At 34.5% G+C, this 72,089-nt stretch overlaps 8 protein-coding genes across 8 annotated transcripts; 6 read left to right on the top strand and 2 right to left on the bottom strand.

Annotated features, from left to right (window-relative positions):
* Window positions 1–1,367: 1,367 nt before the first annotated feature.
* LOC132641864 (uncharacterized) lies at window positions 1,368–8,609 on the bottom strand. Its single transcript, XM_060358953.1, has 8 exons — window positions 8,189–8,609; window positions 4,760–4,884; window positions 3,884–3,921; window positions 2,768–2,878; window positions 2,544–2,623; window positions 2,195–2,231; window positions 1,813–1,854; window positions 1,368–1,715 (listed from the first exon to the last, which is right to left on the bottom strand). The coding sequence occupies exons 1-8, from the start codon at window positions 8,483–8,485 to the stop codon at window positions 1,639–1,641; spliced, it is 807 nt and encodes a 268-aa protein (XP_060214936.1). The 5' UTR covers window positions 8,486–8,609; the 3' UTR covers window positions 1,368–1,638.
* Window positions 8,610–11,329: 2,720 nt separating this feature from the next.
* On the top strand, window positions 11,330–12,610 carry LOC132639897 (putative F-box protein At1g52490). Its single transcript, XM_060356283.1, has one exon. It carries the CDS (start codon window positions 11,330–11,332, stop codon window positions 12,437–12,439), a length of 1,110 nt encoding a protein of 369 aa, XP_060212266.1. The 3' UTR covers window positions 12,440–12,610.
* A 4,763-nt stretch (window positions 12,611–17,373) lies between these two features.
* On the top strand, window positions 17,374–18,760 carry LOC132641865 (putative F-box protein At1g32420). The gene has a single exon (XM_060358954.1). The coding sequence runs from the start codon at window positions 17,589–17,591 to the stop codon at window positions 18,705–18,707; it is 1,119 nt and encodes a 372-aa protein (XP_060214937.1). The 5' UTR covers window positions 17,374–17,588; the 3' UTR covers window positions 18,708–18,760.
* Window positions 18,761–19,628: 868 nt separating this feature from the next.
* Window positions 19,629–23,470, top strand: LOC132639898 (putative F-box protein At1g47790). Its single transcript, XM_060356284.1, has 3 exons — window positions 19,629–19,710; window positions 22,772–22,870; window positions 23,034–23,470. Exons 1-3 carry the CDS (start codon window positions 19,629–19,631, stop codon window positions 23,468–23,470), a joined length of 618 nt encoding a protein of 205 aa, XP_060212267.1.
* Window positions 23,471–23,811: 341 nt separating this feature from the next.
* On the bottom strand, window positions 23,812–24,204 carry LOC132639899 (uncharacterized). The gene has a single exon (XM_060356285.1). The coding sequence runs from the start codon at window positions 24,202–24,204 to the stop codon at window positions 23,812–23,814; it is 393 nt and encodes a 130-aa protein (XP_060212268.1).
* Window positions 24,205–26,037: 1,833 nt separating this feature from the next.
* LOC132639900 (F-box protein At3g57590-like) lies at window positions 26,038–26,844 on the top strand. Its single transcript, XM_060356286.1, has one exon. It carries the CDS (start codon window positions 26,038–26,040, stop codon window positions 26,842–26,844), a length of 807 nt encoding a protein of 268 aa, XP_060212269.1.
* Window positions 26,845–28,083: 1,239 nt separating this feature from the next.
* LOC132641866 (pectinesterase-like) lies at window positions 28,084–30,934 on the top strand. The gene is made up of 2 exons (XM_060358955.1): window positions 28,084–29,263; window positions 30,113–30,934. The coding sequence occupies exons 1-2, from the start codon at window positions 28,273–28,275 to the stop codon at window positions 30,814–30,816; spliced, it is 1,695 nt and encodes a 564-aa protein (XP_060214938.1). The 5' UTR covers window positions 28,084–28,272; the 3' UTR covers window positions 30,817–30,934.
* A 33,297-nt stretch (window positions 30,935–64,231) lies between these two features.
* Window positions 64,232–64,639, top strand: LOC132639901 (uncharacterized). The gene has a single exon (XM_060356287.1). It carries the CDS (start codon window positions 64,232–64,234, stop codon window positions 64,637–64,639), a length of 408 nt encoding a protein of 135 aa, XP_060212270.1.
* The last annotated feature ends 7,450 nt before the right edge of the window (window positions 64,640–72,089 follow it).

Raw genomic sequence — 72,089 nt, forward strand, 5'->3', positions numbered from 1 at the left:
GCTCATAAGGCATGAGTATGCCGGGTTCGACATAAATTTGGTAATTCCTTAACAAGAGTATGCGGGGTCCGGCATACACGCGATCTAAATTTTGCCTTGCATTTTTTTTTTTAATTTATGCTTGAGCGGGGGTTCGAACTCAGAACCTCATGATTTCTGCGTGAACGCTCAAAGTTGCAATGCGAAGGGCAAAAATTAAAGACCAACAATATGAGGGGCATAATTTAAAGACCACAAGTATGAGGGGCAAAATTTAAAGACCACCCCAAAAGAAGGGCAATCCGCGCAATTTTTTTTTATGCGGATTGTCTTCAAAGGTACTGGTCTTTAATTTTTATCCCTCAAATTGGTGGTCTTTAATTTTTATCCTTCGCTTAATACCCTGAGGTTCTAGGTTCGAATCCCAACTCAGTAAAAAAAATAAAAAAATTCACAAGACAGAGGTTTGGATTTGCATGCAAAACTCTGCATCAGGCCTAAATTTGGCTCGAATAGTCCTAACTTTGCTATGAAATTCTGCCTTGCGATTTTTTTTTACTGAGCCGGAGTTTGAACCCTAAACCTCATGGTATTAAACGAAATTAAAGACCACCAATTTGAGGGCCAAAAATTAAAGACCAGTGTCTTTGAAGAATAATTGTGCAAATGACCCGTCTTAACTCTATCTTGGGCTTGGCCCACAAGTGGATCCAAGGGATGCACAATGGCACAATAACTTCTCTGTCTCTAGGGGGAAACGGGATTTGGAGGTATAATAGTTGGTTTGGTTGGTGAACAAGTTATACCAGGATTATAATAACGAGTAACAATTTCGTATTGTAATCCTGTCATTATAATTACGGTATAACTTGTGATGTAGATCAAGCAGGCACCTTTGACAATACAACCGACCAAGTTGACATGGAGTCCATAGAGTGGTTCAAGAAAGCATAAAAGCCTAGAGTCAAATATTGAAGGCCTCCATGAAAAGTTTCATCTGCTTGAAAGCCTCCGCTTAATGATGACTTTATTTTGGGTATTTGTCAAGCCCATTATGTATAAATAGTCTTCTTTAAGGATTATTTCCTTAGCTGACCTTTGACGAATTATGAAGATTATAATTGTGAGTTGTTTTAACAAGATAATTGTTTATGTATCCTTCCATTATTTTCCCTCATTTAACTTTATAATCTCCAACCTCAAGGCAAAAATGGCAATTTTATATGCAAATACGGGGAGAAAAGGAAACCAAGGTACACACTTAGCTTTGGAGCATCTGTAAATCCACATTTAGCACAACACAAAACAGTAGAATGGATTATAGCAAAAGCTGCTGAATTTTTTGAAAGCAATGTTAGGATTTCACCATGTCAAGACAACCAAAATAATTCTGGGAAAAAGGTTTTTTTTGATAAGGATTCCGGGAAAAAAGTCAGTCGTGCATAGTGCTTGCAGCATGTAAAGTATATCCCTAGAGTACAACATCTACAACCTAAATTTTACTTCGAGCATTCAGCTTAACCGGAGCTTAGCTGAACAAAGAAGCAAGTGCTTTTTTACTCTAATTACATCAACACATTAGGCTATCTCTCCTGGTTATTTGAGGACGGGAGGCACTAAGATGATATAAATGCAAAATACCAATGGGGATCAGTTGAGTCATTTTCCCTGTATGGAGTTTCTCCTCGAATGGATTTCAGCTGCCCAGCTTTTTCCTATTTCTGTTTGAAATTTTCCTGCATGTAAATACGTACGAATCATCAAGAAATGACTTAATGGTGGAAAAGACAACACACTCATTTTTTTCCAAATCGGAAATAAAGGATCACTGACCTGCAGTTGAAAGGAAAAACTCATCCAGTACCTTCCCATGTTCTGTCAAATAAACAACAGCCTATCAGTAAGAAGTACAGAAAGGAGAAATATAGAAGATTGCACAAAACCATGCTGCATCAAATGTAATTTATAAACGTTCCACTGGATTTGAGTACATAAAGATGAAAGAGTTCATCTAGGCAACTAACTGTTAATGAGAAAAGGATGTATCCGAACATCCCAGTACAGGGAAAAACAAAGCCCTTTAATTATAGATGAAATGCCAAAAGTACTCAACCATACGGAACTTAGTGAGAAGCACAAACTAGAAAAATATCTTCAGTAAAAGTAGTAGGTTTTTAGTTCTTTAACTTAAATTTTTCGGAGACGAGTTATTCACCTGATTCATATTCCAATGCCTGCAGGATCATTTCAACCTGGAGAAGATCGAAAAGAACAATGTGAAATCTATCAGATGTTATATCATTTAAGATCTAGTAGAGTGATAAGAGGCAACTTGGTACTCATTAAATCACACACCCAAGACTTACAGGAGGGAAGATGCACTAATTTTAAAGAAGATACGGGTGAAAGTACCAATAATATAAAAAGTCATAAATTGACAAATTACTCAAAGTTCCGATACAAACTCTGAGAAAATTTGACGAGGAAAAGAAGTAGTGTACTCAAGATGTGAAACTTCTCGTCGTACAACGTTTATATATTGGATGAAAGCTAGTAATCCATACCTTGTCAAAATCTTTTACAAGATTGGCCTCCAGTGAAGCATTGTTTTCGTACTCTTGCCACAGTTCTTTAATCTCTTCAGCTGGAAATATTATAAAGCATGATATTTATATTGTCATATGAAAGAAACTCCCTTATCAGAGTGTTTTGACTGCCTAGTAGAGAACAAATAATATGATATGAAAGATAGAGCGTTGTTGATTAGATAAACACCGTAAGGGAATACCTCTCATCCCTCCACCAAGAACTTTGCACATTTCGGTCAAAGCAGCTTGCTCAAGCCTGCTTTTTTCAGCCTTAGGTACACCATCAGACGGAGTTATATCTCCAACAATTGCTATAAAAGTTCAAAACTATCATCAAATGCAAAACTCAAATTTACAAATAATATGGTGAGAACCTCAGGCCCGGTCCAATCAAAAGAAAAAGAAGACGAATGAACACATAGAAGAAGAAAACACCAAAGCGAAACTGATGAGGTGGTAAACCTAATTCTTACAATGGAGAATACAATGTGTATAAGAGGTTTGGTAATATATGTAAGTGGTTTAGTAATTGCGGTGTATCAAAGGTATTTTCTTTACTTGGACAAACTCATAATCTTTCAGAGTTTGATGCTTCTTAGATCATTGGAGCAAGGAGGACCATAAGATTTCTTACACTGGAATTTGCAGATTAACTAATAACCAAACAGGAAGCACCACAAGGCGCAGAGCCAACTACTTATTTTTTATAAGGTAAATAAATTTATTAATGTAGAAGAAATCCCCGTAGACAAGTAGTATACCAAAAGGAATGGGAGATCTAAGCCAAAATATGGTTCCCTATAAAAGTCATCCAATCATATATACAAACAAGAACCTCATGGGTTTACACACACACACAAAAAAAAAAAAAAAAAAAAAAAAACTGAATACATGAGGCTACTCCTAAGGCGTACAAAATATTTCTCGACCCTTTCAACACTCTCCTATTTCTTTCCCTTCATATTATCCACATTCCACAATACAGCCAGTGGGCTACATCTCATCCCATGGATTATTTCCTTTTTTTTTTTTTGCCGCTTTTTATTCTTTTTTTGTTTGTTTGGTGTGCATAATTGCCTCTTTCCACAGCAAAGATCCCTGAAAAGCACTATATACATGCTTGGACTCATCATTCCTTCTCTTTTTTTTGAGTGCTTCCGCAATGGCAATTATATTCACCATATTTGTTTTGATAACGGATAACCGTATTATATTCACCATATTATGTCGGAATAAGCATACAGAAGTTCAGCCTTCAAGTTGAAAATAAAAACACTTAAATATCAGAAAGATAATTTCGAAGTTGGAGGTCATACCTTCTGCGATATCATGAACAATGGCCATCTTAATACACCTGTTACATAAATGAAGCAGTGTTATGATTACCTTCTACCAGATAGATGAATATAAATATCTATTTTTATGGATATGTCAACAGATGAAGAAAGTATCACTATAGAAAGAGCATCAAGATCATGTTTGCATGAACAAACTTCAATTTTTTCAGAAAGAACTACAAAACACATTCAAGCAATGATCATCAACAGCTTGGTAGAATTCTATGTTAGGTATGCAGCTCTACTCATTCATATATTAATCAAACACCGGCTCAGTTCAATTTGCCTAGATGAGAAAGCAACTCAGAAGAAAAACCTAACAAAATACCCAGCATAAAAGGTGAACTACATATTAGATGCTAACACTCTTGGTAGCATGAACCCTCAGTAACTAAAATTGGATTGTGTACAGAAGAACAATGTATGATCCAACTCCAAGTAATAATTATTTAGAAAATCAGTTAAAGGTTGGTAATTCTGAAAAATAGGCCTAAACTGTGTTACTGAAGTTTCTGCTTCCTGATTCTTTAAGAAGAGCATAGCAATATGTTCACGGACAGACACTTGTATCCATTTTCTGGAATGCTAGGAAAATTAGTTGTGAACTAAATAACTGTTCACAGTTAGCTATGGCGAAACCAAACAAAAAATAGATTTACATTTATGAGATTTTATATCACAAGAATTATGGCAGATGCGTTCCAGTGGAAGCAATACATGGCTACAATTTTAAATGTCTTTTTCCCACTTCATTTCACTAGCAATATAACAGAATAATTAATAAATGTGTACAAACTTAAATCAAAATCTTGAAACAAAATAGCAAGAACATTATCAGCTATATTCAAGTCCAACCTTTCCCTATTAACGCCAGGAAGGTCACCAGCAATCAGGGCCATCAGGGACATACGGTACATATGATCAGCAATAGATTCAGGACCTTTTATCGCATGATTTACCCATCCCTTTCGCTTTGTGGTCTACAAAACAAGTAGAGCCATTGGAGAATAAGTAAACAGATGCAACATGGAAAAAAGATTAATCATTCATTAAGATAGCACTACAGCAAAGAGATTAACTAAGAAAGAACTGCAGCGGAAAAAATGGAGGACATTGTTTTTCTTTCCTAACACCACATTATAGAAAGTCCTAAAACCTTGACTGTGAAGCGGAACTCAGATTACCTATGAAGAGATTCAATAAGTAAAACCTAATGTCAAGGGTAACAGGGGACAATTTTCTACTTTCTCAGTAAGCCTTTATTTGCAAAAAGCTACATCAAAGTTAACTCATTATCATTGGTTATTAGACATCGCATCAAGGAAGTCTCTCTTTTCTCTTGAGGTCTGGATATTTACATCAATGTCTTCAGAGGTTTAGAGAATCAGATGGCATTAGGAAGAGAAGAGTGCTGGGAATAAACATCTTTTAGATGAAACCCGCAAGGGTGGCTCAGTTGGTTGAGCATGGGGCTTTCATAATGGAGGTCTCAGGTTTGAAACCCCCTGCCTACGACAGCAGGGGGTTTGCCTTCTGGGTCGAGCTAGTAGCACGGCGCTTGCCTAGTGCGGGTTATCTCTTCTGTGTGGTTTGCAAGCTATTGCACAGGAGTTGGGTTTACCTTGTGCGCACTCGAAGGGTAGCGGCTGTGGGTTCCCATGTCATAAAAATTAATAATAATAATAATAATAATAATTAAAAAAAAAAAAACATCTTTTAGATGAAACAAGATAATTCCATCTACACCTTCAGTTTTTCCCGTTGGACATTCATAACCTGTTTGGCCAAGCTTCCAAAATCTGCTTATATGAAAAACACTTTTTGGAAGAAGTGTTTTTGAAAAAAGTACTTTTGAAGAGTAGCCGTTTGTGTTTGGCTAATCAATTCCAAAAGCACTTTTGTCTATATTAGAGCGGTAATTTGTGCTTGGTCAAGGTTCAAGAAGTGCTTCTAGGGAAAAGCTACATTTTTTAGCATATGAAAAACACCTTCTGCTGCTACTCAAAAGCACTTATTTTTTCCCTAAAAGCTTGATCAAACAGCTCAACTCCCTAAAATAAGCACTTTTAGCTTCCCCGATGCTTGGCCAAACAGGCTATAACTGACCTTTTAGGCTAAGTTTAAGTTTGTGGATTCCGGTTTTAAGAGGTCACTGCCTTTGAACAAAGTAGTTGAAGGTGTGATACAATGCATGAAGTTGACTTGCTAATACAGACTCTACATTTATAGCTCAAGAAAGCTAATAAATCGATTAATTATATTAATAAACTGTATTAAAATCATTTGAAGCAATGCAAAGTGACCTTTCTTCTTAAGTTTCTTGCTACAAATTCGACTAAGACAGCTTCAGTTCAATGTCTAATCCAATACTTAAAATAGGGAACTATCTAGCCTGGTGTGTGGGTCAGGCGCACGAGACAAGTACGAACTTTGCCATGGACAAAAATATGGTAATTAAGTGGAGAGCACTGAGGGACAGGATCCCTACTGATACCAGAATAGCCAGGTTTGGAATTTCCATTCCATCTATTTGTACTTGTTTCTTCCCTAAAGTTGAAACAGTGGAACATATGTTCTATGAAGGAGACTTTGCTCAGAAAATATGGAGGAAGCTGGGAGGGATTATGGGCATTCAAGTTACTAATAGCAATTTTAGGCAGTTTCTCATCAACTGGTGGAGATCCAAAGCTACAAATCCAGTAACTGCTATGCTTAGAGACATCTTGCCAATTATTGCTACTTGGGAAATCTGGAAAGCTAGGTGTGGTATAAAATATGGAAATGAGAGAAGCAATGTTACTAGATCCTTGGGTCTTATATCCTTTACTACTACTGGCTTAATTCAAAATCAATTTGCTAAAGTGAAAATGTAGCAGAACTTGAAAGGAATAGAGGATATTTGGGTTAACCAGTTGGCTTTCCAGAAGAATATGATGGTTAAGTGGTTGAGACCTTCCATAAGTTTCATCAAACTCAATACTGATGGAAGCTGCAGAGGTGGACAGTGTGTTGGTGGAGGGGTCATCAGAGATCATCATGGGCATCTAGTGATGGCTTGTACTCTCACTTTGGGACCAAGAACTGGTAATTGGGCTGAGCCAGTTTCACTGGTGCATGGTATTAACTGGTGTTTGGAGAATGAATATCAATACATTGAAGCTGAGAGTGATTCCAAGCTTTTGGTAGACTGTGTTAATGGTGTAAATACCATTCCATGGAACATTTATGATGAGGTTACTGAGTTAAGGAAAGGAATGGAGGATAATGGATATATACTCAAGCATGTTTACAGGGATGGTAATCAAGTAGCTGATAAACTAGCCAATCTTGGTCAGGACCGTTCCCAATCTCGAATATTTCACAATTTCATTGACTTGCCAAAAGAAGTTAGGGACTTATGAACACTGATAGGTGGGGTATGCCATCAACAAGAGTCTATAAACTGAAGACGTCTCTAAATCATTTTGATCCACCATCTTTGAGTTAAGTCTCTGTTTAGCATAGGAGAGTGCTTTCTCAATTAGTCAGATGCTTTGGTATGATGAGTACCAATAGTATTTTCTTCATCTTACTAGTTTTGAACTAGTCAAATCTTCTGTAACTAGGTGATTGTAAAGCGTACAACTCCCTCAAATCATTGTGTAACCTTTTGCTGGAAGATGAATAAAAATGCTCAGTTGGTTTGACACAAAAAAAAAAAAAAGGACTTACACATACACTTTCATATTTGTAAAAGATCACAACTTTATCACATACCCTTGATTTAATTTTATTGTTTCCTGCAAGAATTCATAGTAAAAACAGCTTTTCTTTGACTACAACATACTATTTTTATATATATTCAATCCTAAAAAGTTGAAATTTGTAAAACTTTTTATGTACTTGCTAAATATCTAAACATCAATACCCAATCCTAGCTGAAAATTAGATTACTTATTTTTCCAACTTCAAACCAACGCATACACAAAAGTACCAACTCCAAAAATAAAACTGAAAACTCCACATAAAATTTTCTCGTTTACTAAAACATGACTAGAAACAAAGTAATAGGCTCTTCTGTACCAATTTATGTGGCACACTATCCTTTTTAGTCTGTCACAAATATAATGTCACCTTAGAAACAATTTAACTTTAAAATTTCACTTTTATAACCACAATGTTTGTTTTAGACCACAAATTTCATAAGTCCTTTTTACGTGTCAAGTCAAAACCAGACAAACAAATTGAAACGAGAGTACATGGAAACCACAAAACCTTTCACATGCATGGATACATTACATTTACCTTAAGACTATGACACAAAGTGAGGAAATCAATGGCATTTGAAGGAGAAGACGAAACTTCAACACCATCGTTCATTAAATCCATTTTTGATGACCCGGACCCAGAATTCGAGAAACTCGGATCCAAATTTAAAGAACCCGATATGGGTTTCTTAGAACAAGCCCAAACAAGGTTTCTACATTGAAAATCAGGCAAAAAAGGAAAGTTTTTTAAAGAAATTCTATGAGTTGGGAAACAAGAGTAATAATGAGTTGATGAAAGGGAAAGGGAATTTGGGTTTGCTTTAACTGCCATCATTGTAAGGTACTAACAAAGATTCTTGAATTTGGGAAAAAAAAAAATTGTTTGATTTCTTTTGATCTTGTTTTTTTTTTTTCTGGCTTTGTTGTTGTTGTTTTTTTTTTTTTTTTGGTTTTGTGTGTGTGGGGGTGGGGGGTGGGGGGGGTGTTGCAAAAGAAAGAGAAAAAGGTTTGGAGAGTCCGAAGTAAAAGTGCGACTTTGAGTCCGTTTGGATTTGCTTATAAGTTGCTTATAAGCTGTTTTTAATTTTTTTTTTTAGTATTTGATTGATCAGCTTAAAGTTATTTTATGCTTAAAATAAGCTCAAAAAAATAATTAGTTTCATTTGACTTAACTTGTTTGCAGCTTATAGGCATAAGCCCATTCAAACATGCTGTTTGTTTTGGGGGCCATTTGTTCAGGGGACAGACCCTTTTTTTGTTTGGGTTAAAATGATGTGCTCAAAATATACCTAAAATATACTTTGTCACTTCTAATTTATGCGGCATCTTTATTATATGCCTTTTAAGTATTGTGAATTATTAATTAATGTGACATATGACTGTCGAAATCTGAACATAACTAGGAATAGAGGGAGCATAACAAACAAAATAACCAAAAGGAATTGTTTTGAATTTGATTACCAAGAGAAACCTCGCTATCAAATATAGTTCCTAGAGTGTAGGCATAAACTACTTCATTGGCAAACACGGGGGAAATTACTAGAAGTTTGATTCTATCAAAGTCTTTTCTTCACCGCTTCTTTCGCATAGAGGTTGGTTACCCTATTATGTTCGCTGTTGTTGTGCCTTATCTCCTAGTTTCCCAGTCTTATTGATAGAATGGAGGTTCCCAGACAGACCTTAAAGTCAAAAGTTTTAGTTGAGCAGAACTAAGACAAAGTATATATGAGTGCAATTTCAGTGACGCGTTGCATTAGGCGCATGTAGAAGTGAGGATTGATATACATGTATTTTAAGAGAGGAAGCTTCAAATATATTGGATCAAATATTTAATTATGTGGGGTAATATCATTTTTTTGCGCGGATTGTCCTTCTTTTGGGGTGGTCTTTAATTTTTGCCCTTCGCCTAATGCCCTGAGATTTTGGGTTCGAACCCTAACTCAGTACAAAAATGAAGGAATTTCACAAGACATAAGTTTGGATTTTTAAGACAGAATTTTGAAGGTAAAATTCTGCCTTAAGTTTTGGGTAGAATTTTGCCTTCAAAATTCTGCCTTGCAAATCCAAACATCTGTCTTGCATTTTTTTTTTAATTTTTGACTGGGTGGGAATTCGATCCCGAAACCAAGAGGTTCTAATAAAGGGTCAAAAATTAAAGACCACCCCAAAATAAGTGCATTCCTGCAAATTGCCCGGGTAATATTTCTAAGAATATTCTCAGATAGGAGTAATAAGGTAGAGGTTTGCTTTAAGGCAAAAGTTTGTCTTGCGAAATTTTGCAACGCATATTTTTGTTTATTCTGCTGGAATTTTACAAAAGTCAGGTCTTCCCGAATAGGCCTAATTTTAATACGAAATTCTGCCTTGCGATTTTTTTTTTTATGAGCCGAGGTTCGAGCCCAGAACCTCGAGATATTTTAGGCAAAAGACAAAAATTAAATACTAGCAATTTGAGGGACAAAAATTAAATACTAGCAATTTGAGGGACAAAAATCAAAGACCACCTCCAAATAAGGGCAATCGTGCAAATTGCCCTATTTGCTTTGAGACAGCAAAAGATTAAAGTTTGTATATTACTGATTTGGGTGAAATTAATTTCCCCACCACCTTTAAGTTAAAAAATTAGATCACCCTAAATATTACAACTAGTAGATAATATCCGCTAGAGTTAAGTTTGGTGCACTAGTATACCATTTTTTTACACTATCATGTAATATTGACCTGCTATAGCATGTTACCAATTTCGATACTCCTATTTTATTCTCTTTTTTCTACAATTTTACTCACTCAATTTTTCTTTATTCCCTTACCCTCTCTTTCCTTAAACGTCCACCACCCACTCTTCAATAATTGATGCTTTCTCTCTATTGGCTTCTTTTACCACCTAAACTTCGGTTAAAATGGATTTCGAGGAATTCAATTTTGAATTGCATTTTTTTTTTTTTGCTGAAGAAAATTATTGTCTCTTCCTTAGATCTATTATTTTTTTTGGTCTCTCTTTGCTTTTTCTCATCGTCTCATCTCATCTTCCATTGTTAAAGTATTCAACCTTAATAAAACTTCAATTCAAAAAGTTCCATCCATTAATCTAATTAAAGAGCATGTCAAAATATTGGGGAGAGATGAAAATCCTTTTAAGAGACAACATTAGAGAAGGAATTAGTTTCGTTATTAGCAAACAAGGAGATAATTTTGGTTAGAGTACAAGTAGGACTCAACTGTCCTTTAATGTTATTTATCTTCTCTAAATTATATTTTTATTAAAAAAGGTAAACAATTAATATTACTTAGGCAAGTTATTGTATTTACCTTTAAAATTACCTCATGATGAAAAAAAAGGTTCACCATCAGTGCACCAAACTTAAACTCATATACGTTAATATTACTGCTATTGTGCAAGCACTATTCTTCTATTTTAAATATTTTTTTCTTCTAACCTTTTATTAAGGATTTAAGGTAACATAAACAAAAAGAATAGAATACTAGAAGGAAAAGAAAAGGAATAAAGCGTCAAATCTAAAGCTTGTGGGATTTTTTTTTACTTGATGATTAATTAATACATACACATAGCCTTGCCTAACAAGTTACATATAGTAATTTGATTTTTGTCTGACCTTTTATAAATATATCAGAAATACAGAGAGAATAAAAAGTCCCTTAGAAGGAAGAGTTTTTTCTCATGGAAGAGAAGATGAAGAGTAGTGTTGAAAGAAAATCTGAAATACCTTCAGATATCATATCTGATATATTCTCTTGGCTTCCTATCAAATCTTTATGTCGTTTCAAGTGCGTTTCTAGATTTTATAACTCTCTTGTATCGGATCCATCTTTTGTAGACATCCATCTAAGCCGCTCAAAATATCCTCCTGATAAAATTGAATTTCTCGCGCATTCAAGAGAAAAGAATTTTTACACCGTAGACCTGAAGGTGGAAGATAAAAAAGCCTCCGCTCTATGTATCAAGGAGTTAGATGGCATTAGCTGTACTAATATTGGTTATGTTAACGGTTTGTTCCTCTTATGGAGTCGAAACATGCAGCAGCCTGTTATTTATAATCCCACTACCAAAAAAAAAAGAACTCTTCCTTCCCTAAATCTCGTTGGGGATGGAACCCTCTTTTATGATTATTCATTCGGTTTCGAACCAGATAAGAAGAAGTACAAAATTTTGATGATTACACGATCTCAGAATATACCTATGAGATACTGGATTTTCACTCTAGGCTCAAGTGAATCATGGAGAGAGATTAAAAGTGCAACACATTCGTTATTTTCGTTATTTGGTAATGGAGGAGTTTGCATTGATGGAATTGTCTATTTCTTCGATAATTACAAGAAGAAAACATGCATAATGGCGCTTAATGTTAGAACTGAAAATTTCAGAATTATCTCTTTGTGGATTGATATATATACTCCCCCACTAAGGTATTATAACTTGATAGAAGTGGAGGGAAAATTAGCCGGCATTGATCAATTAAGATGGTATAAGGGAGAGATGGATTTGTGGATTTTAGAGAGGTATGAGGAATGGGTGAAGCATACTATTACCTTTCCGCTGGCCATTTCTTCTAACTTGCAATATTTAGGGTCTTGCTCTTCTACTCGTACTCCTCATGGTGAGATAGTTTTGATCGTGAACACTTCGTTCAAGCCAAATCGGATGTTCTTTTATGATTTGAAGAAGAAGAGTTGGAGATCAGAAATCGAAGTCATGGAGCTTGAAGGACAAACTGAGATCATTGGTATCTATAGTCATGTAGATAGCCTCTTATCGTGTATTTATTGTTAGTTTTGAAGTTGATTATTGTGAAGTCTGCTCTACGTTGGTCCTTATCTTCCTGCCATATTGCCTTTTCACTATCTTTAATGTTTTGGTACATGTTTCCAGCATGGTTCTTGAGCTTGATGAATACTTCCATCTGCATTCTAATATTGTTATCTGTTGAATTCAGTATACTTCGCCGCCCTCGGTCGGTTTTGCCTGTTTAATCTCTAACATTAGGGTTATATTTGTCGGATTGGCCAACAAGTTAGTAACACACTTATACTTTAAATAATTGGACTTTCTTTGTTTTACCTCTCTGTTTTTGGAGTTATACCCTTCTGCTATCCATCTTCTTGCCTCTGTTTTTGCTTGGTCATAGCAGTGCCTTTTATTGGGTGCTTTTTGGCAGGGCCAGACGGCGGACTAGTCTTTTTGCTATGTGTTCATCTCAATCAATAATTTTTGAGGCGGATAATATATATATATATATATATGTGTGTAAAATTCTACTAAATTTCCATAAATGTTAGATTTGAACACATAATTGTAATAGTACAACGACTTCAATACTGGAAATTATAAAGGTTGAACCCGTTAAATTTAAATTTTGGATCGGCCTCTAATTAGTTTCTAGCGCCAGAGAGTCCTCCTTAATGGAATGGAAAGATATATGTATGTTAAAATCCTATATTGGATTTGTTTCACCCTTCTTTTTAATGAGTTATTCTACCCCTTGTGTTTCTTGTGATTTCACCATTAGAATCATGCTTCTACATTAAACACTGCTTTCTTTGCTCTTCTGTATACGTGAAGTTGAAAAGAAAAAACTACTTATAAGGGGAATACCCTTAGGGAAGAATGACCTATATATACATAAGAATAGGGTATATTTACAAAATATGACGATACATTTCAGTTTACAAAACATATCAATAGATTTCTTACAAAACATATATAAAAATTTTGTGTATAAAATGTGTATATCTTGTTCAAAGCTTAAAATTCTCGCTCAGAATTTTGTGTGTGAAAACTGTATGAAATATGTATATCTCGCTTAAGGCTTAAAAATTTCGCTTAGAATTTTTGTGTATGATAATTGTATGAAATATGTATATCTCGCTAAAAGCTTGGAATTCTCACATTTTTTATATATGAAAATTGTATAAAAACAGTATGAAATATGTTTATAATTGTATATATCTTTTTGTTTATGAAAATTGTATAAAAACACTATGAAATATGTATATAATTTATATATAAATTTTGTATAAAGTTCACGTTAGGTTTTTGAAATTTAATACAATTACAACAACATTTTATACAATTGCAACAACATTATATACAACTTTCATGTAAAATTTAATACAACTTTGAATCTAGCTTCGAAATTCGGATGAAATTTAATGCAACTACAACAACATTTTATACAATATTAACACAAAATTCAATACAATTTTGGATCTCGCTAATCTCAATTTTGAGAATTCTATATCCCTTGTTTCCTCCTGGTCTTATTCCCGGTACGATCAGGAAGATGCAGATTGGTGGTGGAGTGCCTTACTCTGAAAAAATCATTTGGTACTCTTTAACATAAAGTGTCTCGTTTTCACACACAGAGAGATGGAGATAGATTGAGTAGTATCATCAAAAAGTCTATTAGTCCTCGTGAATATATATTCATGAACTGCTTTTTCCGAATCTGATGGAAGTGTGGAGCGAAAACCTAGATTGAATAGCTCAGGACAGGTACAAAGTTCCGGTGGGTTTTGCCGGCAAGCATGGATGAAATAGAGCATCGGCGAGCGATCTTTTATTTTTAGATCTGGGCAAATTGTGATAGAGAAGGGGAAGGGAAGATCGGTTGTTTTTTTTCTTTCCCCAGATCTGTACAGATCGTGATAGAGAGGGAGAAAGAAAGGGTGAGTTTTTAATTTTTCTAGATCGTTATGTTTTGTAATTAAGTTGGTATATTTTGTAAATAAGGAAAAGTATACTTATGTTTTGTAATATAGAGTCTTAAATAGTATTATTATGTCATTTTCCAACTTCTATTCTCTTCAATATAGTTTTTAATGATAAAAGCAAAACATTTGTTCTGAAGCTCAAATATCTTGATTTTAGATCTGGATTAATTAGACTATCTCAGATTCTCAAGTTGACTTTATTATGAATTATATGCAAATCAAGTCTTTCTAAATACTTATATTCAAGCACCACCAGATTTAACTCTTATGACAGCTAGTATTCTATTAAAAAAATGTGCAACTTCATTTTCTTGCACTATTTTTGCCTATAGTGTTTTGGTTTGTATTAGTTGACAAATGGGAAAGATTCTCGAGAAGTTCTTATGTTAGTTCTCGATTAAATACATAGAAACCCCCCTCCCCCCCAACCCCAACCGAACTATGACCTTATTTTAAGGGAAATGGATAAGTTAAGGGATGCGAAATTATTTTTATTTGCTAGAAAGTTTATCTGACAAAGTGGGTATGTTTTTTCTTTTAAAACACTGATCTAAACACTTTCTGAGATCTTTCCTTTATAAACTCAAACTCCCTATCTAACAGAAGCGACTGAAAACATCCTACCTTTGTCAAAATCGACCTTCGACGACCTCTTTTTGCTGGAATCCTTTCTCTGTCGCCAGTGAAGAAAAGCAAAGAGAAAGGTAGAAATTTTTTACACAGTAATTGGAATTGATGTAATTACTACACTAGTAATTACATAGTATTATAATTACAATGACCTGTTTGTTTGTCATAATGTAATTACAGTGTAATTACAAGCGTACTGTTTGGTTGCACAAGTGTAATTACACAGTTAGTTTAATTTAAAAATAAATCTTAATTATAAAAAAATTAAAATTAATATTTAAAAAATATGTGCCTTTATAAATGGTATTAAATTAGCTATTCAATAACACATTGTTCTTGAAAATATGTTAATTAATAATCATATATTTGTAACTAATATTGTAAAAAGTAGTTGATATATAATTTCAAATTTGTAATATTTTAATTTTAATTGATTATAAAACTTAAAAGCATACTTTTTTGATGAGAACATCATGAGATTGGATGTTTGAAAAAAAAAAGAATATTTATAAATATAATGCCACAACATTATTCAAATGTTTAACAAAAATTCTATCAATTGTAAGTGAAAAAATAAACAACAAGCAATGTGAATTAACAAGTCAATAATACTAAAGCAAGTAAATTAAATTCGAAAATATAACCTAAATTCAAAAGAAAAAAATTTAACATAATACTCTTATGTCAAATTCCAATATTATATAAATAAGTTCCAACGTAACATAAGTAAATACTCTTATAATTCAAAAGAAAGGGAAAATATAAGTCTATAACCACATTCACAACGAAATTCTACATTAATAACGTCACTCATTAAATGCCAAGCTTGTTAACACTCATTCTTTCTAATATTAAGAGATGTAGTTTCAAAATTAGAATAATAATACGGTTATGCTAAGTGAATAAAATAAAAAAATAAAATATACGAGCAATTACATGGAATCACAAGAAGTAAAGGTTGGAATGAGAAGAAAGGAAATGAAATATAAATAATATAAGAAGAAAAATAATTAAAAAGTAAAAAATAAATTAATTAATAGAAATAAAAAATAAATTAGAAAAGCAAAGAAATTAAAATAAAATAAAAAATAAATTAGATAATATAAATTTAAAAATAAAAGAAATTTTAATTAAAAAAAAGAAATAAATTAAAAAGTAACTATGTAATTACAGGGTGTAATTACATCCAATTCTCAGTCCCCCCTTGAGAATTGGAGAGTGTAATTACACCCTCTCAATTACACCAAATTCACACCTAACTGTGTAATTACCTGATCAAACAAATAAATCAAACTGTATAATTACACCCAATTACATTTAATTCCAATTACCTGGGTGGCTTTCCAAACAAGCCCTTAATTTTATCATTTTGAATAGTTTAATTGTTAATGGCGATCTAACAAATCAAAGAAAATTGTATAGATAGGCTCAGTTTAGTTTTGTATAATTCGAAGTCAACTCTCTAGATAATGACAAATATATTAGATCAATTAAAGGGGAAAAATAATTAGAGAAAATGCAACAACGTCATAAACTCTATGATTCATGGACTTGTATTTGTGATGGCCAAAGGAAATTTCTATTGGAGTGTGATGCGAGAATTATTGGGAATAAACCTGCCATAAAAATAATATTTACGATAATAAATGCGGAATAATAACGTAGCACCGAGATACGGTTAATCAAAAAGAATAAAAAAGCGATAATAACACCAAGATATTTATGTGGAAGTCCAAAGGAGAAAAAATCACAGGCCGGGAGAAGCAACTGATATCACTATAATGAGAAATTTTACACTGGTAATCCCAAATACAATACTCCAAAAACCATTACATACTCAAAAGAAATAACCATCTTTTAAAAATTTTCACCTTACTAAAATACCGCTCACACTCTTTATATTTTCTCGTAGATAATTTCTTAAACCTTATCTATGATGCCTCACTCTCTCTCTCTTTATGATGCCTCACTGGTGCTCTCTCTTTATGATGGTCTATTTATAGGAAAGTTGGCCAAATCTTTAACCAACCAGAATGGAGGAAACATTTGCAATTTGCAATTTGCAATTGCAAAATCTCGTGACATAGTTTGCAAGTGGCCACCTTGTTAGTGCCAAACACATGTCCAGACTTCACTTTTCCTCTTCCTTTTTATCAATTTTTCTTTTTCTTTTTATTTCTTTAATGGGTGTGGACCTCATCAAGAATAAGTTTGTAATCTCAAGTTTCTATATGAGATTAATTAGAGGGGGGAAATAATTAGAGAAAATGCAAAAACGTCATAAACTCTATGATTCATTGACTTGTATTTGGTTTTTTTTTTTTTTTTTTTTTTTAATTTATAGCCCCAAGGGGGCAGATTTTATTATAATTAAAAAGCAAAGGGTCCAATGTAAGGAAAAGCAAAACAAAAGTACAGAAGTGCAAAAAGCAAGATAATAATACATCTGTTGTTCCTAAATCCCTAAAAAGTGCCGTCTCTTCCTCTGAAAAGTTCCACCATTGTCCATGGCTGAGCACCTCTTCTTCCTCTAGATCGGTAACAAATTTTATTATTAAACGCAACAAATTCTTTCCCCTATGGAGAAGAAAAAGAGAGAAATTATCTATGATATATTTTCTTTCCTTCCCCTCGAAATTATCTATGACATATTTTCTCGGCTTCCCGTCAAGTCTTTAACGTGTCTCAAGTGTGTTTCCAAATTTTATCGTTCTCTTGTATCGGATCCATCTTTTCTAGATATCCATCATACCCACTCTATATCTCGTCCTGATAAGACGAAATTCCTGGCATGTTCCCTGGGTGGAAATTTTTCTTACACCGTAGATGAGAAAGTGCAACATACAAAAGCTTCTGTTCTTCATATTGAGGAGTTAGATGGCATTAACTATAATCGATTTGATTATGTTAACGGTTTGTTCTGCTTATGGAGCGTAGAGCTGCATCCGCCTGTTATTTATAATCTCACCACAAGAAAAGTAAGATTTCTTCCTAGGCTAAATTCCGATGGTAATGAGTTTACCCATTATTACTATTCATTAGGTTTTGAACCAGGTGAAAAGAAGTACAAGATTTTGATGATTACACATCCTGAGAAAACACCCACGCGATGTTGGATTTTCACTCTAGGCTCAAGTGAATCATGGAGAGAGATTGAAAGTGCACTCAGTTTGGTACTTCCGATATCGATCAGTGGAGGAGTTTGTATTAATGGAGTTATCTATTTCTTCGGAAAGTACAACAATAAAGTATACATAGTGGAGTTTAACGTTAGAACCGAAAAATTCAGGATTATCTCTTTGTGGAAAGATGAAAAATATATTCCCCCAGTTAAGTTCTATAACTTGATAGAACTAGAGGGAAAATTAGCAGCCATTGATCATTCAAGACGGAGTAGGACAGAGATGGATTTGTGGATTTTAGAAAGATCTGAAAGAAGTGAAGAATGGGTGAAGTATATTATTGCCTTTCCCTATATGTTTTTGTCGACATGGCTTATGTCTTTCGTTTGTTGTAGTTATACTCCTGATGGAGAGATCGTATTGACCACAAATTCCTCCTACACGCGAAATTGGATTTTCTTTTTTGATTTGAAGAAGAAGAGTTGGAGAGGAATTGAAATCCCTGATAGAGAAAAAATTGATATCATTGGTGTCTATAGTCATGTTGATAGCCTCGTATCCTGTATTTATTGTTAGTGTTGAAATCTATTTAAGCTTGAATTTTATGGAAATTTGAGTTTTATCGTGTATTTCTTGTTAGTATATTTAAAGCTTAATATCAAACAAGAAAATTCATAATGCCAGCCTAGAGCACCCCATTGTGCAGTTCTACAACTTGGATTACTGATTTCCAGCTCCTACCTAAAGCAGTCAAAGGCGAAATGAACATGGACAGAATGCAAATGGCTATGTTTTGGAACAATCTCAACAAGAACTCCTTTTATGTGAATAGAAATTATGCTTTTGATGTTCCTTGAGATTTAGTCTTTGTATTGGAGAAGAATTTTTTATTGGAGATTTAGTCTTTGTATTGGAGAAGTTAGATGGTGTAAAATATGCTAGATTTGTTTATGTTAATGGTTTGTTCTGCTTATGGAGTGCAACCGTCCATCCCCCTGCTATTTATAATCCCAAAACAAGAATAGTAAGATATCTCCCTTGCCTAAATAACATGATCATTGATGATGAAGTTTTTACCAATTATTACTATTCATTAGGTTTTGAACCGGATGAAAAGAAGTATAAAATTATGATGAGTAGTGTTCCGCTAGATTTGGACTCACCCACAAGACAGTGGGTTTTAACTCTCGGCACAAGTGAATCGTGGAGAGAGATTAAAAGTGCACCTTGTCCATTATTTCTATTTACGTTTGAAGGAGTTTGCATCGAAGGAGCTATCTATTTCGCAGGTGCTCACATTAAAAGATGCATAGTGGCATTTAATGTTAGGACGGAAAATTTCAGAATTATCTCATTGTGGAATCACGTCTTAGATGTTCCGGCAGAAAGGTTTTATAACTTGATAGAAGTGAAGGGAAAATTAGCGGCCATTGACTGTTCAAGATGGAACTTGGGAGAGATGGATTTGAGGATTTTACTAAGTTCTGAAACTGAAGAATGGGTGAAGCGTTCCCAGAGGCACTTTCTTCTAGCTTGACGATGTATCTCGCTGGTTGCTTTTGTCGTAGTACTCCTGATGGTGAGGTCGTGTTCATCTCTAACCCCAAGCTCGAGTGAACTTGGATTGTCTTTTATGATTTGAAGATGAAGAATTGGAGGGAAATTAAAATCACGGAGCTTGCAGAAAAGGTGGAGTCATGTAGATAGCCTCTTGTCGTGTATCTATTGTTAGTTTTGAAATTAATTATTCCGTTGTATAGCTATTTTGCTTTTTGGTACTAATTCTTATGGAAGATCTTGTTTATTATCAATATTTATTTCTTGACTGGGATTCTGTTCCTATTATTAGAGACCTTTTTCTTTATTTTTTTCCACCAATTTTGCACAAGGAAAACAGAGAAATAATTGGATCTTCACTTATTTTTTGTTGTGTTCATCTTAATTTAACTAGGAGGGGAAGGACCTTGAGGCACATGTTATAGAATTTCAAAAGGGATTCCATGACATAATTACGGGGCTGCAGAAAAATAATATAAAGGGGAAGAGCATTATTATTACTTACACCTATTAGAGAAAAATAACAGGCACGAGCATTATTATAAAAACGGAAAAGGTCCAAAAATACCCCTGAACTATTGAAAAAGGCTCATAAATACCCTCCTTCCACCTTTTGGTCTAAAAATACCCTTCCATCCACCTTTTAGGTCTAAAAATACCCTTAATGTTTGTTTTTGGCTCAAATATACCCCTCAAACTAACAAGTTAAAATTAACTCTTTTAAAAAGCCAAATGGCAATTTGTAATTGGTCAATAATAAAATTCCGTAATTTAAAAAAAATCCAAATTTTTTTTAAAAAATTGCCAATAATAAATTTCCAGTAATTTAAAATTCCAGATTTTAAAAAAAAAATTGCCAATAATAAAATTCCGTAATTTACATATTTTTTTTTTAAAATTGTGTGGAAACTTAAAAATTAAAAACTAAAAAATTAAAAAATATGAACGAAACTGTTTTTTTTTCCTTGCATTTCGTGAATTAATCAACGAAATATGTTTTTTTTTTTGCATTTCGTGAATAAAAAAACGAAATAGGAAATTATAATTTTTTTTTGCATTTCGTGTATTAAAAAACGAAATAGGATAAAAAAAAATTTATTTTCGTTCATATAAAACGAAATTGGAAAATTGGACAAAATATATTTTCCAATTTTGTTTTTATATGAACAAAATTAATTTTTTTATCCTATTTCATTTTTCAATACACGAAATGCAAAAAAAAATTATAATTTCCTATTTCGTTTTTTTATTCACGAAATGCAAAAAAAAAAAAAAAACATATTTCGTTGATTAATTCACGAAATGCAAAAAAAAAAAAAAACAGTTTTGTTCATATTTTTTAATTTTTAAATTAAATAATATATGTGTCCAATCACAAAATGCCATTTGGCTTTTTAAAAGAGTGAACTTTAACTTTGTTAGTTTGAGAGGTATATTTGAGCCAAAAACAAACCTTAAGGGTATTTTTAGACCAAAAGGTGGAAGGAGGGTATTTATGAGTCTTTTTCAATAGTTCAGGGGTATTTTTGGACCTTTTCCGTTATAAAAATCTGAGAGTAACAAGATTTGAGTAACAGACTGATTCCTAAAGTTAACAGGAATGTAAAAGAAAAATCCAATCACAATAATAGGCTTCACCCATGTCGGAGTTTGACAGGCATCAAGAACATACATAAGAATCTTGCCATCTAGCCCAAAAATATTGTGATCTAGAAGTGCGACTTGTCAATTTATTTCTTCTAATTTTGGCGAAGAATGTGCACGGGTACAACCCGTGAGGGAACGACATCATTCTAAAAATTTTCATCCCCAACATTATGTTGAATGTAGCTATGAGATCATGTGATTTCACAGCGTTTCAAATTCATATAAGTTTTCACAATAAATGACCCCGTCGATATAAATGAACTTGTTCATTCTAGCGAGAAAAAAATCTCTGTGTTGCAAAATAGTTTTCTTACATTTAGGTATCTAAATATGAATGAGGGGATGTTTGCATAATATTTTAGAAAAAGGGGAGGTATGTCTTACATGCCAAAATCTCAAGGACTGCCTGTTAAATTTTTCCTTAATCTTACAACTTTTATTATTTTAGTGAAGTATCATAAATAAACAGAACAAATACCTATGGAGGAACCTTAGTGTTACAGGCAACAAACACTTTCCCCTATGGAGCAGAAAATAAGGGAGACTGCTTCAAGAAAATCATCAACGCCCGAAGATATTATCTATGATATATTTTCTTGCCTCCCCGTTGAGTCCTTAATGCGTTTCAAGTGTGTTTCCAGATTTTGTAACTCTCTCGTTTTGGAACCATATTTTAGACATTCATCAAAGATGCCATACATATCGTCCTGAGAAAACCAAATTCCTCGCGTGTTCAAGGAATCGAGAAAAGTTTTACATCGTAGACCGGGAGGTGGAACAAAGAAAAGCCTCTGCTCTTCGTATTGAGGAGTTAAATGGCATTAAGTATTCTAGATTTGATTATGTTAGAGGTCTATTCTCTTTTTGGAGTACAAGGGCTCAACCTCCTGTTATTTATAATCCCACTACAAGAAAAGTAAGATTTCTTCCTTGCGTAAATTTCCTCGGCAATGATACCTATTATTATTGTTCGTTAGGTTTCGAATCAGATAAAAAGAAGTACAAAATTTTGATGATTGCTTGATCCTATCTAACCTTTTGTCTTGTTTTTCTCTCTTGTTCTCCTCTCTTAAGCCGAGGGTCTTTCGAAAACAGCCGCCCTACCTTTCAAGGTGGGGGCAGTGGCGGATGTAGATAGAGCCGAGGGGTTCATCCGAACCCCCTTCGGCGAAAAATTACACTGTATATATAAGGTGAAAATTATTTTTTATGTATATATAGTAGACGTTGAACCCCCTTAGCTTCTTCATTTATGGCTTCTTTATATTTTTGAACCCTCTTGACATAAATCCTGGCTCCGCCACTGGGTGGGGTTAGGTCTGCGTACACTCTACCCTCCCCAGACCCCACATGGTGGGATTATACTGGGTTTGTTGTTGTTGTTGTTGCTGCTTGGTCTCCTTATATGTCCAAGACATACTGGGTTTTCACTCCAGGCACAAGTGAATCATGGAGAAGGATTAAAAAAGCACGCTGTCTCTTATGTACATCACATGTTGGAGGAGTTTGCATTGATGGAGCTATCTATTTCTTTGGTGAGTTCAAAGATAGTATGTGATAGGCTATGTAATAGTACACGGAAATATTGTAAATATTCTCTTCCTTATGTATTATAATTAGGTCCTATAATTTAGCCTAGTATCATTCTGATAGTGAGATACCTACTTTGTATATAATGATTTTCATACATCAATACAGATCACGGATTGATACCATGTAGGAATTTCAGAATTATCTCGTCGTGGGAAGGTTCAACATATCTTCCGGCAGAAAGGTTTTATAACATTATGGAATTGGAAGGAAAATTAGCAGTTGTTGATCGTTCGAGAGCAAATATGGGTGAGATGGCTTTGAGGAATTTACAGAGTTCCAAAATGGAAGAATGGGTGAAGCATACAATTGACTTTCCCCGGATGAATTTGGAGACATATTTTTTGTCTTGCTTTTGCAGTAGTACTGCTGATGGTGAGATCGCGTTCATCACAAAGTCCAGCCTCAACACAACTAAAATTTTCTTCTATGATTCGAAAAAGAAGAGTTGCAGAGGAATTGAAATTGTGGAACTTGCAGAACAAGTTGAGATTATTGATATGTGTAGTCATGTAGACAACCTATTATCGTGCATCTATTGCTAGTTTGAAATTCATTAGAATTGAATAAATTCAAAAATTAATTTTTTTTCACAACCAAAATTGTGCATATTATGATTGTGTAGCTATAGTTACTATTAGTATTTGAATCAATTAAAGTACTTTTGGGAACAAGTGTTACAACCTGTTTAGCCATGATAAAATAAGATAAAAATGTGCAATATCTAATAACATAGTCATTTAGATGAAACGAACATACAATTCATGAACATGATCCTAAAGCAAAAAGAGGTCTTGTATGACAGATCTCATCGCCACCTTTTTATTAGAAAAGAATTTGAAGGACGATAATTAAAGAACTTGGCCCTTAATTTTGCGTACAATCTTCACGCTACCGTTGGAACTAGAGGTTGAGGAGATGGTGGTGGTAACGAACCCTGAATGGGGCAGAAACTCCTAATTGTAAAAGGGAAAAGTGAACTTAAAGGGAAAATCTTAGGCAAACAACTATCCTCAAATTCTATTGCAGCTTTGCAGCATTGAGGACCAATCAATCGAGGTTGAGTACTTAAGAAAGATGTTATAATTTCCTCAGCACATCCAGGAACATTTAACACCGTTGCTAAACATTTTGGGATATCCGGAAGAGGACTATTACCGACCTGACCCCCTAAACCTGGCAAAAGGCCGCCACCTCCAAGTACTTGTGAGACGCTTGGCGAAACCTCCATGGATATGCACAAGAAAATAAATGCATACACATAGACAGAAGAAGCCATCTTTCTTACCGAATATATATAAGTTGGTTACGATTGAATTTGGAGTGCTGAGATGATTTTGGAATTGTTGAAGATCTGGAGGGAGGATGTCATATTTATATTGTAGGATGTAATGTAAAAGCATGGTAACCTTTTAATTTCTTTAAATGTCTTCAATAGGAGGACTTTATTGTACATTTTGATAGTTGTAATCAATTATCTTTTAAGTCCACCTTAATTGCATAAATTGAAGTTCAAACTGATGCATAATACGTTAAAAATGAGTTGTTACTTTGTAGTGGCAATGGATCAGTTAGAACCGAGAATTTCATAAAGCTAATATATTTTTTAAAAGAAAAAAAAGCAACTTGAGATGTTTGGTCCCAAATAAAGTGTTTTTGAGCAGAGTTGAAGCAGTTTTTTTTGTTGTTGGTAAAAAGTTACAAATTTCTACTTCCAAAAGGCAGAAGCGATATGAAGAAAAAATAATCTTGGAATATTCAAATGCAAGTGCCTATACAATTACACTCGCCCTTTAACTTACATTATATTTTTCCTTGATGCAATAATAGTAAGGATAGGTCGATAAGGAAATCAAGTAGGCTTTTTTAAAACTACCAGTCATAAGATAAATTATCTCTATATAGTCTAAAGTTGAGGGGGGAATTTTGGTTTTTAATTTTTCATACAAAATTGGAGAGAAAAAACAATTTTTTTACTTAGGTATGCCTTTTTTCCTAAATACATGCATAATAATATTATATTGGAGTTAAAGAATTAACTGAATTAGCTGCTCACTCACCCGCTTAAATCAAAAATATATACTTGACGAATGTATAATAATATGTAATTCATGTATAATATGTGTATAACTATATATAATCAGTGGATAATCTACGTATACCGGTCAGGGGAGGACCCACGTGATTTCAAGTGGATTCAATTGAACCCACTTCGTCCGGAAATTTACTGTTTATAGAAGGAAAAATATTACTAAGTCTTGTATATAAAAGCGATTGAATCCACTTGATACAAGCTTTGGGTCTGGACTCTGGAGCGATGGTCAAGTGGGTTCATTCCACAGTGACAATGCGGGATCGAGTCACTACTCCTAGGCACCGCAATTGGCCAACCATTTTACGGAAAGAAAACAAAGCAATTGACCATTAGACCCACTATATTCAATTAATGCTAGTCAACTGCTAGCTAGTAAAATTTATTACTTTTATATTATCTTTCTTTATTCTATTTCATCTTTTATATTTTGATTTCTTACTCAAATTCAATAATAATATTCTAAAATCTATTTTAGTTCAAACAAAAATTAAACTTTTTATAAATTGAATTTTGGTACTCTGTTTCATAGTTTTTTGCTACAACATGCAACTATATTTGTTGAAACTATATATAGTTTGTAGTTTATTTTAATTTAGTTAATTTTTATATTATTTTTGTTTTGTTTAAAACATTTTAATATTGTCTTTTGTTCGTAAATAACACTGATAATTATAAATGATTCTTTTTAATTACATAGAGCTATTAATTTTTAAATTCTTGTTGAAATAAATTTTTTAAATTAGATAGATCTGTTTAATAATAAATGCAAATATTTTTTGTGATTCTTTTCAAAAAATATTTCTCAACTTTGTTAAATAAAAAAGAGGGGAGTTTAAAATAACTTTATTTTTATGTTACATTACTACCAAAAAAGAACAAATAAAAAGCAGCTGACAAATCTAGCGTGTTATGCTTGACGTTGCTTACTTTATTAGTTATCACCATCGATCCTTATTCAATAATTGAACCCGTTTGTATAAAATTCTGGGTTCGCCACTGCTTCCCATTAAGTCTTTAATGCGTTTCAAGTGCTTTTCCAAATTATGTAATGTTATAATATTAGATCCTTATTTTGCTGACATCCATCAAAGTCGCTCTATATCTCGTCCTGATCATAGGACCAAATTATTGCTACGGTGCCAAGGAAACATTTACACCATAGACTCGAATTCGAGACAACCCAAAGCCTGCATCCTTCCTCCACTTGAGAAATTGGACGGCCTTAACTATCCAAAATTTGAGTACGCTAAAGGTGTGTTCTGCTTATGGAGTTCGTGTAATCACACTGCTGTTATTTGCAATCCTAGTACAGGAGAAGTCAGATTTCTTCCTCACCTGAGCAAAGTTGGTGAAGATTTACGTACTTATCTTTGTTATTGTTCAATAGGTTTTGACCCAAATAAAAGGAGGCATAAAATTTTGATGACACTTTATGATACAGCAAATAAGTCAACAAGACTGGGTTTTCACTTTATAGGCCTAGATGAATCATGGAGAGAGATCAAAAGCATACCGTATTTTAAGCCATTAATGATGGAAGGAGTTTACATCGATGAAGCTGTCTACTTCTTTGGTGCTTTCGCCAACAGTTCAAGAATCAACATAGTGGAGTTTAATGTTAGAACTGAAGAAATCAGAACTATCTCATTGTGGTATGATAAAGAAATCCGGACTGACATAGAACTATATTTTAACCTCGTAGAAATTGAGGGCAAACTAGCAGCCATTGATTCAAGATCGAACGGAATACAAATTTGGATTTTACGAAGTCCTGAAACAGAAGAATGGATTGATTGGCTTGACATCACATTCAAGAAAAACTAAGTTGTATCAGAAAAGACATATTCAGTGTCACGCTTTTGTTGTAGTACTCTTGACAAGGAGGAAATCGCGGTAATTAACTCAAGGGCCAAGTCATCAAATAGGATTTTATTATATGATTTGAAGAATGATAGGTGGGAAGCAATTGAAATTATGGGACTCGCAGAAAAGGATAAGATTCTTGGTATCTATAGTTATGAGGATTGCGTTTACTCAACTAGGATAAATTTGATTTTTCTTTTTAACTATGATTTATAATAACCTTGTTCGAGAATTTGCACTTTTAGTCTCTCAAATTGAATTGTTCACTTTTGATTCATCTGCCGCCTGTGAAGCATTAGCTGTTAAACTATTTAATTACTTATGTAGTATGTTAAATTTGTACCCTTACTCCAAAATTTGTAAGATAATATAGTTCTGAATATTTTACAGAAAAAATGCTACATCATTAAAATTGAAAATTATACAGACCCTATATTCACTTAGGTATCATATTCTTATTAATTATCTTATCAGTTGACAGTTTAAACTATATCAGATTAATAAGACACCTACTTCCTTCATATATAAAGGGATAACACAAAAATTTTGCTTGTTTATATATAGTTGCCCAGCTGATGCTTGTAAAAATATCTGATAGTGTAACTTTTTTTTTTTTTTTTTTAAAAATCTTGGTGTTTGGATGACTTGTACACACCTTCACTTATGACACGGTATTACCTCCCACAATCACAACTATCAGGTAACTATGTCCACCAATGCTTGGATAAATGGGCAGAAATCATCTACTAGTATTTTTGTCTTCATTGAGATTTAAACCCGAGACCTCATGGTTCTTAACCCACTTCATTGGCCACTAGGCCACACCCTTGGGTGCGATAGTGCAAAACAATTACACTAACGGTATATATAACGTAACTAAAACTCATTTGTAAATATCCTTCAATGACTGTGTAAAATATATCTTATATTGATCATATATATAACTCTCTTTTCTTTAACCATTAATGTAACATGAGCCTATACAAACAAGAAAAAATTACCATGACCACAAAATTTTACATGTAATCAAACTAATTAACTTCAAACATAACTACACATTCATTAGTAGCCACTATCACATTAGAGGTATATCTTAGCTTACGCCTCAAACATCTATGCTCAATCATCCAACACCAATCGTTTTTTAACGAATTCTCCTAATTAAGCACTATAAAAAGCTCCCTATAACATTTCTATTCATCAATATGTATCCTCTCTTTGGTTAAATGTTATAAACACCAACGGGAGGATTAACCTTGTTTCTTCCCTTTATCCTTTAATTCCTCCTCCTTGAACAATATTCATAGTTAAGAGGGAAAATATTATTGGAAAGGGGGCCTAAAAAAAAGATTGAGATTAATTTCCAATAAAGAAAAAGAAAAAAAAAAGATGGTAGGTAAAAAAGTCGTGATTTCATTTGTCTCTTTGATTCTTCTGGTAGGTGTAATTGTGGGAGTAGTAGTCGTTGTGCACAAAAATGGGGACAAAGATGGTGGTAAAACCACCAATGTTCAAAAGAAAAAAGTAGATGAATTTTGTCTACCCACAGCATATAAAGATGCTTGTGTAAAGAGCCTTGATAAAGTTGCACATAACGAGTCTGCCACTATGAAAGACTATATAATGGCTGCTTTTGATGCCACTGTGGAAGAAATAAAAAAATCTCAACACGAAACTGGAAAAACTAATGTTGACAAAGATAAAGATCCTTACAACCATATGGCATTAGAAGATTGCAAAGAGTTATTACAATATGCAGTCGAAGAGCTCGAATCGACCCTCAAAGTTGTCTCGGACAATGAAATGAAATCCCTACAAGAAAAAGTGTACGACATTCTGAACTGGGTCAGCGCGGTCTACTCGTACCAGAGTGACTGCATCGACGCTATTAACAAGCCTGAGTACAAGTCCGCGATTGAAAAGGGCCTAGTTAATGCCACACAATTGACCAACAATGCCATCGACATTGTGGCCAAGATTTCGTCCACCCTCCAGGACAGTAATTTTCAGATACCAGATGGTTTTATGAACCGTAAACTCCTTGACGCGAATTATCAGATGGGACAGGATGGATACCCCACGTGGTTCCCCGCGGCTGATCGTAAGCTATTGGCTGATTCGCCAACACCTAATGCAGTAGTGGCTAAGGATGGTAGTGGACAATATAAGTCAGTTGCTGAGGCTATTAAGGCGTACCCTGACAAACATCAAGGCAAATACATAGTATATGTTAAAGCTGGTGAGTATAATGAACAGGTGATTATCGACAAGAAGCAACCCAACGTGTTTATCTATGGAGATGGCGCGGGGAAAACCATCATCACTTCAGACAAAAATGTCAAAATCGCGCTATACAGCACCCAGGACAGTGCTACAGTTAGTAAGTACACATTATTTTCTTGGTTGTCTCATTTTATTTGACACACTTTATTTTTTAATTTATCTAAAAAAGAATGACACGTCTCTATATTAAAAAAATAATTAATTTTGGACTTTTCATTTAGTTCTTAATAATATTGAAGTTGTGTAGTCTAGAGCATACAAATGTCTTAAATTCAAGTTTCATAGATAGCATTACATGTTTGGGACATATTTCTGAAGGTGTTTTTTTTTTTTTTTTTTTTTTTTTATCTTCATGATCAGTCAAACACATTCACGCAAAATGGGAAGGAGGAGTATAATATTGCAAAACCATGCATGCATTTGGAAACAACAGATGCATCAAGTTATTTTGAATTATGCATATATATCTAAGTTATATATAACTAAAAGTACAATTATTTCTTACACTGAGCTTGTTGTTTAATATGTGATCATTTTGACCAAGTTACTAATTAAAGCTTATCATAGAGATTTTCATGCAATAATAGTCAGAAATTTATGTAAAAGGATTCGAAAATAAAATAAAGTGTAAACCTAGAATTTGAACTTGTGACTTAGATATAATGATTTTTTTGAACCCCATTTAGGCATTTACCACCACATTAGAATCTTCCTTTATGCCAAGGGGATTCAATAATTTATATATAACAAAAGAATATCATTTTTTCTCCTATTTACACATTCTAATTTTCTGAAAAAGAGGTTCAATTGAACATCCTTGGCTCTACATAACTCTGCCCCTGTTTACATGCAATTACCTTATAAATGATCAGATAGATCATGCTAATATTCTTTTAAACTGTCAGTGCATGGAGTGATTTAATTGTTGTACCAATTAATTTTGAAGGTGCCGTGGGACAAGGGTTCATTGCCAAAGGAATCACCTTCCGAAACACAGCCGGTCCACCAGGGGAACAAGCCGTGGCACTTAGAATCCAAGGCGATATGTCAGCTGTTTTCGATTGCAACATCGAAGGCTATCAAGACACCTTATATTACCAAACTCATCGCCAATTTTACCGCAATTGTGTCATCTCAGGAACAATTGACTTCATCTTTGGTAAAGGCACGGCTGTCATCCAGGATTCCACAATCATCTTGCGAAAGCCCGGTGTTGGCCAAAAATGGAACACAATCACCGCGGATGGAAGAGAAGTTCAGTCACAACCAACGGGATTGGCATTGCAAAATTGCAAAATCACCGCGGAAAATGAACTACTTTCCACTAAGATCGTTGAAAACTACTTGGGACGACCGTGGAAGGCGTATTCGACAAATGTGGTCATGGAGAGTGAAATTGGTGATTTTATTAAGCCAGAAGGATGGATGATTTGGGACAAGGAACAATTTCATCAGACATGTGAATGTTATGAATATGGTAACAAAGGACCTGGTGCAGGTACAAGTGCAAGGAACAAGTTGTTCAAGAACTTTAAGGTACTTAGTCAACAAGAAGCAACTAAGTATACTGCAGGTGCTGTTTGGTTCAGAGGAAATGAGTGGTTGGCTGGCACGGGTGCACCTTTTTACCTTGGTCTAGGTGGAAAATAAAAACAAAACAAAACAAAATGTTGATCGTACAAAAAAAAAGTTTTTGGACAACATATCTCATTTTTGTGAATGTAATGCATAAACAAAGACATTAATCTAAACATGTTATTTTGTTATTCTTCCCAACTTATCTTCTTACAAAATTATAATACTAGCGCGCATAGAGGTTGCCGTATCGAAGGGCGTGTGACAAAGAGTATATTTTGTGTTCTATATATCGACAAAAATTTCGTAAATAATAATTTTAATAATATAAAAAGGAATTAGGATAAAGTTGAACGGAAAATTTGATTTTTAAACAAAAGTTAGAGGGGAAAATTTATTTTCACTTTTTTGGTTTTATTTTCTAACTAATATACGTACCCGTGCGATGCGAGGTGAATACTAACTATTTAATTTTATACTCAATCTTTTTATATATACTTAAGTCTTATTCCTCTATATTTCTACATTAAAGTTTTCTATGTTTTTATTCCTTGTTTATCGTTATAGGTAATATATTTATTACTTGGTACCATTACATTGCCAAGACTTAAAATTCTTTTGTTGTTCTATATTTCGTATTTTTAACTTTATTTGTTATAGTTTCAGTTACATGATTTTATCTACAATATAACTTTTCTAATGACAATTCAAATAATTTTTTTCATCTCATGTTCAAATAAATCTTATCCAAATATATCTACACTATAAAAAAAACTTAGAAAATTTCTCTTTTTTACAACTTTTGTCTATTGTCATTGCAATATCCATTATTTAATATTGTTCCACCAACATGTGACTTCGTATCAGATTGTCTTTTGTTCACTTCTCTCTATTTAATATAGTTATAACCTAGATTCTCTTACTCTTGAAATTAATTTTTTTATATTACTCGGTTTTTTAAGTTTTCATTATTTTTATAATATTATTCTTTGAACTTATCAATTATTTTATCTAAGTTAATTCAAAGTATACTTGAAACAAATGATAGGCTCAAAAAGTGAGCTAATGATGGAAATTGCATTGTAGTTCCTGAATTTTGACTTGCTATATATTTGCGCACAATTATTTAGCTTTTGGAATATATTGTCTAATATTATTGAAAAGAACTTATTTTTTGCCAAAATCTTAGCCAAGCACCTCAATTTCTAAAATAAACATTAAAAAAAAAATATTGTGATTTCTCATAAGCTTGGCTTAATAGGCTAAATTATTAAGTTATCAATCTTCTTTTTTATGGGTTATTCTTCCATATTTCTCTCAAAATTGAATTAATAGGTAATTATCACCATCATTAAACAACAATAAAAACATATAAATCAACCAAAAGATTAATAATAGCTTGAAATTACGACGAAAATTTAGTACTGCCAAAAAGCTAAACATTTTGAATATCAAGAAAATACATGTAACATGAAATAAATTACATTCATATAATACTTGTGACTATACCAATCTAATTTAAATATTTTAAAAAATAAAAAATTAAAACCTTCCATATCACTGTTAACTGGTCGACAAAGCTTAAATTTTATATTTATTGCACACAATGGGCAAGTTATTTTAGTTTTCAACATCTTTTTATAATTTTTTCTAATAAAAAAATAAAAAAATATTGCTTTGTCCCAAGAATCATCAGGAGACGTCAATAAGGTGATGATTATTATTGAGAATTGGAGCTCGATATTCTAAATAGGAAGACTTCCCTTAGTGATTACAAACTTCCGATTTGAAAATATTTTTTGATTTTAACTTTTAAGTTTAAATTTTAAATGTAGTATATTATTATTTTTGATAAATAACATCTTTTGGCATACTGCTTTGTCCCAAAATCTCTCTTTGCAATTACTTTAGCCATGTTAATATAATAAAACTAACATCTTTTCATATATCATTGATATGTTTATAAATAAATAATTTATAATATTGACAGAGAAAATTGATTTATAGAGAGAGGGGGAAATAACATCTTACTGCATATAAGGGGAAGGAGAAATTTTAACCGTTAATATCAACATAAGACATTCCAACATAATAAGTTTCTTTGAAGGTGAAACTACGATAGTAAGACTTCTAGTAATTCGTTGATTTTGTAAGAATCTTTTTTATGACATTTTTTTTTTGTACGAAACTTGTTATCATATTTTTAATTTTCATGGCCAATTCCTACTCCTCCATCCAAGTTTCAAACACTACAAAAAAGAAATTAATGCCTCTACAATCCGAAATATTATGAGATGTTCTAAAATCCATAAAGCAACTAAGAAAACTAAATGCTTATAATAAAGTTTCTTTTTTTATTTTTTGCTAATATGATAGGAAAAATAATTAAGCAATATGACCTACATTGACATAAAAGATATACAAAGAAGAAAATTTACGATATAAATTCTCCGGAGATATGGATGAAAAGTTAAGAACATGAAAGTAACTTATGCAACAAAATGAGAGAGATATAATGTAAATTAGATCATAAAAAATTACATCACAAGATAAAGCCACATAAAATCATTCATTCGAAATAAAACTAAACAAAAATTTTCAGTCAATTCAGACAAAAAAAAGTACTTATCTTTATCCTTCCCGTATTTGTAGCATTATAAAACACAATGAAATTAAAAAAAAAATGGAGACTCTTTTAACTAATATACATATATAATGGCAGATCCTTTTATTAAAAAGGGAAGATGAAGAAAAGTTTTTTTTTTTTTTGAAAGAAGTGGCGGTGGCAAGAAGAGTAACTTTAAGCAGAAAACCTAATTTAATGTATGTGTTATTGGAAGGGTATATATATGATAACGTCCAAATTCACTCCTCAAAGAAAAAGTGTGTCACGCCCCGAACCTGGGCCTGGACGTAACACGACACCCGGTGCCTGACTGCATGTGACCGAGCGAACCAACTGGCTGGCTGAATCAACATGTGATACCAAAACATAACTGATTTATAAAATAAAACTAACACATTCTGATTAATTAAAAGTCTGACTGAAATATCATAATGCGAAAATACTTAAACAATCTGAACATATCTGAAAGTAGCCAACATGGCTAAACCAAAACAACTGAATGACTGAGTATAACTGTCTACAAGGATAACATAACAAGTATCTGATTGTCTGGACTGTGTCTATGAAGCCTCTAATGAATATAAAAAGGTAACTGTCTAGAAAGCTGTAAGAACTACATGACTGATATCGCCCCGAAGAAAACTGGGGCTCACCACAGCTGATACGAACACTCCTAAGTAACTAGATCGTCAACCTGTATGTCGTTACCTGCATCGCGAGATGCAGGCCCCCAAGCAATAAAAAGGGACATCAGCACATTTGAATTGTACTGGTATATAAAGCAATTGAAGCAATAAAGTACTGAAACTGAAACTGATAATTGTAACTGTAATAGCAAGGAAGTAGAGATATGAATCCTCCCTGCTCTGTATCTGAATCATCTGTATTATCTGTGTTTGTATATGTGGGGCCTCGACCCAATAATAATTGCACGCTATGGCCTCGGTCTAGTAGTGCGTCAGTCAATGGCCTCTGCCATGTATACGTATACACAAGACTGTGCTGTGCCCTTGGGAAAAATCACATATGTTTAATTATGTTTAATTAATAAGGACTGAGACCATAATAACAATGAACATTGCTGAAATGAAATATACATGCTGGACTGAATTGAAAACACTGACTGTTTCTGAGCATACTGAATTTCTAGACTGAGACTCATGTGGTAACAATACATAAGTCTATAAAGATTACGTGCTGAGTTCATGATATTCAAATTGACAACCATGAACGAATTCTGCAACTGCAACCCTAGAAGATAACAATTCTACAACATATTATGAAACTAGGGCTAAACTGTATTTTGAGTCAAATTACTGACAAGTATGAAGAATGAGGCGTAGGGAGAATCATGAACATTCCCTAACGTAGATAGTTAGCCTCACATACCTTAATTCCAGCCTTTGAGCGTAATACAACGTTCGTCCACCCTTTCAACTTTGATCTATACCAATACAAGTCAAAGGGATTCTATATTAGCAATAATATCCATGCTTTGGTCATCTAAGCATTTTATCAAACACTTGGTGGGCATAAAGCTCCACAATATCCATTAATGGTGTTTCTTCACCCAATTCCCATTCTATTACTTCTAGATGATTCTACCATCTCAATTCGATAAAAGTAACACCATTCTTCATCACTCATATGACTATAACAATCCTAAGTTAATAGTCCAAAACCCTAGCATAGTTCATATGATACTCTTTATCAAACCCATTTACGATTCTCCTAAGAACTCATCAGTTCATAACTATAAGTGACTAGAGAGTAGAAGTATTACCTTTTGAAGTTCAATCCTCTTGAATTCAGATTCTAGGGTTCTTTTTTCCAAGACGAAGATTCAATCGATAATCTATGGAATAAATTAGGATTCTAGTGTTAATATTTGTTAGATTGATGTAATAATCAATGGGGTTTGAGTAGGAACTCACCTTGTATGCTTTGTGGAATCCCTAGAGTGTTTTCTCTCCAAAAAGACGGTTTAGAAAGAAGTGGGAAAAGTTTTTCAGAGTTGGATACATATAAAATTCGAAAAAGGACGTTTCAGGCATAATTTGGCCTGGTGCGTTGCCCTGGGCGTCGCCCAAGGTGGGGTACTAGGCCTATATTAAAGGCCCTGATGAAAATTACACTTTCTGCAAATTTTGGCTTAGGGCGTCGCCCAGGGCGGCGCCCTAGGCCATTGTGATAGCGTTCTGTAGAATGGGCATAACTCCTAGAAAAACACTCCGTTTTGGCTCCATAATATACCGTTGGAAAGATATTTCAAAGGGCTACAACTTTTATGTTTTATGTTTTCTCAAATTACCAACATATTTTCAGGAAATTGGACTGGAAGGCAGACTTTTCAAAAACTTAGCCGATTCTATCGAATCTAAGCACCCCTCTATTATCATATCTCCTTGATCCGGACTCCGATTGGCCTGATCCTTATATGCTTGGAAAGGTATTTCTACGTACTACAATTTTCATTAAGGGTACTTTTCCAAATTCCCAACTAATAAAGGAGTTATGGCTGCCCGAAGTAGGCCTATAAACCATTTTCGTAAAATGTTCAAACCTTCAGTTTTTCTACTAAAACTCTAATGATACAAGCCTAACCTTAGCTCTGAGATACGGGGTGTAACAAAGTGTACACGGTCGTATGGAATATGATTTACCCAACTATAAGTCGGGGTCGATCCCACAGGGAACAATATACTAGGCAATTTAAACAAGTAAGGAATTATCACCAACTAAGCTTAAGCCAGACACTTTTTCAATATTTGATTTTTGGTTTAACAACTAACAAAGATAAAACTAACTAGAAAGCGGGTAAAATGATCAATGGCCATGATGAGTCGTGAAATTACGGCTCATTCGACGCCAACTACTTAGTCTTTTGTAAATCCCCAAGTACTTTTGATGTCGTTTCTCGTGTTTTTGTGTCAATTCGTAGAATAACATGTGCCGGAAGCAACTTGAAGCAAAATGAAGCAAAAACCCAGCAAAAATGAACCAGGGCATCACCTGCGAATCACAGGTACTACATGCGAGTCGCAGGTGGTGCATCATTTGTTGACAGAGATGGCCAAAGAAGACACCACATGTGACACTACATGCGACACCACATGCGAGTCGCAGGTGGAGCATGCGAATCACATCTGGTGTCGCAGATGTTGCTCAACAAATAATTGAAGATGCGACACCTGCGATGATATGGTGCAACCTGCGACTCGCTGGTTGAACATGCGACACTATGTGCGATTCGCACCCTATGCGCAGGGGCATTTTCGTCTGGAAATTATTCCCGTTTTGGAAATGCTATAAATAGATTTGCTAGGGTTTTGGATTAAAATATTCTGCAGTTTTTAACGTAGACTCTTGTGGAGTTCATTTATTGTGGGTTGGTGAAGCATTTAAGAGATTCCTTTTGGCTTTGTCATCTTCTCCATCCAACACTTTTGTAAGATTTATGAATACATTCTACTTGATTGATTTACTTTTAATGAATATTAGTAGCTAATCTTTCAGCTAAGGTTGTGGGATCCAATGTGTTAGTTATGTGATTGAGTTTCATATTCATACTACATTTATATGCTAATGGTGTTTTCTATTAACTCTTCAAGCATCAATGTCTTGTGATGGTGTACAACATTACTTGTGCCTTAATACCATTACCAAATCAATGAATTTCACTCTAAGCTTTCTCAAGCCTTAGAGTGTGATGTTAAACACAATCAATTCAACCTCAAGTTAACTATCCTATCTCTAGCTCAAGTTATTAGATGGGTTTAATGACCCAAATCCTTGCTATCAAACTCTTTTCCTAACTTTCACTTTCTTTCTCAAGCAAAGTAAAAGTGCTTAGGCACAAATAATGTTTGCAACCATTAGGAGATATTTAAGCATGAAGAGTTAATAGAAAAACAATAAACCCACTTCATTAGAAATAAAAATCATTCAATACATAAGCATAACAAGAGATTCAATCCAAACTTTAATCAAGAATATTTTCATAAACAAGATTCAAGTATTGAAATGAAATACTACACACTTAGATATACAATACAAAACAAGAGATTGAAGAAATGAATTAAAGGTTTAAGAAATGCTCAACCAAATCTTCAAATCTTCAACCCCAAAGTGTGGTGTAGATGAACCCTAGCCTCCAAGCTTGCAAAATGGCAAAAGATGAAAATGATATACCCCAAATCTCTCTTTTGTAGCTGCCCTCTATTTTTCCAAGTCCAAAAAATGTCAAAATCTGCCCCCATATTTCTGTTTTTGCAATTCTGCCCGTTTTTGCAAAACTGTCCACTTTTGACAGTTTTGCAAATCTGTCCCGTTTTTGCAAAACTGTCCAGTTTTGACAGTTTTGCAAAAATGTCCAGTTTGACCTCTTTTTGACTTTCTTTTCACTTGGTTTCTTCCGATCACTCATTTCAGCTACTTGGCTTGTTTTGCTCTATTTTGTTCTATTTTGGTCCATTTTGATCCATTTTGCTCTTTCATGCTCTCCGGGCATCTTTTCCTACAAAACAACATAAAAACACAAAAAGTAACAACAAAAGTGCTTAAGGAGTCACAAAAGCTTAAGGAATTAGCGTCGAATATCGCGTAATTTCACGACTGATCAACACCCCCAACTTAAAGTCTTTGCTTGTCCTCAAGCAAACTAAAACAAAAATCTCAATGAGGAACTACTTTAAGCACAAAAACATGACTTTGGTTGGTACCAACAATTAGACTACAAGCATGTGAAGCTTCAACCAAATAACTCCCTCATTTCAAAATACAATTTCAAGAATGCAATAAAGATATAAAACTATCAAGCAACAACACTCAAGTTTCAATAAGTGACTCAAAACTACTAGCTTACTAGATATGCTCAGTTGACTCAACTTTGGATTTTTCAACATCACCAATCTATCGTAATCCATATGCCCTCACAAGAAAGAAAGTCCCAAAATCACTGTATTCACAACAACAACACAAGGGACAAATACACAAAGTCACTCACACTCACAAAGAAATTCTAGTGCTAACAAATATCACACCATAAGCTTGCCCTTATTTTCAATCATCACTAACTCAAGAACATTTAGTTGGAGATCACATAGGGACTTTTTAAGCTTGTAATGTAGGCTTAGGGAAGGGTAGGATAAGTATTTGGGATACAAGTGACTACGCCCTCCTTGAACACTACACAAAACCTTTCGTCCACTTTCCTCTTCATTTCAAAACAACACTCCTTCCTTTGCATACTAGTTTCCCCAATTATTCCAACTTCCTTTATAAAGTTCCAAAATATAATGTGCTAGTACATGCCACCCCCAACTATAAATGTTGCAGTGTCCTCGCTGCACATAATCAAAACAAAACATAAAAATAGAAAAGGAAAGATTTTTTTTTTTTTTTTTTTTTTTTTTTTTTTTTTTACTCACTGGCACGACCTGCGACCCCACATGCGAATCGCAGGTCTGACCTGCGAGTCGCAGGTGATGTCACCTGCCAAATTTGTTTTTTTTTTTTTTTTTTTTTTTTTTTTTTTTTTTTTTTTTTTTTTTTTTTTTACAAAGATGCATTTTTTTTGCACAAAAAAGTTTGCAACCTTTTTGTATTTTTCAATTTTTCTTCCTTTCTTTTGACTTTTTCACAACACCAACCTTCACCACTCTCAAGCAACACTAACACCCCCAACTTAGGTTTTTGGCCTCAAATTCACAATTTCATGTTCAAGGAGGGAAACGTTCAAAAGAGAGACTTTTCATCAAACATGGTAAAGGCTTGTAATGTGGCAATCAAAGAAAAGGTTATAAGCTCAAATGGGATTACTAGTGATATTATTTATGCAATGGTAGGCTAGAAAGGCTAAAGAGGTTTTTTTTTTTTTTTTTTTTTTTTTTTTTTTTTCACAAAGATAGCCCAAGGTCATCTCTCCAACCAACATAATCAAAATTAGCATTGAACGACTAACCGGGCAAGTTCTAGATGATAAAAGTAAACACAAGATTTATTCAACAAACACTCACCACACATGGCATATGAACCAGTCTAGATGGATCAACTAGTGTAATATCGCATAATCCAAAGTAAACACAACTAGTAGGTAAAGAGTCACCAAATGAGCCAAAAAGTTGTCACAAAGATCATTCTTTCCTATGCACCTTGTTTTCACAAAACAATTTAGAGGGTTATTCGGATTTCAATTTCACATGCAAGAGACTAACTCTATTAGTACCAAATAAGCCAAGTGTTTCCACATTTTTCCTCAAAGAAAATAAAATAATAAGAGTGACTAATCCACAATATGTCAAAAGAACAAAATTTTCAAAAATTTTGAGCAAGTTTCAAAATATAATGTGCTACCGCGTGCCACCCCTAACTATAAACATTGCAGTGTCCTCGCTGCACATAATCGAAACAAAACATAAAAATAGAAAAGGAAAAAAAAATTGTTTTTTTTTTTTTTTTTTTTTTTTTTTTTTTTTTTACTGGCATGACATGCGACCACACATGCGATTCGCATGTATGACATGCGAGTCGCATGTGATGTCACCAGGATTTTTTTTTTTTTTTTTTTTTTTTTTTTTTTTTTTTTTTTTTGTTCTCTGTCATGACATGCGACGACACATGCGATTCGCATGTATGACATGCGAATCGCATGTTATGACACCAGAAAACATTATTCTGCAGTTTTTACTGGTTTTGGGGGCTGTCCGGGTATCCGATATGCTCAAAATAACTCCAAAAATTCTGAAACTTTGCAGATTAGTCAAAAACCATAAACTAAACTATTCTAAAAAATAAAATTTCAAAAACGATTAAAAACTTTTAAAACGATGGGTTACCTCCCACCAAGCGCTTGATTTAACGTCGCGGCACGACGGTTACCTTTACCACTTTTCCTTCCATTTGGAAGATATGAATTGGGCACCCAACTTGGACTCAAGTTTGTGACCACGAGCGGTGGGGGGTGGTAAGTAGATGAACAAGCCAAACGTTAGTTTCTTCATTTTGCACTTCTTGGCTTTCAAATGAGGAATGTCATTTTGCCTTCTTACTCTTTCGAATTGCAAGATGTAAGGCACTTGTCTTTCTTCTTCACCATCCAACATGGATGTATGTGGCTCAATTCCCATATCACCATACAAATCCAATGTTGAAAAATGCTTGGAATGAGACTTCAACCTCCCAATTTGCAAAATTTTTCGGATTTTGACATTCTCATTTTCCCCCAAACTAGAGTCAACTTCCACCATTTTTCTCAAGACAACTGTTGACTCTAATTTCTTTTCTTCTTTGGCATCTATACTGAAAATGGATTCGTTTGGAGGACTTTCAATTCTTGATTCCTCCTTTTCATGATTGGCCTCCAACATGGGCATTCTCTCCTCATATTGAGCATTTGAGAATTCTTCTTGATTTTGTTCAAATGCCCACGGAAGATTTTTGTATTCATTCATCAAGTCATTTTGGAGACTAGTTTCCAAGTACTCCTCCAAGACTTTTTGCTTTTCATTTCCTCCTTCAAGTAGGCATTCCATCATGAGCTTGAACTCTCCATTTTGTCCATTCTCAACTTCTTCCACTTCCATTTCCCTATAATTGTCACAACAAAAAGTAGACTCGTCATAGTGGGGGTTCGGGGAAGGGAAGGACACATAAGCACAATTAGCCCCATGGCCATTTTGACCATCACATCTACCACATATGCTCCATTCATGGGTTCGAGATTGTGCGCACAATCCTCCCCCGGGAGACTTTAAACAATTTTGCCAAGAGTGGGGTCCTCCACAATAGGGACAAGGGTCATCAAAGTATGAACAACTTCCATCCGACCCATTTTCATGGAATGATGCCATATTTTTTTTTTTTTTTTTTTATAAAAATAAAATTCAAGCAAAGAAAACAACTACACTAATATTTACGAATTTGGACCAAAGCAAGCAAGCTTAAATCCCAAACTAACTCAAATACGCCAAATTGTTCCCCGGCAGCGGCGCCATTTTTGATAACGTCCAAATACACTCCTCAAAGAGAAAGTGTACACGGTCGTATGCAATATATTTACCCAACTATGAGTCGGGGTCGATCCCACAGGGAACAATGTGCTAGGCGATTAAGAAAGTAAGGAATTTTTACTAACTAAGCTCTGCCAAACGATAAATGATATTTTGGGTTTTTGAGAAATTTATGACTAATGCGAAAATATATAAACTAACCTAGAAAGCAAGTAAATTGATCAATGGCCACAAGCATGGATACAAAGGAAATTACACTCAAGTAACGATCCAATATATTTTATGATATTACAACTAAGAGCGGGTCTATGTTAATAGATAATGATTTCTAAAATCTCATTGAAAGTTTCTCAACCAAATCAATGAATTTCACTCTAAGCTTTCTCAAGCCTTAGAGTGTGATGTTAAACACAATCAATTCAACCTCAAGTTAACTATCCTATCTCTAGCTCAAGTTATTAGATGGGTTTAATGACCCAAATCCTTGCTATCAAACTCTTTTCCTAACTTTCACTTTCTTTCTCAAGCAAAGTAAAAGTGCTTAGGCACAAATAATGTTTGCAACCATTAGGAGATATTTAAGCATGAAGAGTTAATAGAAAAACAATAAACCCACTTCATTAGAAATAAAAATCATTCAATACATAAGCATAACAAGAGATTCAATCCAAACTTTAATCAAGAATATTTTCATAAACAAGATTCAAGTATTGAAATGAAATACTACACACTTAGATATACAATACAAAACAAGAGATTGAAGAAATGAATTAAAGGTTTAAGAAATGCTCAACCAAATCTTCAAATCTTCAACCCCAAAGTGTGGTGTAGATGAACCCTAGCCTCCAAGCTTGCAAAATGGCAAAAGATGAAAATGATATACCCCAAATCTCTCTTTTGTAGCTGCCCTCTATTTTTCCAAGTCCAAAAAATGTCAAAATCTGCCCCCATATTTCTGTTTTTGCAATTCTGCCCGTTTTTGCAAAACTGTCCACTTTTGACAGTTTTGCAAATCTGTCCCGTTTTTGCAAAACTGTCCAGTTTTGACAGTTTTGCAAAAATGTCCAGTTTGACCTCTTTTTGACTTTCTTTTCACTTGGTTTCTTCCGATCACTCATTTCAGCTACTTGGCTTGTTTTGCTCTATTTTGTTCTATTTTGGTCCATTTTGATCCATTTTGCTCTTTTATGCTCTCCGGGCATCTTTTCCTACAAAACAACATAAAAACACAAAAAGTAACAACAAAAGTGCTTAAGGAGTCACAAAAGCTTAAGGAATTAGCGTCGAATATCGCGTAATTTCACGACTGATCACCCAATAGCGACTCCGCTAGTTCAAAAATTGAAGATATGTTGTCAAGGGTATTGAGGAAAGTGGATCCCACCGACACCTTTTACAAGGAGACTAGAGATGAGGTCAAATCCATGGGTCAAGTTGTAAGTTCACACTCCACCTCCATTAAACAATTGGAGTCTCAACTTGGCCAAATCTCGGCAATCCTAAACCAAAGGCAGAAAGGCTCACTCCCTAGTTACACAGTTGCAAATCCAAGGAATGATGGTGATCATAAATGCAATGCAATTACTACTAGGAGTGGCTAACCAATTGGGGAAAATGCGTTGGTGAAAGAGAATGTGTTGGGTGATGAAGAGAAAATGGATGAAGAACCCATGGTTATTAAAGAAGAAGCGAACCCAAAGAATATGTGGAATGGTATTGAAAAGCCCTTGGTTAACAAGGACCTTCCGGAAATCAATGATGCCTCGGAAAGCAAGGAAGCTGCGGAGGAGGTACCAAGGGATTTACCGCCCGTTATGAGGCCTCCCCCTCCTTTTCCCCAACGATTGGCAAAGCAAGCGGAAGATGGAAAATTCCTCAAGTTCATCGATCGATTAAAGGGGCTCTCAATAAATATCCCATTGGTTGAGGCACTTGAACAAATGCCCGGTTATGCGAAGTTCATGAAAGATCTTGTTACCAAAAGAAGGAGTCCTGGCATTGAAACATTGGGGGGCACTCATCATTGTAGTGCAATCGTCACCAAAGCTTTGGTGCACAAAAAAGAAGACCCCAGAGCATTCACAATTCCATGCACCATCGGTAAATACAAGTTTGCTAAAGCTTTATGTGATCTTGGAGCAAGCATCAATTTGATGCCGCTTTCTATATTCAACAAGTTGGGATTGGGAACCCCCCGTCCTACCACGATGAGATTACTTATGGCGGATAGAACCGTAAAGAGGCCCATTGGTATTCTTTATGATGTGCTTGTAAGAGTGGATCAATTTATTTTTCCTGCCGATTTTGTGATCTTGGATTGTGAAGTTGACTTTGAAGTTCCCATAATCTTGGGAACACCATTCTTAGCCACGGGGCGTGCCCTCTTGGATGTGGAAAGAGGTGATCTGAAATGTAGAATGAATGATGAAGAGATCACTTTCCATATTTGCAAGTCAATGAAACAACCGGCGGATATGAGTGTTGTGTCGGTTCTTGACACAATTGATGAAGCAATGGAGACAACCATAGAACATGAGCATATAGGTGATATGTTGGCTGCAGTGATAATGAACTATGAATGGGACGACGAAGAAGAATTTGAGGAGATGGTCAATGCATTGATTGGAATGGGTTGTTACCACCTCAATCCAAAGAGACTCGATCTTGACTTGGAAAACCGAGAAACTCCTTCTGCAAAACCTTCAATTATTGAGCCTCCTACTTTGGAACTCAAACCTCTTCCTTCACATTTGAGGTATGAGTTTCTTGGACCCAACAACACATTGCCCGTGATTATATCTGCCCGGTTGACAGATGAGCAAAGAGAGAGGTTGATGGTGATCTTGAGGAGATACAAAAAAGCTATTGGGTGGAGTATTGCTGATATTCAAGGGATTCCACCCGGTATTTGTACTCATAAAATTCAGCTTGATGAAGACTGTGAGCTAAGCGTTGAACATCAAAGGAGGTTAAATCCTCCTATGCAAGAGGTTGTAAAGGTTGAAATAATCAAGTGGTTAGATGCCGGAGTTGTGTACCCCATTTCGGATAGCTCATGGGTGAGTCCGGTTCAATGCGTGCCAAAAAAGGGTGGGATCACCGTGGTTGCGAATGATAAAAATGAGTTGATTCCCACTCGCAAGGTCACCGGATGGCGGGTTTGCATGGATTATCGGAAGCTGAATAAGTGGACCAACGAGCACCACTTCCCAATGCCATTCATGGATCAAATGCTTGATAGGCTTGCGGGCAGAGATTATTATTGCTTCCTTGATGGGTATTCCGGGTACAACCAAATCACCATTGCCCCCGAGGACCAAGAGAAAACTACCTTCACTTGTCCTTATGGGACTTTTGCTTTCAAGAGAATGCCTTTTGGGTTATGTAATGCACCCGCAACATTTCAACGTTGCATGATGTCTATTTTCTCCGATATGGTTGAGGAGTCCATTGAAATCTTCATGGATGACTTTTTCGTAGTTGGGGATTCCTTTGATGAATGCTTGCAGAATCTTGCCCAAGTATTGAATTGATGTGAAGAGACAAATTTGTTTCTAAATTTGGAGAAGTGCCTCTTCATGGTTAGAGAAGGCATCGTCTTGGGGCACAAGATTTCGGAAAAGGGGCTTGAAGTCGATCAAGTTAAAATTGAGGTTATTATTAAGCTCCCCCCTCCAATTTCCGTTAAAGGTGTTCGTAGCTTCCTTGGGCATGCTGGGTTTTATAGAAGATTCGTCAAGAATTTCTCGAAAATAGCCAATCTTCTATGCAAATTGTTGGAGAAGGAGTCGAAGTTTGTATTTGATGATGCTTGTTTAAAGGCATTTGAGGCTTTGAAAGAGAGACTCATATCGGCTTCTATCATCATTGCCCCAGATTGGTCTCAACCCTTTGAGCTAATGTGTGATGCATGTGGCTTGCCATGGGGGCTGTTCTAGGCCAAAAGCGTGATAAGATCTTCCACCCAATTTACTACGCAACCAAGACTCTGAACGGTGCCCAAATGAATTACACTGTCACAGAACAAGAGTTGCTGGTTATTGTGTTTGCCTTCGAGAAGTTCCGGGCTTATTTGTTGGGCACCCATGTGATTGTTCACACCGATCATGCAGCCTTACGTTACCTCATGACAAATAAAGATGCAAAACCGAGGTTGATACGTTGGGTCCTTCTCTTGAAAGAGTTTGACATTGAAGTCAAAGATAGAAAGGGATGTGAAAATCAAGTGGCAGACCACTTGTCTCGTCTTGAAGAGGGTGGGCGTCCATTGGATGGCCTAGAAATCAATGAGTCATTTCCGGATGAGCAAGTAATGGCAGGGTCGCATGACATGATCCCTTGGTATGCCAATTTTGCTAACTTCCATGCAAGTGACATTATCCCGGTGGATTTGAATTTCCACCAAAAGAAGAAGTTTTTGAGTGATGCCCGGAAATTTTATTGGGACGAGCCATATCTATTCAGGGTTTGCGCCGACAACATCATAAGGAGGTGCATACCCGAAGTAGAAATGATGCCCATCATCGAAGCTTGTCACTCATCACCGGTTGGTGGACATCATAGTAGCTCAAGAACGGCTGCCAAGATGCTTCAAAGTGGTTTTTATTGGCCGACAATCTATCAAGATGCTCATGACTTTGTAAAAGCTTGTAATCAATGTCAAAGGCATGGGGGCATATCAAGAAGGCATGAGCTACCAATGACACCGATTCTCGAAGTTGAATTGTTCGATGTATGGGGCATTGATTTTATGGGTCCATTTGTAAGCTCCTACAGCAACAAGTACATTCTTGTGGCAGTAGACTACGTGTCCAAATGGGTGGAAGCCATAGCGCTCCCCAACAACGAAGGAAGAAGTGTCACTGCATTTTTGAAAAGGGTTATCTTCTCAAGGTTCGGAACTCCAAGGGCAATCATTAGTGACGGGGGCTCTCATTTCTGCAATCGATTATTCAAGACTCTTCTTGAGAAGTATGGGGTCAAGCATAAAGTTGCCACCCCGTATCATCCCCAAACAAGTGGCCAAGTTGAGGTTTCAAATAGACAGATCAAGAGCATACTTTCCAAAATAGTGAATGCTAACCGAACTGATTGGTCAAAGAAATTGGATGATGCTCTATGGGCATACCGAACAGCCTACAAGACCCCAATTGGCATGTCTCCATATCAATTGGTATTTGGAAAAGCTTGTCATCTTCCGATTGAACTCGAACATAAGGCATTGTGGGCCTTGAAAAAGTTGAATCTAGAATGGGGTGATGCCTCAAACTTGAGGTTGGAGCAGATTAACGAGCTCGATCAATTTCGACTTAAAGCATATGCGAGTTCTTCACTCTACAAGGCCCGCATGAAACACTTCCATGACAAGAAGATCTTGCAAAGAGAGTTCAGCATCGGGGATCGCGTATTTTTATTCAACACCAGGCTCCGGTTGTTTCTCGGAGAGTTGAAATCCAAATGGTCCGGCCCGTTTGAAATCACACAAGTGTTCCCATCTAGAGCAATTGAACTTGTTTGCCCAAGTGGTAATAAAATCAAAGTGAATAGGCAAAGGGTGAAACATTACTTGGGATCTCAGAATGAAGCAAAGATTATCGAGGTCTTCCTCTTCAATGAGCCATGAAAGGGCTGAACAGGTATCAACGTCGTGCTGCGACGTAAAATCAAGCGCTTTTTGGGAGGCAACCCAAGTTTTATTTTCATGTATTGTTGTTTTTACTTTTGTGATGTTTTTGATGTGTGTCCAAGTGTGTAGGAATAAAGTGTGTGTACAACGAAGAAGAGTTTGAAAAATGCCAATTGGTATGACCTGCGATCCGCATGTCGTACCTGCGATTGAACCTGCGAATCGCAGGTGATGCCACAATGTAGCCCACGAAAGCCGAACTCTCTGTCAGCATTTGCGATGGAATGGCACAACATGCAACTCGCATGTTACACATGCGATATCATCCGTGAGTCGCATGTTTTGCAGGTAAGTGAAAATCGCGGGTCGACCCGACCCGACGCGATTCAGTTTCTTTTAAATAAAAGAATGTAACTGATATTCATCAGTTATGATCTTCACTTTCCCTCTCCCCCTTTTATTTCCTTCCTCCTATATCACCCCATAATTTCCATTTCACTTCAATCATCTTTAATCATATATCCAAACCCTAACTTCCCTTTCCCCTAAAAACAAAGGATTTCAAGGTTTCCTACTTTCATCAACTCTCAAGGTATGTCGACTTTTCTCCTCTTTACATTAGGTGGTATCTACTAATTTCTCAATTACATGTCATTATCATGCCATACCAATTGTTGTATTTAGTTAGTTGGGTAGATTTATCTTATGTGTTAAATGGGTTGTTGGAAATTGATGAACAATGGGGAATTCTTGAGTACCCATGCTTGTGTAGTCCTTCTAGGAAATGGTTGTTGATGCTGAATTAGATAGCGACTGGGGAATTCTTGAGTACCCATTTGTTGTAAGAACTGATAGTTGATGCACGCTCATAATTCATGAGAATAAATGCCTAAATGACCCTTTGAGTGTTTAGATGTTGTGGAAATATGATCATTCGCCAAAATGGGAAATTCTTGAGTACCCATGGCACATTACTCGTAAAGTAGGATCTGTGATGCCTTCTGAATTACAAAGTATCATCGTTTTTTTTTTTGTGAGGGGCAACCATAGAACATAGGCGTGAGTAATTGAATATCTTTTCCCAATGATAGACACGGTGACAACGCTCTTAAGGGAAGAAGTTAAGAAAACATGTTCTGGTGTGTAGTGTATCTGTGTAAAAAAAAAAAAAAAATCAATCATCAAGTGTCTCACCTGCGAGCAGCACCTGCGATTCGCATGTTTGACATGCGAATCGCACCTGCTGCAGCAGGTGTTGACAGTGAAGAACAAGTAAGCAAGCATCATCCGCGACTCGCATGTGGTGTTTCGCAGGTGGTGCCACCCTTCAATGCTTTGTTTTTGTTATATACCTCTTTATTGTTGCTAAACGAACACCATAAATAATGGGTATATTTTTGTATGTGTGCAGGATGGTTCGATCAAATCAAGCTCAAGGGGGAGGAAAACGAGCAACACGACAAACCTCCACCTCTAGAAGAAAAGAAAAGGTACCGGCTGATCCCGTCCCCTAGTCTGAAGAGGGGACACATGGGGCTTCCTCCCCGGAGCCCGAGGATGCCGTCATCAGAGGTCAACGAAGGGAGGCAATGGAGCAACGGTTCACCGTGCCTGGATCTAGGGAACTGTATAAGGCTTGGAACACAATTAAGCCTGATGGGAATCCAGTCCGGGGCCTCATTGTAGAAAAGAGAGTCACTCTACAGGGGCTGCACGACCAATGCCCGGGCATCATTCGCAAGCTTGAGGCCTTGAGATGGACCTATTTCATGCAGCCTGCTGAATACTGCCCGGCCCTGGTAATGGAATTCTATGCAGCCACATTGAATGTGAAGAGGTCGCGCCGCCAACCAAAGAAAAACATGGAACACTTGTGTTGGGTTCCGGTTCGGGGAACAGAGATTGATTGTGCTGCCGATACCATAACATCTATCCTATATGAGCAACGCAGCGAAACAAACCCTGTTGAAGGTTGGCCTCCGGTGAGTTCTGAGTATGATTTGAAGATGGAAAACCCGGAGGATCACCGAGAGTGGGTTGCTTCAGTGATTGCCTTAGGGACTCCACCATGGCTGGATCCATCTGTCCCGATTGAGAAGAACACTTTCAACCGCGAAGATAAGTTTTGGCTATCCCTAGTATCATCGCGGGTGATTCCTTCCAAACATAACACTGACATACCCATTACAAAGTGTATTCTCATTGCGACACTCATTTCCGGGTTCCTCGTCGATGTGGGGGTAATTATCCGAGACGAGATCAAAAATAGGTCCACTCAGAAGAACACATCGCTCCCTTTTCCTTGTTTGATGACTGCATTATGCCGCCGGAAAGAGGTTCGTGATATTCCTCGGGTGGACAGGAATTTACAGGCTGATCAAATGATTGATTACACCAAATTAGAATCGGGGACTAGGAAGCGAAAGCGGGTGAGCACAGAGCCAAGAGCTTCGGGGACAACACTTGATGCTCATATTTTGGAGCCCGAAGACTTGGCCACCGATGATGCGGAGACAGCTCCCAGCGCTTCCCCTCGAGCACCGAGGTCTGACCCTCCAAGTTCTTCCACTACAGTTCCCACTGACACGGTTTCGCCATCCACCACAGCAGCTCGTGGAGTGTCTACCGAGGGTATGCGAGTGCTCCGAGCAGCAGATGCTAAAGTTAATTGGTTGGTTGAGAGGTTTTCCAATTTTGTGAAAGAGGCGATTGAGGCAGCAGTGGAACCCTACACTGAGGCGATCACAGATATTAGGAAAGAGCAGGACAAAATTAAGGAGCATGTTCGCCACATTGATCGTCGGTTGGAGCAGATTGAGGGGGGCAGTGCAGGCGGCCTTTCTGCCATTCAGGCGGACTTAGCTAAGGTCAAGAAGGACATTTGAATATTGAAAGTCCCCGACATTGACCTCAGTGCACCCATTCTACCATCCGGTGCCTCCTTATTCTCCACTGGGCCCACAGCGCCTGCCATGCCTTCGGGAAAAGGGGAGGAGGAGCCAACTGGGGAGGAATAAGAAACTGAGGAAGAAGAGGAGGAAAAAAGTGAGGACGAGTTTGACGAGGAGCTGGAAGTTGACCCAGTTGTTGAGGAGGCACGTACTTCCGGCCGGGCTACTGGTATCGCTGAGGATGAGATTGATACATATGTGGCCATGCAGCAGTCCCTAGAGGCGAGCAGGAAATCCAGGGGGGTCTCTCGACCCCCGAGGGCGGGTGAGGCCAGTTCATCCACCGCTCCTCCAGCTGACACACGATTGCCCCTGTCTGTGGGGCCTGAGATATTGACACCCGGGCTGGAGGGTGATACTGCACCGCTTCCATTGATAGTACCTCCGTTGGAGGTCCTCCTTGCTGATTAGACACCATCGGACGCCTGATGCGTCCATCGTGAGTTACTCATCCCTTGTACTACATTTGATGCATTGGGGACACTGCATATTCCTTTTGTTGGGGGTGGGACAGCTCACACTGCATATGTTTGTTTTTATTTTTTTAGGATAGCTCATGTTTAAGTTTGTGCACTTGTAGTTTGTCATTGCCAAGTATAATAGTGATGATTGATCGGTTTATAAATTTTTCTTGTTTCGCTTTTCTATCGTATTTTGATAACACCCCTCCCTCAAAATTCTTGCATATGTACTCAGAGGGGAGGAGCAACACTAACATGACTCATTTGGTGACACACAAATGTTTTGCAAGCCTAGAATGATGGGTTGAGAAGTAGTTAGAAGATAGCAAAGTAATCCATGTGCCATGTGTGTGAAAGGTTATTGTCCTAGTCTTGTGCAAAATTGTGATCTAGAACTTGCCCGGAAAGTATCTCAAGGCGAAATACTAAACTACACTTGTTTGAAAAAGGATATTAGGCTCTCTTTGGACCGCCACTAAACCTAAAAATTTCTACCCATTGCATTGATATCCTAGTTAACCCATTTTTGAGCCATAACTTTGCTTTTCTTTTCTTTCATTACAACCTTGTGACAGGCCCCATTCCTTTTGCCCTTGTTTACCCACCTTTTGGCACCCTATCTCCCTAAGCATATCAAATACGCTACAATAGGCTAAAACGCTTAAGTTTGGGGGTGGTAGCTGGCAAAAAAAAAGAAGAAGTTTGTATATGTACATATAAATTGTATGTTTAGTAGTGAACGCAAGGGTGTGAATAATGGTTGTGACGTAAGGAATAAATGGGGAAACTAGAAAAGAAATAACGATATTGGCAATAGGAGGCACGAATTGGCGGATAATGCTTAAATGCTGAAGAAGGGACGGATTAGGTGAAGGAAGCGTGTTCGAAAATGCTTAGGGAGACGTCAAGTCACTCTTACCCAAATTTCACCCCACCTTAACCCTGAACCTTAACTATGACCCGCAAGTCCTAATTGATTTTGAACAAAGTGTGTTTATATTAGTGGAGAAATACTTAAAGGGCAAGCTTATGACACCACATTTTTTGTACTTGTACATTTTCTTCTCTGAGTGTGAGTGGTTCTCTCCTTATTCGTCTTTTGTCCCAAGTACTATTCGTGAATATGTCTGTGTGGAACTCTCTTTGGTCTTATTGTGAGGGCATGTGGATTACTAGGCTAAACGAAAGAATTACTTCTTGAAGCCTCATTTGAAGCCGTTCTTTTAAAGATAGAATAACATTGTGTCATCAAGTGCAGCAGTTGGTTAATGCTCGCTTTTTTAGGAAAGGCACCATGTCTCGCAACAAGAGGGAGGGGAACTCGTATTTCGAATAATTATGTTTGACTGATCACGATCATCATTGTAGTACCTAGCAATTGGCATATCTTATAGTTCTGTTTTAAATACTTGAGGACAAGCAAAAGTATAAGTTTGGGGGTGTTGATGAGTTGTGAAATTACGGCTCATTCGACGCCAACTACTTAGTCTTTTGTAAATCCCCAAGTACTTTTGATGTCGTTTCTCGTGTTTTTGTGTCAATTCGTAGAATAACATGTGTCGGAAGCAACTTGAAGCAAAATGAAGCGAAAACCCAGCAAAACTGAACTAGGGTATCACCTGCGAATCGCAGGTACTACATGCGAGTCGCAGGTGGTGCAGCATCTGTTGACAGAGATGACCAAAGAAGACACCACATGTGACACCACATGCGACACCACATGGGAGTCGCAAGTGGAACATGCGAATCGCATCTGGTGTCGCAGATGCTTCTCAACAAATAATTGAAGATGCGACACCTGCGATGATATGGTGAAACCTGCGACTCGCTGGTTGAACATGCGACACTATGTGCGATTCGCACCCTATGCGCAGGGGCATTTTCGTCTGGAAATTATTCCTGTTTTGGACATGCTATAAATAGATTTGCTAGGGTTTTGGATTAAATTATTCTGCAGTTTTTAGCATAGACTCTTGTGGAGTTCATTTATTGTGGGTTGGTGAAGCATTTAAGAGATCCCTTTTGGCTTTGTCATCTTCTCCATCCAACACTTTTGTAAGATTTATGAATACATTTTACTTGATTGATTTACTTTTAATGAATATTAGTAGCTAATCTTTCAGCTAAGGTTGTGGGATCCAATGTGTTAGTTATGTGATTGGGTTTCATATTCATACTACATTTATATGCTAATGGTGTTTTCTATTAACTCTTCAAGCATCAATGTCTTGTGATGGTGTACAATATTACTTGTGCCTTAATACCATTACTTTGCTTGGAAAAGAAAGTAGAGGTTAGGAAAAGAGTTAATAGCAACAATGTGGGTCATTAAATCCATCTAATAGCTTGAGCAAGGAATAGGAAAGCTAGTTGAGGCTACATGGGTGTTCTCTTATAAAACATCCTAGGGCTTGGAAAAGCTTAGGATGAAATTTGCTCATTTGGTTGGAAATTTTTTGGCAAGAATCGCGTGACCTTTGGCTTAATGCACTTAGGCATATAAATAAGTTGAATTGATACCCAATCGCATTACTTTCCATTGGAACCACAACCTTAGTCTCATTTACTAATTGTTTACATCCTATAACCATTCTCAGTTTTTAATGAACAAACAACAATCAAACTCTTATTATATTTCCTTTTCCCTTGAAATATAGACTAATAGTCGGGTGTTACACTTAACGAGTATATTTCTTCATTGTATTCTCTGTGGGATTCGACCCCAACCTTGTTGGGTTCTATATTTGACAACGACCGCTTACTCCTAATCTCAAAGGTGTAATTTGGGCGTATCAGGCCACAAGTATGGATACAAAGGGAATTACGCACAAGTAACGATCCAATGTATTTCACGATTTTACAACTAAGAGTGAGTTTATGCTAATTAGATAATGATCTCTAAACTCTCATCAAAAGTCTCTCGACCAAATCAATGAATTTCACTCTAAGCTTTCTCAAGCCTTAGAGTATGATATTAAGCACAATCAATATAATCTCAAGTAACTTTCTTATCTCTAGCTCAAATTATTAGATGGGTTTTAAAGGCCCAAATTCTTGTTAATTAATCTTTCCCAACTTCAATCTTCCTCTCTCGAGCTCAAATCGAAGTAAATGGGCGAGTCTTAGGGTTAACTAATCCCTTAAGAAACTTTAAAGAACAAGATTAATTAAAACAACATTAACTCACTTCATTAGCAATAAAAATCATTCAATACACAAGCAAAATAAGAGTTTCATCCAAACTTTAATCATAGAATATTTCCATAAACAAGATTCAAGTAACGGAATGGAGTACTACACACTTAGATATTCAATACATAACAAAGAATTGAAGAAATGATTAAAAGAGTAAGAAATTCTCATCCAAGTCTTCAAATCTTCTCTTCTAAAGTGTGAGCTGATGAACCCTAGTCTCCAAAACTTGTGTTGAAAATGGCCAAGGATGTGAGAAATTTCCCCCAAGTCTTCCTCTTATAATTCCAAATTTTGCAAAGTCAAAATATGATAAAATAAGCCCCTAACTTTCATTTTTGCAAATCTGACCCGTTTTTGCATTTTTAGCCACTTTTTTCGTTTTCTTCAATTTGGCCTCTTTTGACTTGTTTTGACTTGGTTTATTTTCCGATCACTTCTAAATCACATAAACCTGTAAATTAGGAGTAAACGATATTAAATGCACTATTGTCTCAATCAAACATAGTAAAAGTCTAAGCTTAAAGAAGAGATAAGTTGGTAAAATACCAACTTATCAATATAGGAGGTTAAGTCTGGAACCACCAAACTCTCATTTTAAATTTGAAAAGTAAATCACAATCACATCTTTTTTTTCCATACATCTAATAACCTAATTATTAAATGTAACATTTAATGAGGAAATCATATGGGTTGTCAATTTTCCTTCAATAGCTCAAAACTAAATCTTTTTTTCCTGACCTTATATATAATATAGATTTTATATCTATATAAAATATTAAAGTAAATCATAACTACATCTTTTTTCCTTAGATCTAATTACCTAATTATTTGTTGTAGCATTTTGTGAGATAATCATATGGGTCACCAATTTTCCTTTAATAACCCAAAACTAAATATTTTTTCCGAATATTACTCTTTTTCTTACCTTATATAATATATATATATATTCTTTTGTTAAAAAACTGTCAAATTTTCAATGATTTTTATTTTTGTATTATACGCAATAAGCAAATAAATTTTCCCTCTGTTGCACTATCTCGATATATCCTCCTCTTTCTATATTATTTCCCCAATTATGATATTTTATTTAATATTTCATTCAGTGTTTAGTTCAAACGAAAGAAAAGAATTCATTTTACTTTGTATGTTAAATTTAGACAAACCATTACCATATTTTTGGGAGCCTTGAACAATCAAGTCTCATTTTAAATTTGAAAAGTAAATCATACTACATCCTTTTTTCCTTACATCTAATAACCTTATTACTAAATGTAGCATTTAGTGAGAAAATCATATGAATTGTCAATTTTCCTTTAATAGCCCAAACTTGAATCTTGTTTGCCGAGGATAATTCTTTTTCTTACTTATATATTCTATAATTATTTTATTGAAGATCTTAGTTTAATGCTTGAATTTTTTTAAATTTTCAAAGTCATCAACTTTTTAATATCTGAAGTAAATTCATTTATTTTATATTTTAAATTATCCCAAAATATAAATAATCATAACTTATCTATGTCTATGTATTTTCTAAATTCTTATTTTTCTTTCTATAACTTTTTAATTAATTGTAATAGTCTAGGTATAATTTTATTAAAAGTTTTATAATTTTCATGGGTTATTTAATAGCTTACCCTTGGTTTAACCTTAATACAATTACCTTCCTTATACCTTCTTCACTATTTTCTTCCAATTCTGTTTGTAACAACGTCTAGAAACTATAGAAATCTATTAAAAAAGATTTACTGATTTATGTATATATTTAGGTTATCCTTTTTTTTCCCAATGATATAAAGAACAGTCTTTGGTAAGAAAGTTGTAGGTTAAGGAAAAAGGAAGTAAATTTATAAGGAATAATATTATACGAATATTTTAAAAATTATATGATATTATTCCTTATATGGTAATATAAGAATATATATTTATAACATAGATTGCAAATATTCTAATGTCCATATAAGGAATAATATTATATGAATATTTTTTTAATTATATGACATTATACCTTATATGGTAATATTTGAACTTCAATTAATAATTTCTTTTTAAAATTGATACAAATAGAAATTATTGACAAGTGGCTTGTTCATATTACGTCACTTGGCTTAATATTAAGCTAGACGACCATCCTTTTATATATACAGTCAAACCTCTCTATAACAGCGTCGTTGGGTCCGAAATTCTTCAACTGTTATCGGCAAAAAAGATGCATAAAATCTAATTTTTATTTTTAATTGTCAAATTCTAAGCTTAATCACACTTTGTATAACGAAGGAAAATCGTTTAATGATGCAATATTTATATATTCATATGATATTTTTTGTCATAAATAGTGTATTAAATGATCAAATATTTGGTCAAAATATGTACACTTATTATTGAAAATCATAGATATTCGATTTTTATAAAGATTGTGAATTATTATATTATCAAAAAAAGAAGATAACTGTTATATGGGGGGTAATTTTACAAAGAGCGTACTGTTATAAAGTTGGTTGTTGCTGTTATAGGTGAAATGCTGTTATAGAGAAGTAAAATATAACATAAAAAAAGAGTTCCGAAAAAACTTGACTGTTATAAAGAGGTGTTGTTATATGCGGGTGCCGTTATAGAGAGATCTGACTGTATATAGATATAGATATAAATATAGATGCTTAATCTAGTCAGACTTGTGCTTTTAATCTAGTCAGACTTTCTTGTGCAATTCTTAAACATGAAGAAAAATATTCAGATTTGTTAAATATTTTACTGAAATAAGAAATAAACCAAAATTTGTAAGTAGATTCACATATTTTGGGTTCTTAAAAAAAGATCTTACACATTTGGAGTGGTATAACTGCCTTCACAAATTAGCTAATAACTTAATTTTGAAAATCAATAATGATCTTTAGAAACAAATGCTATCAATACAAGAATCTTTCCAAATCTCCATGAGAAATCAGTCAGTCAAAATCTATGAATATATAGTAAATTAATTCTTGCACGAAATCTTCAACGATTTCATACCATATAAACTTTATAGCATTTACCATACCTTAATAATTGACAAAAAATATTCGCCATCTTTGGAGTAGCAATTATTTAAGGACCACTCATCAACAGAAAAATAATTCCAAAAACTAAAGGCAAAACATCTACAAACATGAATCTCTTTCACTTAATCTTCTTCATTCTTGTTGCTCTCTTTCTCCCTAGTAGTGAAATAATGGTTCAAGCTATTCGACCCCGTGAGAATTTAATAGCAAAAAGTGAAAAAATGTTTCAACCATTTTTAGCCGGTCATGAGATTTCAAGGAAGTTGAATGATGTCCCACGAGGGCTAGGATCTTCATACCGATTGGTTCCAAGTGGCCCGAACCAGGCTGAGAGTCCATCAGATTACCCTCCAGCACCAATCAAGCCAAGCAAAAAGTTATATACATAGACAGCGTAAAAAAAAATTTGAAGTATTTTATCTTATAGATTGATGCAAGATCTAGTGATTGTGCTTGCACCTAGATTGGAAGTACCTATGATGATTAAATGTTTATGTCGTGCTAATTGGAGAAGAAATAATATTTTTATCTATTAGTATATGTTTAATTTATATTTGGTCCATGATTGAAATATATAGAAATTGGAAAATTTAGTAGTTTCTTACATTGGAAGTCTTTAATTATAATAGTAGAGAAATATAGCAGAAGAAAGGTAAATCGGGAAGACCTTCTGCTAGCCCAAGATCGTTAACTAAGATCAGAAGATTCAACTAAAGAAGAGGAAGCTATGGAAAGGAAAAGTTTACTTGAATTGGCTTGTATTGATAGTATTAGCTTACAATTGGGGTTGGTTACAAATGACTAAGGCCACCCCTATTTATACTTGTGTAGGGATGCTTCTAGAAATACTTCTAGATACATCCATTAGAAAAATCTAGTCATCTTTATCTGCTACTACTACTCTAGAATATCTTGATATTATTCTAGATACAAAAGAATCTAGATAATTCTATCCTCAACTATAAATATCTAAGTGTCTAGAATTTCTAGACATTTCCTAATACAATATATATCAAAGATATTAAATTATAACTTTCTAGAAACTCTTCTAAATATCTATGATATTTATTCTTCCAAAAAATTAACTTTAATTTTTCACACTCCCCCTTAAAGTAATTTTTTGGAAGCTATCATGAACTTGTCGTGGAAGAACTCAGACGAAGCTTTTGGACATGCCTTGGTGAAGATCGATACATCCATTAGAAAAATCTAGTCATCTTTATCTGCTATTACTACTCTAGAATATCTTGATATTATTCTAGATACAAAAAGAATCTAGATAATTCTATCCTCAACTATAAATATCTAAGTGTCTAGAATTTCTAGATATTTCCTAATACAATATATATCAAAGATATTACATTATAACTTTCTAGAAACTCTTCTAAATATCTATGATATTTATTCTTCCAAAAAATTAACTTTAATTTTTCACAATAATTTTGTTCAAAAGTTGGAAAACTAGGGAGGTTTATCTATATAAAATATTTATTTGGTCTAATAATGAATAGAAACAGAAAAATATATTCCTTCTATCTTCTTCTTCTTCCTTCTTTTTTTTTTTTTTTTTTTTTTGTGATGAAAGTTTTAAGATATTAATTAGTTTTGACTCATGAATTACAGTTGTACTAGAAAAAACAACATAGTCTGAAGGCCCCTATAATATAATTCAGATGAAGAGCTTAAACCTTTAACAATGGAGATTGTACACAATATTGCCTTCGGGTTTAAGTGTTTCATTTTTGAAATATGGGGAGCTTATTCATAAATAGTAATCTAGAAATAATTTGAACTATACATTTGGACAGAAGGGAAAAACCTTAAAGGATGAAACTACTTTTAAAATTTTATCTTGCTAAAAAGATTCTTCCCCATGTTTTAATGGCACAAACTGCATATTTGTAAGTTTTGAGTGACTATGGTACTCACTACTCAGGCTAAAAGTACTGACTATCACAAGATTAAAAATTAAACACCCAATTTTTGCTTTTGTAAAAAATCACTAGGAAAGATGTGATAGCCCCATCCCCCGAATTGAGTATTTGTGACTTCCGAAAATGGTTTAGGTGGTGATCCTGGGTTCAAAAACTTTTGGAATGAGTTGAAGTGAAAAATCAGTTTTTGAAATTTTCTATGTCTGTTGCCATCATGATTCAGATTTCGCTAATGTGAGTCAATCACAGTCTGTTCGTGCTGGAGGCTTTGGCTATTTGCCATCCCTTATCTTTTGTACTTAAAGTCTTATATATGTTTCTTGACTACGATTAGTGGAATTGGCTATAATTTGCCTTATCATGACTAGTCTTGTTTATTCCGCTGCTACCGATGGATATAATTCTTTATGCTATGGTTCTATTTCAAACGGTTTAATATTGAATATGGTAACTTGTATTGATGGTTCACCTAGTGGTAATAGCTCGTTAGCTGTCTGTCACAACTCATGAATTTGGGTCGTGACAAAAAGCTTCAATTTCACTGAAGCTCAGTATTAATATCATGCCATTGCCACTAGAAAGCAACAATTTATATTTAACGTATAATCAGTTTGGACTTGAATTTATGCAATTAAGGGAGAAGGTTTATTTGAAGATTGTTATTCATTTTGACTCCATGCAGTAATGTAACAACCATTTATGACACAGATGCATGGTATGCATGGTACTCCCTTAAAGTTAAAACTTAAAAAGACAATTGATTACAGCTATTAAAATGTAAATTGAAATCCTCACATTAAAGACATTTAAAAAGACGAGTCACCACAGAGATAGATCAGTTTCTATCACATTAACATTACATATTCCTACAACTACAATATAAATATGACATCCTCCTTCCAAATCTTCATCAAATTCCAAATCCTTTCAACACCCCAAATAGAAATAAATCGCAACCATCTTATATATTCCTTAAAAGAAAAATGACTTCTGTCTACGCGTATGCGCTTATTTTCTTGTGCATATCCATCGGGGTTTCTCCGAGCGTCTCACAATTACTTAAAGGTGGCGGCCTTTTGCCAGGTTTAGGGGGTCATGTCAGTAATGGTCTTCTTCCGGGTATCCCAAAATGTTTTACAACGGTGTTAAATGTTCCTGGATGTGTCGAGGAACTTATAACATCTTTCTTAAGTATCCAACCTCGGTTGATTAGTCCTCAATGTTGCAAAGCTGCATTACACTTTGAGGATAGTTGTTTGCCTAAGATTTTCCCGTTGAGTTCTCTTTTCCCTTTTACACTTAGGAGTCTTTGCCCGATTCAGGGTTCATTACCACCAACACCCCTTCAAGCTCCAGTTCCAACAACAGCACGCAAAGTTAAAAACTAAATTGTTTAGTTATCGTCCTTCGAATTATTTTTAATAAACGGGTGGTGATCGGAATTGCAACTAGGAGTTATTTATGCTTTATTAATACCATGTTAAATTGTATGTTCGTTTCATTTAAGTGATTAATAAAATATTAGATAATGCATACTTTTATTTACTTAATTATGTTTTCAGTAAATTTATTTTGTTTTTTATGCATCGATGTTAACTTAATATAATGCTAGCGTTATTCTCTCTTATTCAATATATACGTAGACTAGTTATCATGGGTATAAGCTCTATACATATAATCATGGTAAAAAAAGGAAAAGGAAAATGCCAAGTAACAAAATCAATATATCTTCACAACGTTAACACCTTTTCAGTTGTTAAATGGTTGTCATGGCAAAGGTGGTTAGTGGTGGTGGTTGTGGACAGAGTAATGGTGAAAATTATCGGCACAAAGATAGCTATTAATTATATTAATACTCTATTCAATATCTTATGATTGAAATCTATTCAGACTAAATAAGTGCTTAAATCTTAATTTAAACAAACATACATAATAGCCTAGATTAACCATTCGGATTCAAACCTCCATTAAATGCAAACAAATGAGGCTTAGCCTTTGATCATCAAATATAGCCATTCATGTTGATTCCAAACGGAGTCATATATTACGGGTGAGTTTAGTTTAATATTTTTAAAAAACGATGTAATTGTCTTAAAGTTGACTTTGATGGAAAAATCACTCTAAAGTTTAAACTAGGAAGACTTTAATAATTCCAATTCTAAAAATTATGAAATAGTATAGAATAACACCATCAATAACAATACCTTACACTTTCTCTGTCCCGTTTGACCAAAAAAAAAAAAAAAAATTTATCTAGAATAATACATTTGTTACTCGAGCTGAAAGTACTGATCACCACATGATGTTTATGCCGCTCCAAATTGGATAGAAAGTTAAACACCCAGTTTCCTTTTATAAGAATTGATCACTAGTGATTAATTGATAATGTGATAATCTCATGCCTTACTTTTAGTATTTGCATTTCAATTTGTATTTCGTCCATATTTATATGTTGTTTATTCTATTTGTGACCAGTGTTGTAAAAGGCGGGGTGTTTTACATATGCCTCGACGAGGCGTAAGCCCCATGGGTATTTAATTTTTAGTATTTCTTAAAATAATATAATTACAATAAATATTTTTAAATAGGTAAAATTACATAAAAAAAATAAAAGAAAACTGTAAATAAATGAAATATATATATATATATATATATATATATATATATATATATATATATATATATATATATATATATGTATGTATGTATATGTGTGTGTGTGAGAGAGCGCGCGCGCGCTTGATCCTCACAAAAAAATGATCAAAGCCCATTATACACCGCTTATAACTTGTAATTATATATAACATAATTTTACAAGTATAAACAATACAATGAAATAAAAGCTATTATGAAATGCAAAACAATTCTAACATTTTAACTTTCAAACACGGAAAAAAACACAGTTTCTTAAAACACTATTACTATCATACTATTCATTTTATCTCCCTATAAGCAAATAGTCAATAAAATTTATCAATATTACAATTAAAACATAACTTCTTCATGAACAAAAAATAAAATTATATGATAATTCTGATACATAGGACTTATGACCAATGACAAGTGAAAATGTACAATTCCGCTATGTGTTTTTTTTTTTTTTTTAAAAAGTGATATTCACCCTCACGACATTCTCAAATAGTAAATATCCAATACTACGACTTGTTATATGAGTTACACCCAATCTTCTATTTCTATAGATGAAAAACTATTAAGTATCATTATTTTGTTAAACAATTATGAGGGTGAATGATTTTAATTAAGGAATTTAAAATATAATTTGTGTAAGAACTGTTAGGCGAGCCCTGGGCGTTGGGCGTTAGGCGTGTTTAGGGCGTACGGTTGGGCACTTATGGCGTAAGCCTCATAGGAACTAAGCCCCACACGTTAGCCCCAGGGCGTTTTGCCACTGCCCTACCCCGAGGCTGACACTGCCTTTTAAAACAATGTTTGTGACTTATGAAAATGTTTGGGTGGTTGTGGACAGAGTAATGGTGAAAATTATCCGCACAAAAATATATAGCTAGTAATGATATTAAGACTTTATTCAAGATTTTAATGATTGAAAACTATTCAGACCAAATAAGTGCTTAGATCTAAACCATTCAGATTCAGACCTCTATTAAGTGCAAACAAATGAGGCTTAACTTTTAATCATCAAATATAGCCATTCATGTTGATTCCAAACGGAATCATATATTACGGGTGAATTTAGTTTAATTAAAAAAAAAAACAATGTAATTGTCTTGAAGTTGATTTTGATGGGAAAAAAACACTGTAAAGTTTATACTAAGAAAACTTTAATAATTGCAATTCTAAAACTTTAATAATTGCAATTCTGAAAAATTTGAAATGGTATAGAAAAATACCTTACATTTTCATTTGTCCCATCTGAAAAATTTGAAATGGTATAGTAATACATTTGTTACTCGAAGCTGAAAGTACCGATCACCACATGATGTTTATGCCGCTCCAAATTGGATAGAAAGTTAAACACCCAGTTTCTTTTTATAAGAATTGATCACTAGTGATTAATTGATAATGTGATAATCTCATGCCTTAATTTTAGTATTTGCATTTCAATTTGTATTTCGTCCATATTTATATGTTGTTTATTCTATTTGTGACTTACAAAAATGTTTGGGTGGTTGTGGACAGAGTAATGGTGAAAATTATCCGCACAAAAATATATAGCTAGTAATGATATTAAGACTTTATTCAAGATTTTAATGATTGAAAACTATTCAGACCAAATAAGTGTTTAGATCTGAACTATTCAGATTCAGACCTCCATTAAGTGAAAACAAACAAATGAGGCTTAGCTTTTAATCATCAAATATAGCCATTCATGTTGATTCCAAACGGAGTCATATATTACGGGTGAATTTAGTTTAACTTTTTAAAAAACAATGTAATTGTCTTAAAGTTGATTTTGATGGAAAAAAACACTGTAAAGTTTATATTAAGAAAACTTTAATAATTGCAATTCTGAAAATTTTGAAATGGTATAGAAAAATACCTTACATTTTCATTTGTCCCATTTGACACCCCCCCCCCCCCCCCCCCCCCAAAAAAAAAAAAAAAAGTTATCTAGAGTAATACATTTGTTACTCGAAGCTGAAAGTACCGATCACCACATGATGTTTATGCCGCTCCAAATTGGATAGAAAGTTAAACACCCAGTTTTCTTTTATAAGAATTGATCACTAGTGATTAATTAAGGATGTGATAATCTCATCCCTTGATTTTAGTATTTGCATTTCAATTTGTATTTCGTCCATGTTTATTTGTTGTTTATTCTATTTGTGACTTACGAAAATGTTTGGGTGGTGATCCGAAGGGTTCAAACAATTTTGGAATTAGTTGAAGTGAAAAAATTGTTTTTGATATTTTCTGTGTCAGATGCCACCATGATTCAAATTTTGAGGTGAGCCTAAACACAGTTTGTTCGTGGTGGCGGCTTTGACCAACTATCTTATGCTTTTGTTTTTATAAGTTGCATCTCCCTTATCTTTTGTACTTATAGTCTTATAGATATTTCTTTATTACGTTAGTGGATTTTAGCTATAATTTGAACTTATGACTAGTCTAGTTTGATATGGATATATCTTTATGTTTTGGTTCTGTTTGATTTGAATATGATAACTTGTAATATTGATGATTCGTCATTCGCTTAGTGAATAATAGCTTATTAGGTGTCGACCACGACTCATGAATTTAGATGTTACAAAAGAAATGCTCCGATTGGTCATTGCTACTACGAAGCAACAATTCAGTTTTAATGTATTTAGTTCAACATAATTCTTGTGTTTTTTTTTTTTTTGTGATAATGTACTACCATTTATGAACTACAAATATATAAATATAATAAATACTACTTCTTAATGTGTCTTAGATCCAAATAAATATTGCACAGATGCATGGAACTCTCTTAATGCCAATTAAAACTTAAAAGACAATTGATTACAACTATTCAAGTGTACAATAAAGTTCTCATATTAAAGACATTTAAGGAAATTAAAAGTTCACCATATATTAACATTACATCCTACAATATAAATATGTCATCCTCCTTCGAAATCTTCACCAAATCCAAAGCTTTCTTAACTCAAATACAATTGTAACTAACTTATATAGTCGGTAAGTAAAAAAAATGGCTTCTTCTGTCTATGCATATGCACTTATTTTCTTGTGCGTATCCATTGAGGTTTCTCCGAGCGTCTCACAATTACTTAAAGGTGACGGCCTTTTGCCAGGTTTAGTGGGTCATGTCGGTAATGGTCTTCTTCCGGGTATCCCAAAATGTTTTACAACAGTTTTAAATGTTCCTGGATGTGTCGAGGAACTTATAACATCTTTCTTAAGTATTCAACCTCAATTGATTAGTCCTCAATGTTGCAAAGCTGCATTACACTTTGAGGATAGTTGTTTGCCTAAGATTTTCCCTTTGAGTTCTCTTTTCCCTTTTACACTTAGGAGTCTCTGCCCCATTCAGGGTTCATTACCACCAACACCCCTTGAAGCTCCAGTTCCAATGGCAGCACGTAAAGTTAAGAACTAAATTGTTTAGTTATCGTCCTTTGAATTATTTTTAACAAACGGGTGGTGATCGGACTTGCAGCTAGGAGTTATTTATGCTTTATTAATACCGTGTTAAATTGTATTTTCGTTTCATTTAAGTGATTAATAAAATATTAGATAATGCATATTTTTATTTACTTAATTATGTTTTCAGTAAATTTATTTTGTTTTTTATCCATTACTGCATCGATGTTAACTTAATATAATGCTAACGTTATTTCTCTCTTATTCAATATACACGTAGACTAGTTATCATGGGCATAAGCTCTATACATATAATCGTGGTAAAAAAAGGAAAAGGAAAATGCCAAGTAACAAAATCAATATCTTCACAGCGTTAACACCTTTTCAGTTGTTAAATGGCCGTCATGACAAATGTAGTTAGTGGTGGTGGTGGGTGGTTGTGGACAGAGTAATGGTGAAAATTATCCGCACAAAAATAGCTATTAATTATATTAATATTTTATTCGATGTCTTAATGATTGAAATCTATTCAGACTAAATAAGTGCTTAAATCTTAATTTAAACAAACATACATAATAGCCTAGATCTGAGCCATTCAGAAGTTTTTGACAGGTATTCTTTTATTTGTAGGTTTCTCTACTTCAGGCTCTTCCGAGGGCCTTTGTTTGAGGTGAGGTTCAATAGTTTGATGGTTACTTATGTTCTCCTCTCCCCTTCCCCGGTAGCTAGGAAAGATTTCGAAATATATTTCCTTTCTCGTTTAGGGGCACTCTAAAGGCTTTGCAACCTTCAGAGCTGGTTGACAACTGTCTAGTCAGTCCCTCTCGCTCTTTGATAGACATCTTTCGGTTCTCGGTCTCATCCGACGAACCTAGATCTGAACCATTCAGATTCGGACCTCCATTAAGTGTAAACAAATGAGGCTTAGCTTTTGATCATCAAATACAGCCATTCATGTTGATTCCAAACAGTCATATATTACGGGTGAGTTTAGTTTAATATTTAAAAAATATATATATGTAATTGTCTTAAAGCTGATTTTGATGGAAAAATCAGTCTAAAGTTTAAACTAGGAAGACTTTAATAATTCCAATTCTAAAAATTATGAAATATAGAATAACACCATCAATAACAATACCTTAATTTACACTTTCATCCGTCCCGTTTGACCCAAAAAATAAAGTTATCTAGATTAATACATTTGTTACTCAAGCTGAAAGTACTGATCACCACATGATGTTTATGCCGCTCCAAATTGGATAGAAAGTTATACTGATCACCACATGATGTTTATGCCGCTCCAAATTCGATAGAAAGTTAAACACCCAGTTTTCTTTTATAAGAATTGATCACTAGTGATCAATTAAGGATGTGATAATCTCATGCCTTGATTTTAGTATTTGCATTTCAATTTGTATTTCGTCCATGTTTATATGTTGTTTATTCTATTTGTGACTTAGAAAATGTTTGGGTGGTGATACGAAGGGTTCAAACAATTTTGGAATTAGTTGAAGTGAAAAATTAGTTCTTGATATTTTCTGTGTCAAATGCCACCATGATTCAAATTTTGAGGTGAGCCTAAACACAGTTTGTTCGTGATCGCGGCTTTGGCCAACTATCTTATGCTTTTGTTTTTATAAGTTGCATCTCCCTTATCTTTTGTACTCATAGTCTTATAGATATTTCTTTATTACGTTAGTGGACTTTAGCTCCAATTTGAACTTATGACTAGTCTAGTTTGATATGGATATATCTTTATGTTTTGGTTCTGTTTGATTTGAATATGATAACTTGTAATATTGATGATTCGCTTAGTGAATAATAGTTTATTAGGTGTCGACCACGACTCATGAATTTAGATGTCACAAAAGACATGCTCCGATTGGTCATTGCTACTACGAAGCAACCATTCAGTTTTAATGTATTTAGTTCAACATAATTCTTGTGTTCTTTTTTTTTTTTTTTTTTTTTGTGTGTGTGTGTGCATGTGAGATAATGTACTACCATTTATGAACTACAAATATATAAATATAATAAATACTACTTAATGTGTCATAGATCCAAATAAATATTGCACAGATGCATGGAACTCTCTTAATGCCAATTAAAACTTAAAAGACAATTGATTACAACTATTCAAATGTACAATAAAGTTTACTATTCAAATGTACAATAAAGTTATCAACATTTAAGGAAATTAAAAGGCCACCATACATTAATATTACATCCTACAATATAAATATGTGATACTCCTTCAAAATCTTCACCAAATCCAAAGCTTTCTTAACTCAAATACAATTGTAACTAACTTATATAGTCGGTAAGAAAAAAATGGCTTCTTCTGTCTATGCATATGCGCTTATTTTCTTGTGCATATCCATCGAGGTTTCTCCGAGCGTATCACAATTACTTGAAGGTGGCGGCCTTTTGCCAGGTTTAGGGGGTCACGTCGGTAATGGTCTTCTTCCGGGTATCCCAAAATGTTTAGCAACGGTGTTAAATGTTTCTGGATGTGTCGAGGAACTTATAACATCTTTCTTAAGTATCCAACCTCGATTGATTAGTCCTCAATGTTGCAAAGCTGCATTACACTTTGAGGATAGTTGTTTGCCTAAGATTTTTCCTTTGAGTTCGTTTTTCCCTTTTACACTTAGGAGTCTCTGCCCCATTCAAGGTTCATTACCACCAACACTTCTTCAAGCTCCAGTTCCAACATCAGCACGCAAAGTTAAGAACTAAGTTGTTTAGCTATCGTCCTTCGAATTATTTTTATCAAACGATTGGTGATCGGACTTGCACCTAGGTGTTTTTTATGTTTTATTAATACCATGTTAAATTGTATGTTTGTTTCATTTAAGTGATTAATAAAATATTAGATAATGCATATTTTTATTTACTTAATTATGTTTTCCGTAATTGTTTTTATCCATTATTGCATCGATGTTAACTTAATAGTGCTAGCATTATTTCTCTCTTATTCAATATATACGTAGACTAATTATCATGTGGGTATACACTCTATACATATAATAGTGGTAAAAATGGAAAAGGAAAATGCCAAGTAACAAAATCAATATCTTAAGAGCATTAACACCTTTTCAGTTGTTAAATGGTCGTGATGACAAAGGTGGTTAGCGGTGTTGGTTGGTGGTTGTGGACAGAGTAATGGTGAAAATTATCTGCACAAAATATATAGCTAGTAATGATATTAAGACTTTATTCAAGATTTTAATGATTGAAATCTATTCAGACCAAATAAGTGCATAGATCTGAACCATTCAGATTCAGACTTCCATCAAGTGCAAACAAATGAGGCTGAGCCTTTGATCATCAAATATAGTCATTCATGTTGATTCCAAGCTGAGTCATATATTACGGATGAGTTTTGTTTAATTTTTAAAAAACCAATGTAATTGTCTTAAAGTTGATTTTGATGAAAAAATCACACTAAAGTTTAAACTATGAAAATTTTAATAATTCCAATTCTAAAAATTATGAAATGGTATAGAATAACACCATCAGTAACAATACCTTACATTTTCATCCCTCCCGTTTGACCCAAAAAAAAGTTATCTAAAGTAATACATTTGTTACTCGAGCTGAAAGTACTGATCACCACATGATGTTTTTGCCGCTCCAAATTGGATAGAAAGTTAAACACCCAGTTTTCTTTTATAAGAATTGATCACTAGTGATTAATTAAGGATGTGATAATCTCATCCCTTGATTTTAGTATTTGCATTTCAATTTGTATTTCGTCCATGTTTATATGTTGTTTATTCTATTTGTGACTTACGAAAATGTTTGGGTGGTGATCCGAAGGGTTCAAACAATTTTGGAATTAGTTGAAGTGAAAAATTAGTTCTTGATATTTTCTGTGTCAGATGCCACCATGATTCAAATTTTGACGTTAGCCTAGCCACAGTTTGTTCGTGGTGGCGGCTTTGGCTGGTTATAAAAATAATTATAATATCTCAAAAAGAAAATAATCATCTTTGAATATTTCCAAAGTCAGAGTAACGTCTTTGTAATAAAAATTTGACATTGCTCTTGAATGGCTTTAATGACTAATTATTAATCCATTAATTTCTTTCCTTATCACAGCAACAAATATCCTTCAGCCATTATTCCGTAAGATTTTTTTTGTGTTAAATGAGTATTCACTCATTTATCAATTCTTACACATTGAATAGCTAGCCTTTAAGGCTTTTAATATTCCTAAAATCTGAACGGTGCCCTCTGCCCATTTGGTTTGCTTATATAATTTCTTTTGCTTCACTGTTGAAGAATGTAGAAAAGAGATACATCAAGAAAAGTATGCTGGGTTTTATTTTGAGATAAATCTTTGTCAGTTTTTGTGCTCCTAGTTTATACTAGAAGAGCTTATTGAATCATGGGGGATACACCTACACCAGGTGAATTATCCTTAAGGACAGTGTCTTTTGACACGCCTCAAGCTACAAGAGTTTCTGTGATTTCCGTAATATTTCCAACAATCTTAAGGATAATTACTATTTTATTGTCATGGATCACGGAAAAGATCAAATTGCTACCATTACCGATAATACTGATGGTGTTTCCGTTGCACAAACACCTCATGCGGTTGTTCCTGTTGTGTCTCCACACAACTTTGCTAAACACTTCCCAGATGTTTCAAAGGTGGATGTTTTTGGTGGACAAAATTTTAAGAGATGGCAGGAACGTATTTTTTCTGCTCTTGACATGTATGGTGTGGCGTTTGCACTAACAGATTCAAAACCTAATGAATCTTCTTCTGCGGAACAAAACCAATGGGTTTATGCTAACAAGGTATGTAAGCACACTATATTAAGTACTCTTTCTAACGAGTTGTTTGATAACGTCCAAATCCACTCCTCAAAGAGAAAGTGTACACGGTCGTATGCAATATAATTTACCCAACTATGAGTCGGGGTCGATCCCACAGGGAACAATATGCTAGGCGATTAAGAAAGTAAGGAACTTTCACCAACTAAGCTAAAGCCAAACGATAGATAATATTTTGGTTTTTGGAGAAAATTATAACTAATGCGGAAATGTAAACTAACCTAGAAAGCGAGTAAAATGATCAATGGCCACAAGTTTGGATACAAAGGAAATTACACTCAAGTAACGATCCAATGTATTTCACGATTTTACAACTAAGAACGGGTTTATGTAAATAGATAATGATTTCTAAAATCTCATTGAAAGTCTTCCAACCAAATCAATGAATTTCACTCTAAGCTTTTCCAAGCCTTAGAGTGTGATATTAGGCACAATCAATTTAACCTCAAGTAACTATCCTCTTCCGAGCTCAAGTTATTAGATGGGTTTAATGACCCAAATTCTTGTTAATCAATCTTTCCCAACCTAAATTTCCTCTTCCGAGCTCAATCAAAGTAAATGGGTGAGTCCTAGGGTTAGCTAATCCCTTTGGAAACATTCAAGAATGAGATCAATTAAAGAAACAATAACCCACTTCATTAGGAATAAAAATCATTCAATACATAAGCATAACAAGAGTTTCAAACCAAACTTTAATCAAGAATATTTTCATAAACAAGATTCAAGTCATGGAATAGAAAGCTACACACTTAGATAATCAATACAAAACAAGGAATTGAAGAAAGGATTAAGAAATATCTCATTGAAGTCCTTCCAATCTTCTCCTCCAATGGTGTAGAAAAACCCTAGCCTCCAAGCTTGTAAGAAAAATGGCCAAAGATCAAAATGTTTTGCCCCAAGCCTCTCTTTTGTAGCTCCTCAATTTTTCCAAGTCCAAAAAATGACAAAATATGCCCCAACTTTCAGTTTTTGCAGTTCTGCCCGTTTTTTGCAGTTCTGTCCCGTTTTTGCAAAACTGTCTACTTTTGACAGTTTTGCAAAACTGTGCAGTTTTTGTCCAATTTGGCCTCTTTTTGACTTTATTTTCGCTTGGTTTCTTCCGATCACTTCTAAATCACATAAACCTATAAAATGGAAGTAAACGACATTAAATGCACTATTTTTTCAATCAAACATTGCAAAAGTCTAAGCTTTAAAGAAGAAATAAATTGGTAAAATACTAACTTATCATTGTTCGATGTGTATTGTTCTAATAAAGAAGCAAAGGAAATTTGGGACTCGCTGCATGCTAAGTATACTGCTGAAGATGCTACCAAACAAAAGTTTGTTATTGGTAATTTCTACAAATGGGAGATGACCGAGGACAAAGACGTGAAGATACAAATCAATGAGTTCCACAAACTAGTTGAAGATCTTAAGTCTGAGAAAATTATTTTGCCGGAGCAGTTCGTCGCTGGTATGTTGATTGAAAAACTACCGCAATCTTGGAGTGATTACAAACAAAATTTGAAGCACAAACAAAAGCAACTATCTCTTGATGATTTGGTGAAACACATCATCATAGAAGATACCAATCGGAAGCAATCAATTTTTGCCGAAGGAAAAGAAATCACTACAAAAGCCAATCTTGTGGAAGACAATAAGTCTCGCAACAAAAATACCAGGTATGAAAAGGAACATGGTTACAATCTCAAAGCCAAGAATCAAACTTTCAAGAAAAAAGGCAATTGTTATGTGTGTGGCAAACCAGGCCATCATGCAGCTCAGTGTAGAAACAGAGTTGGGAATAATGAAAATCCTGCTAAGCCAAAAGTAAATCTTGCTGAAGCAGATGATATTATTGTGGCAGTCATTTCCCAAGTGAACATTGTGGCTAATGTGTGTGACTGGGTGATAGACTCTGGTGCTACTAGGCATATTTGTGCCAATAAAACTGATTTTGTGTCTTACACCCAAGTCAATGAAGGAGAAGAAGTGGTGTATCTTGGTGACTCTAGGACTGCTAAAGTTCTTGGAAAAGGAAAAGTTTTTCTCAAACTCACATCTGGAAAGACTTTGGCCTTAACTGAAGTGCTGCATGTCCCTAATATCCGAACCAATTTGGTTTCAGTGGGATTATTAGGAAAAGTGGGGGTGAAAGTGTCATTTGAATCTGATAAGATTGTGTTAACCAAGAACAACGTGTTTGTGGGCAAAGGATATTGTAATCATGGTTTATTCGCACTCAATGTTTCTCAAGTTATGAGTGAAAATGCTAGTAAATAAGTTGTTTATTTTAAGGCATGCTAGAGTTGGAAACTTATGGAATAAATAAGTTGTTTGTTTTAAGGTATGCTAGAATTGGAAACTTATGGAATAAATAAGAAATTTCATTATTATCTATCTTTATGGTTTAATATGTGATTTGATTTTTACTATATTAGTTTATTTCAAACTATACTGACTTTGGATTTTGGAAATTGTATTTGACCAAGTGGATGGCTTTCATATAATAGTAACAAAATGTTGGAGAATTATATGTTATGACTTAGAAATTGTTTATTTGTTTTCAAATAAATTTTTAAATCATTCCATCCATTAAAATCGCTAAAGTCAATTGCTATATTATTGGCACATGGGTC

Source organism: Lycium barbarum, chromosome 5, assembly GCF_019175385.1.
Source record: "Lycium barbarum isolate Lr01 chromosome 5, ASM1917538v2, whole genome shotgun sequence".
In the NCBI taxonomy this organism is placed as follows: Eukaryota; Viridiplantae; Streptophyta; class Magnoliopsida; order Solanales; family Solanaceae; genus Lycium; species Lycium barbarum.

What these genes read in the sequence shown, in the direction of transcription:
- LOC132641864 (XM_060358953.1), bottom strand. Translation starts at nt 8,485, where the DNA reads ATGATGGCAGTTAAAGCAAACCCAAATTCCCTTTCCCTTTCATCAACT. An exon ending in CCTGGCGTTAATAGGGAAAG is followed by an intron (nt 3,922 to 4,759) that starts GTTGGACTTGAA and finishes TTTATGTAACAG; the next exon opens with GTGTATTAAGATGGCCATTG. An exon ending in TTGTAAAAGATTTTGACAAG is followed by an intron (nt 2,232 to 2,543) that starts GTATGGATTACT and finishes GATCTTCTCCAG; the next exon opens with GTTGAAATGATCCTGCAGGC.
- LOC132639897 (XM_060356283.1), top strand. Translation starts at nt 11,330, where the DNA reads ATGGAAGAGAAGATGAAGAGTAGTGTTGAAAGAAAATCTGAAATACCT.
- LOC132641865 (XM_060358954.1), top strand. Translation starts at nt 17,589, where the DNA reads ATGGAGAAGAAAAAGAGAGAAATTATCTATGATATATTTTCTTTCCTT.
- LOC132639898 (XM_060356284.1), top strand. Translation starts at nt 19,629, where the DNA reads ATGGGTGAAGCGTTCCCAGAGGCACTTTCTTCTAGCTTGACGATGTAT. An exon ending in TTGTCGTAGTACTCCTGATG is followed by an intron (nt 19,711 to 22,771) that starts GTGAGGTCGTGT and finishes TTTTCACTCCAG; the next exon opens with GCACAAGTGAATCATGGAGA. An exon ending in TGGAGCTATCTATTTCTTTG is followed by an intron (nt 22,871 to 23,033) that starts GTGAGTTCAAAG and finishes ACATCAATACAG; the next exon opens with ATCACGGATTGATACCATGT.
- LOC132639899 (XM_060356285.1), bottom strand. Translation starts at nt 24,204, where the DNA reads ATGGCTTCTTCTGTCTATGTGTATGCATTTATTTTCTTGTGCATATCC.
- LOC132639900 (XM_060356286.1), top strand. Translation starts at nt 26,038, where the DNA reads ATGCGTTTCAAGTGCTTTTCCAAATTATGTAATGTTATAATATTAGAT.
- LOC132641866 (XM_060358955.1), top strand. Translation starts at nt 28,273, where the DNA reads ATGGTAGGTAAAAAAGTCGTGATTTCATTTGTCTCTTTGATTCTTCTG. An exon ending in CCAGGACAGTGCTACAGTTA is followed by an intron (nt 29,264 to 30,112) that starts GTAAGTACACAT and finishes TTAATTTTGAAG; the next exon opens with GTGCCGTGGGACAAGGGTTC.
- LOC132639901 (XM_060356287.1), top strand. Translation starts at nt 64,232, where the DNA reads ATGGCTTCTTCTGTCTATGCATATGCACTTATTTTCTTGTGCGTATCC.